The sequence below is a fragment of the Sinocyclocheilus grahami genome, unplaced genomic scaffold, assembly GCF_001515645.1.
Source record: "Sinocyclocheilus grahami isolate Dianchi unplaced genomic scaffold, SAMN03320097.WGS_v1.1 scaffold1159.1, whole genome shotgun sequence".
NCBI classification, from domain to species: domain Eukaryota; kingdom Metazoa; phylum Chordata; class Actinopteri; order Cypriniformes; family Cyprinidae; genus Sinocyclocheilus; species Sinocyclocheilus grahami.
In genome coordinates this window covers 311,351-372,609 of record NW_015506338.1, presented here as the reverse complement: position 1 = coordinate 372,609, position 61,259 = coordinate 311,351, and the positions used below count along the sequence as shown (strand labels likewise).

The 61,259-nt window shown below is 36.1% G+C and overlaps 3 protein-coding genes across 4 annotated transcripts in view; 1 reads left to right on the top strand and 2 right to left on the bottom strand.

The window, feature by feature from the left end:
- The first annotated feature begins 1,253 nt into the window (after positions 1-1,253).
- On the top strand, positions 1,254-21,221 carry LOC107567446 (signal peptide peptidase-like 3). Of its 2 annotated transcripts, XM_016253123.1 has the most exons (10): positions 1,256-1,327; positions 2,636-2,718; positions 2,862-2,981; positions 3,098-3,176; positions 5,208-5,320; positions 5,448-5,554; positions 12,986-13,328; positions 15,535-15,644; positions 18,962-19,054; positions 20,680-21,221. In XM_016253123.1, exons 2-9 carry the CDS (start codon positions 2,646-2,648, stop codon positions 19,031-19,033), a joined length of 1,017 nt encoding a protein of 338 aa, XP_016108609.1. In that variant the 5' UTR covers positions 1,256-1,327; positions 2,636-2,645; the 3' UTR covers positions 19,034-19,054; positions 20,680-21,221. The 2 variants fall into 2 exon arrangements, with proteins under 2 accessions (XP_016108610.1, XP_016108609.1); XM_016253124.1 differs by lacking the exon at positions 20,680-21,221 and having other exon boundaries at positions 1,254-1,327; positions 18,962-20,308.
- A 19,722-nt stretch (positions 21,222-40,943) lies between these two features.
- On the bottom strand, positions 40,944-52,794 carry LOC107567439 (cytosolic purine 5'-nucleotidase-like). Its single transcript, XM_016253114.1, has 16 exons — positions 52,757-52,794; positions 49,163-49,354; positions 47,361-47,452; positions 47,225-47,282; positions 46,020-46,113; positions 44,933-44,986; positions 44,692-44,775; positions 44,523-44,564; positions 44,300-44,401; positions 43,093-43,159; positions 42,824-42,994; positions 42,669-42,720; positions 42,325-42,385; positions 41,984-42,160; positions 41,756-41,842; positions 40,944-41,577 (listed from the first exon to the last, which is right to left on the bottom strand). The coding sequence occupies exons 1-16, from the start codon at positions 52,792-52,794 to the stop codon at positions 41,494-41,496; spliced, it is 1,455 nt and encodes a 484-aa protein (XP_016108600.1). The 3' UTR covers positions 40,944-41,493.
- A 1,183-nt stretch (positions 52,795-53,977) lies between these two features.
- LOC107567450 (solute carrier family 2, facilitated glucose transporter member 11-like) overlaps positions 53,978-61,259 on the bottom strand; it is an 8,589-nt gene continuing 1,307 nt past the window's right edge. The window contains exons 4-12 of the mRNA XM_016253131.1: positions 59,979-60,103; positions 59,766-59,895; positions 59,518-59,666; positions 58,397-58,587; positions 58,027-58,137; positions 57,814-57,915; positions 56,201-56,276; positions 55,976-56,103; positions 53,978-54,257 (exon numbers count right to left, since the gene is read on the bottom strand). Of these exons, the coding sequence (XP_016108617.1) occupies positions 54,039-54,257; positions 55,976-56,103; positions 56,201-56,276; positions 57,814-57,915; positions 58,027-58,137; positions 58,397-58,587; positions 59,518-59,666; positions 59,766-59,895; positions 59,979-60,103 (1,231 nt within the window). The 3' untranslated portion in view covers positions 53,978-54,038. The remainder of the gene's footprint in view (positions 54,258-55,975; positions 56,104-56,200; positions 56,277-57,813; positions 57,916-58,026; positions 58,138-58,396; positions 58,588-59,517; positions 59,667-59,765; positions 59,896-59,978; positions 60,104-61,259) is intronic.

Genomic DNA, 61,259 nt, shown 5'->3' with positions numbered 1-61,259 from the left:
TCAAAGAACAAAAGAAAATCATTCACTGATCTTGACTGAATATATTTAATAACTTTAATTGATTAATCTATATTTTATTTATGAAAAGAAAACTATGCAGTGTTTTTAAACTTTTAATTACAGTTTCTGTACCTGAAATTTTGTTCAGTTGTATTTATTTATGATATTGCTAATTGATTTGTTTGTTCCTATCTTATTACTGACTGTTTACTTGTCTTTAACACTTTAATATTTGAAATTTATATTAATCTAGTAGTTAATGCTGTGGTATTTTTTTTTAAGCATAGGCAAAATTCCTCTTGCAGTGTTCCGTAGGCTGCTGATTTTTGCTCGTGTTATTCAGCTGCAACAATGCTTTGTCAAACATTTATTCTGTCTTTTTACATCTAAATTTTGACTTAATATTTTTTTATATTGGATTTTTTATCTTATTGGAATCTAAACTAGGAATTGATAAGAATCGGAATCGATAAAATTCAAACGATACCCAACCCTAATTCCAAGAGACAAAACGTAATATTATTAATGTTAGTTTTATTATTAATAAATATTACTTTTTCAGTGTTACCAAATAAGGTACTAGAGATCTGTAGAGCTTGGCACAAGTGCCACTACTCTCAAATGTTAGTCTGGAGCCCTGTATAGGTCTGTCCTGTGTTTCAGGATCATTACGTACAGAGCCGAGGTTAGGCTTCTGTGTGACTGCTAATGAGTTTTTCTTCAAGCCATTTGTTGTCCATAGTAAAGAGTGTTGTTTGAGGATAAGGTATTCTTGCTCTCGTTTTCCTTATTCATGCATACTTAATAAATGCACACAGTCAAGTCCGCTTTTGTTCGCAGCCGCACATTATTTATTCAGCAAACAAACTGTCGCTCGCTCACTGTAATCATATTTTAAGAGTCACCTCAGCATACAGCCTGACCTCTTTCTCTAAAAGCTTATTTACAAAAGGCAAACGCAGGTCTCAAAAGACGCTCGGGGAGGGTGAGAATGCCGTAACTCAAGACGTTTCTCATACACTGCTCTGTAACAACTGGACCAGACTGAGCTTTGATTCATGTTTCCACCCGCACACTTGCATCAATAACTGACGGCTTGAGTTCACAAGGGAGTGAATAGTTTGAACCAGGAAGGGTCGTACAGGGTGACTATCTTTGTGTCTGTTGTACGACATATCTGGCCTGACACCTTTCGTTGTGCTGTTTTGTTGTGGCATACAATAATTGGAAACCTCCTTTGTCTTTTCAGGGTGTACTCCCTTGTCGACTCCAGCCAGGTGTCAACCTTCCTCATCTCCATCCTTCTCATCGTCTATGGCAGCTTCAGGTAAGCTCTCATCTCTTCCGCTGCAGACCTGGAACCAGTGTTGTGTTGTGTCAGAATCTTGTATTTGTAGATCATGTGAGTGTTTTACATGTACAAACATAATCATGTGGTATTCTGTTATTGTTCTGAGCATTGTTGAATTGAATGTCATAAAATGTATCGCTAAATATCTCAAGTTATTTAGCTGGCTGGTGTTATTAGCTTGTGTTGAAATGTTAAGAATGGCTTATAATTATAAACTAATCAGTAACGTTTAGTTTCCAAATTTATCTAGTCAAGCTACTATTACTGTCAACTGTGCATTTCTAAGAGATAAAAAAGGTAATAATATTAGTATTGCAGCCTGCACTGCAAACTGTGCTGAAGATATGCGTCATCAAAGTCAGCCAACACAAACCTGTTTCATGATTTGAAACTATATGACTCATTAGAACATGATACAAACTAGGAAGTTATTATTTCTGTTAAGATATTTATTTTGTTCTGGGAAAATGACTGGAAAAGTGTACAAAAAATGTGAAGTGTTTGTCATGTTCTGACCATAAAGAACAGTTTAAAACCACGATTGATGGTATGATTTCAACAGCTTTCACTTAGGAGCAAAAATCTGCCTTTAAACATTTGAAATTTATCATGATATTTATCGGTATCGACTGATATGAAAAAATATTATATTATTTTGGGCCATATCGCCCAGCCTTAATTACTTTTTTTTTTTTTTCTTCTTCTTTCATTTTTTTCTTCTGGTACGTAAAAAGAGAGATACAAATAAAAAGTGTAATATATCATTTTATGGGATGCAGCTAATGAAAATATTGTCATGATGGTAAAAAAAAAATAGGTACTGGCTTGGGTCAGCAAAAAAGCATCTTTACCCTGGGTCTTGTACAAATATCTATTGAATGAATCAGTGGGCATTGTAGTTTTTCCAGATGATATAGGCCTATATTAATTTGTTGTGACAGAAAATTAATCTTTGAGGTGCAGAAGTGTAATTTGCAGCGTCATACATTTTATGCATTTTGTAGTTGATTGTAGCTAATGAAACATTTGCCTTTCCAAATTTGAAGTGGACAAAATCTAATACTCATGGAGTTTGAAAGTTAGATGTGGCTAAAACAGTACAACATATTAAAAAGACTGTCCATCACAATCTTTAATTCGCTTTAAATTATATATGCTGTCTGTGACTTGTCAAAACCAATAGAATCAAGCGTAAAACTCCTCCATGCTAGTTCTGCCTGCTGTTGGTTCACTGATGGGGGAGAGAAATCGAGGTTTGTGGGTAAACTGTGTCTGTCCACACAGGTCATTAAACATGGATTGTGAGAACCAGGAGAAGGACAAGGATGGAAACCCCACCACCTTCAACAATGCCAACTCTAACAACAGTGAGTCCTCAACTAAGCGATTAAAAACAGCTAGAATCACTACGTCTTCATTAATCACACTAGAAACAGATGGTGATGTGCATTCTAGGTAGGTTAGTATGCTCTTCTGAACAGAAGCTGAATCATCTCATGCATTTGTACAGGTATTCAGACCATAGATTCCACACAGGCGCTGTTCTTGCCCATCGGAGCCTCAGTGTCTCTGCTCGTCATGTTTTTCTTCTTCGACTCTGTTCAGGTGGTGTTCACTATATGCACTGCAGGTACGTGCCGCACGCAAACACACCAGTGACCTTCCACCGCTCCTTTCTCACACACTGACCTAGTTATATGCTTGAGTAATATTTACGTAATTTGTGTTTTTGTTCTGTTTTCACAGTTCTAGCGACCATCGCGTTTGCATTTCTCCTGCTGCCGATGTGCCAGTATCTGACCAGGCCCTGCTCCCCACAGAACAAGTATGAAATGTTTACAAACTCGTCAGGGTGGTTTGCAGTTGCAGTTAACTGCAGTTACCTCAGTTCATATGTCAACAAACAGTGTCTTGCATGAGTTCTTACATTACGTTCACTTAGGAAATGTTAATTGTGTCCCTCAGTGTATATGAAGTCTAATGATGAACAGCTGATGCCAACATTTTATTATTAAATTGAATAAAAAAAGTTCATTAAAATTTTTGAATTACATTAAAAATAATAAATCATTTAAAAATAAAAAATAATAATAATGTTTTAAAAATGAACTAATAAATAATAAAATGTGAATATAAATATAAAATATTATTATTATTATATTTGTCATATATATATATATATATATGTATATATATATATGGATATGAATATAAAGCATTTAATGATGATAAATTCTTATTTTATGTTTTTCTTTTTGAAAAAATATTCAGTAACTATTTTCTTTTTCTTTTTTCTTTTTATCATTATATGGATACATTTCCCATTCCCAACTTATGACGGTGTACTTTTTTTATTTTGTTAAAATAATAATAAAATTAATTGCTTAAAATAATATAATACTGCATAATTACAAAAATCAATATTGTGATCCTGTTCCAGTAACAAATGTCAAAGTATGGACTATTATGGACAAATAAAGGCTCCTCTTTTGACCACTATTTTAATTTGTTAGGTTGGTCAGAAGCGGACACAGTAGGGCTGTAAAAAAAAATCGAATTTCGAATATTTGTCAAATTTAAAATAAAAATCCACATTCGAATGCAAAAACGTTGCAGTCTAATTGTAGGTGTGCGTCAGGCAGCCTTATCAGTGGCGCACGAAATGCGACGACGATGTAAGTGTTATTGCATTTTAGTGCTTTTGTTAGCCTGTCCAGTTGAACCCACTAGATGAGGCGGTGCTACGTTGTTCATTCAAAATATTGCAGAAAAAGAGAACAATCAATGCGGGGAAGATGTTGTTTACGTCAAAACCGAAACCAAGTCGTTCACACAGAATGCATATTTATCGCATTTTCTAGAGGGACATCTATCATCTTTGCACTTGTGTCTCGCAGAAGATGTTTAGAAAGCTATGTAAAATTAATAAGTTCAAATTTTAAAAAGCATGTCTTAAGACTTTATGGCGGTTTTCCCCATCCCACTGCATCTCAAGTTTTTAAATGAAGAAAGTACTCTTTGTGATTGGTTTTCGGTCCTTTGTATTAAACTATACATATAATTGTTTAAGCAACTTTATTAATTATAAATGATTTATATGCATTATTTTAAACATTATGCAAAGATAGTCGTGTTATTTTATTATGCTTTGAAGAAACGTGCATAATATTTTGCTGGATGCGCCCTCTTGTGGCCTCAGGAGAGAAGCCAACAGCTTTTTTCCCCCAAACTGAAATTGACTTTTAAATTAAAATATAATTCGAATATTGATAATATTTAAGTAAAAAATTCGAATTTAGTTTTTAAGCCATTTTGACAGCCCTAGGACACAGTCAATGTCACACATTTTTGTTTGAATAGTGACCTAGAAATAGCAAAAATCTGAAATATTTGAATCATAAATTTACATCCAAATTTTAGATCCTAAACTTTTTATTTCCAGATGGTGTAAATGGGGGGGGAAAAATCGTTATGTGGTTTCAGACATATGGACCCCAGTGTATATAAAAATCTTTTTACATAGCTTTTTGGCTCAACCCAAGTTATTAACACTTAAAAGATATTCATTGGCTGATAGAATGCTCAGAATCTTCTAAAATTGGCTTTTAAAATAACCTTTTTGACACAGACAATGAACCTGTTTGTTGGCAGGGATTTGCCTTGCGGATTCACTCAATCTCACAATGTAATCTAGAATCAGTTCAGTTTGCTTTGGAACAATCCTCTTGTGTATTAATGGACAACAGTGTTAGGGATCAGATGCTGGGGTGTGAAAAAGAGAGCCTGATGTCTCAGCCGAGTGACGTGTGTTTGCTAGTGTATTCAGCATGTGAGCCAGCGTGTCTCTTGTCTCCAGGATCTCGTTCGGCTGCTGTGGCCGCTTCACGTTGGCGGAGCTGCTGTCGTTTTCCCTCTCTGTCATGCTGGTTCTCATCTGGGTGATGACGGGCCACTGGCTGCTCATGGACGGTGCGTCAGCATGCTGTTACTCGGTGTTTGTGTGTAGGAAGAGAATGTAAACACATCCTCTGCTTTACCTCATACCTTATGTTGTGGTGGTGTTTTTCTCTGAATCGTGTGTTTTTATCTCCTGCAGCTCTTGCCATGGGTCTCTGTGTGGCCATGATCGCATTTGTGCGACTGCCTAGTCTCAAGGTGTCGTGCCTGCTGCTGTCCGGCCTCCTCATCTATGATGTGTTCTGGGTAAGCAATTAATGCAGCAAGTCATACTGCTTCCTAGGGATGGGAGTCAAGTCTTCATATCATGCCATGTGTGATTTAATGGCACAGTAACCGTTTATACACTACCAGTACTAAGGTTTAGACATGTTTGTATGCCCTAAAAACCCGTTGATCTAAAGGCCTTTGCTTAAAGTTGGCACGACAGATCTATCTACATTCTAAATGCATGTTATTGATCTTACTGTGAGCAATTCACCTGTGCATTTGTTTGTTTTTTGTGTGTGTTTATTATACGTTTTGAGCTCGTAATTTCTATTTAAAATGTCATAACTCAATCTAGCTGTAAAATGCCAGGCTTCTTTCTAGTGATGTATATAATTTAGTTTGCTTTTTTATGTATTTCTTATAATCAAATGCAAGCTTTTTTTTCAGTTAACTTTTTTACTCTTGATGTATGTCAAAAGTGTTAATTTCGTTAACGAAAACTATGACGAAAAATGCTCGTTGACTAGCTTTTTTTCCCATGACTAAAATGAGATGACAATAAGATCTGCAATATCATTGACAATAAAAGACAACACTAAAATGTATTTTTTTTTAAACTATACCAAAATTGTTTGTTTTCGACGAAATCGACAAAATATTCAGACTGCTGTACACGTCTCTACTACACAAGCTTTCGTGTTTGCGGTTGCCAGATAACAGCTTCTCTGTTAAAAGGATACATTTTTTGGTGGTTGCTGATTAAATGCACTTACTCAACCGCTGTTGTTTTAATAGAGAAACATTATTTCATTTTGGAATTATTGGAATTACTATTAGGATCACTTTTATGGTTTTTGGTTGTTTTCATAATGTAGACAGTGAGAGTGCATGAATAAGTCTTTGATGTTAATTTATTATAGTAAATAGCCTATAAAAAATCAGAACAGATGAGGTCAAATAAACATCTGTATGAATTCACATTCTATTGATTTGTGCTAATCGGTGAATGTGCAATACCTGAAATGTGCGATTACAATTCATTGCGATTATAATTGAGCAAAAGTAATTTATCAGTTTAACCATAAAACTAGACTAAAATGCTCAGACATTTAGTCGACTAAAACTTGACCAAACAGGACAAGGTTGACTAAATATGATCACTAAAAAGTACATTTGACACGGGACTAAAACTAAATTAAAAATGGCTGACAAAATTAATACTGTCATAATACAGAAGATCACCACTTCACTACTACCGTCACTACTTTAGCTTCATGGCAACTTTGTGCTTGAAATTTGTTTTGTAAACATATCATTTGGGCTTTTTTTTTTTCTTTTCTTTTTTTTATTCGGTGGAAAAAAATATATTGGTAATGGCTGATTTTTAGATAAAATTATTATAGCTATTATTATTTTAATTAAAATATTTTTAGTGTATTTCTGTGTAATCCAGTAAATATCTCAAGTTACAAATATTTATTTAGTTATTTAATTCCCTATTTTTTATTTGGAACTAATTCTATTCAACCCAAACAATATAATTATTCATAAACAAACCTGGCATAGGTAAGTTTAATAAAATAAAAAAGAGACCCAAAATGCTAAAACTAATATTATGAATTGGATAGTCCTGACACTAAATTTGTTGTGATATATACACACCTTCATAGGGCTACACGGTTTTGGGGGGGAAATATGAATATGAATTTAAATTATTTTATTTTTTCTCTCTGATACAAATCTTTAAAACACTTTAGAATTTTGTGATTATATATCAAGATTGCTATAAATCAAGGGTTCTCAGGTCTGGCCCCGAGGTCCACTTTCCTGCAGAGTTTAGCTCTAAGCCTAATCAAACACACCTGAACAAGCTCATCAAGGCCTTCAGGATCACGAGAAAGTTACCGGTTTTGATCAGGGTTGGAGCTAAACTTTGCAAGAATGTGGACCTCGAGAGCCAGAGTTGAGAACCGCTGCTATAAAATAATATAATAATAAGAAATTATTAATGTCTTAAATTCTTCAAGCCATATTGCGATTTATTTTAGTTTGATTTCAATTAATCATGCAGCCCTACATCATCATAGTCTTTATTGCTTTCAGAGTGGTACTTTATAGGAATTCAAATCTTTGCTTGGTAAAAAGTTCTTCCTCGTCTCGACTTGTTCAGAAAACATTCTGCATTTTATTTTCACATTCTTACATGTTTTTTGTCACTCTCACGTGCGAATAATTAAAGCAGTCATGCCCATTTAAGATTAACGCAATTTAACGTTGTCATCATATACTGCCATGGCACTCCCCTCAGCTGGTGCCATAAAACATGTAATTGCAGCTCATTAAATTGTAAAGAACCACAGTGAGAGCCATTATTCACAAATGGCAAAAACATGGAACCAAGGAGAACCTTCCCAGGAGTGGCCGGCCGACCAAAATTACCCCAAGAGCACAGCGACGACTGGGCAAAAATGGTCTGCATGGCAGAGTTCCAAGACGAAAACCACTGCTGAGCAAAAAGAACATAAAGGCTCGTCTCAGTTTTGCCAGAAAACATCTTGATGATCCCCAAGACTTTTGGGAAAATACTCTGTGGACTGACGAGACAAAAGTTGAACTTTTTGGAAGGTGTGTGTCCCATTACGTCTGGCGTAAAAGTAACACTGCATTTCAGAAAAAGAACATCATACCAACAGTAAAATATGGTGGTGGTAGTGTGATGGTCTGGGGCTGTTTTGCTGCTTCAGGACCTGGAAGACTTGCTGTGATAAATGGAACCATGAATTCTGCTGTTTACCAAAAAATCCTGAAGGAGAATGTCCGGCCATCTGTTCGTGACCTCAAGCTGAAACGAACTTGGGTTCTGCAGCAGGACAATGATCCAAAACACACCAGCAAGTCCACCTCTGAATGGCTGAAGAAAAACAAAATGAAGACTTGGGAGTGGCCTAGTCAAAGTCCTATTGAATCCTATTGAGATGCTGTGGCATGACCTTAAAAAGGAATTCATGCTCGAAAACCCTCCAATGTGGCTGAATTACAACAATTCTGCATACATGAGTGGACTAAAATTCCTCCACAGCGCTGTAACAGACTCATTGCAAGTTATCGCAAACGCTTGATTGCAGTTGTTGCTGCTAAGGGTGGCCCAACCAGTTATTAGGTTTAGGGGGAAAACACTTTTTCACACAGGGCCATGCAGTTTTGGATTTTGTTTTCCCTTAATAATAAAAACCTTCATTTAAAAACTGCATGTTGTGTTCACTTGTGTTATCTTTTACTAATATTTAAATTTGTTTGATGATCTGAAACATTAAAGTGTGACAAACATGCAAAAAAATTAGAAATCAGGAAGGGGGCTGTGGGAAACTTTTTCCTTGTTGAAGCAGAAACCAGGAGACTCTTGGGTATCTTCAGCAGAGTTCTTTATTGCTGCGTGGCGCTGCAGTCATCAAAAGTCTGACTAAGGCAGTAATACATTGTAGTTTATATACATTTTAAGGGGGCGGGATACATTCAGTAGAGGTGGAGACAATCTAACCCATAGTATGTATATATATATATAGCAGTGTTTCCCCTGCCATTATTTTAGGGGGGCGGCCCGCACCCCCCGCCCTCCTTGAAGGTCAAGTTAATTTTATTTAATTATATTTTCTCTATAGTGCCAGATCACAACAGAAGTCATTTAAAGTTACCTTTCTTATAGAACATGTCTATACCTTGTTCTTTCATTAAGCAAACTAAATAGCCTTATGTTATTTATCTTATTTACACGACGGCATGTCATTTCAGTCTCTACTTATGGTCGCGCTCTCTGCATCATGCACAGCGGAGTTCTGCCCGATGCGCGCGCTCACACACAAGCCCACTCACATTCATATTTAAATATGAATTCTGCGTGTCTCTGTGGTAATGAATGGCGCAGACGTGCAGTGTTGTGTAGTACTCGTACTGAAACTCTCGTGACGCTTCCGGTGGTATTAACCTCTGCCATCTCACTAATGAGGACATAAATACATGAACAACATCTCCAGAACTGCTCTGAGAGTCACTTCATCAGCATTTGACCGTTTCATTTCAGTAAAACTATCCTCATATCATATACACACAGAAATGTAATGGTATTCACGGCAACCCGTCAAAATAAAAGTTCGGTTTAACTTGAGGGCATTGGCTGTTACTCACATATTACCACTGTTGAGTAGAATGTATGTAACAGACTGCTACTACTACTACTAAAATTATTAAAACCTTATTTTTAAGGAATAAGCATTCAATATTTCTTCAATGTTTTAATTGTAATATTAAATTACCTTTATTTTCCAAAAAATTTAATTTGTTTAATTTTCATTACTTAAAAGATAGATTAAATGAATGTTTTATGCCTTAAAACAAAATGTAAATACACAACACAGAATTTCTGAGCAAAAAAATCATAAGGCTATTGTAAGAATAAATGAAACTTGTTTTATGCTTTCAAATTAGACATGCTAAAACAGAATTTGGTTACAATAAAACATAAGGTTGGACAAATAAAACATTTCATAGGGCCCTAAACGTAATTTGTTAAACTTTTAATAAATTGATGTTAAATTGTTCACGTTTTATGATTTTAATTAATTAGACATGCTTTTTGATTAATAAAATGTAATTTAACCATTAAAAAGGAGAATGCCTGGGCCGATTTTTTTTGTCCCAGCCCTGCACCTGGAGCAGTCTGGGGTTGAATTTGAATGCAAACCTGTGACTAGGGATGTAACAATTCACTCAACTCACGATTCGATTAGATTCACGATTTTTATTTCACGATTCGATTCACGATTTTATTTTATTTAACAAAATGAGATTTAAGACAAATTATAAATTAAATGTGTCCATTTATTATTGCTTGGACAAAATGCTGCACATTTCTTAGTGAAATTGAAATATAACACTATAATAATATACTAATATAGCACTTGCATATTACTGCTCTTTTGTTGGTTTTGATTGCTTCTATTGTACTCATTTGTAAGTCACTTAAATATAATGTAAATGTAAATAACAAAACTAAATTGAAATTTTAAAACGAGCCCCAAATCAAATAAGTAACACAAATAAAAGAAATCTCTTCATATAAACAAACTAAGGCTTTGTCTGTGCTCTTTCCAGAGGCAACCACAGCATTTTAATCATGATCCAAGCAGAGATGCTGCATACATGCAACATGAGCAGTTTTTAATCTAAATTAAATTGTATAATTTCGAAATTTGAAGCAAAAACAGAATGGTTTGACTTCAGTTTTGTGAAACTATACATAATATCTGCATGAAACAGCAGACGAGCTGAATGAGAAGCAGATGCACTCTCTACCAGCAGGTGGCGCTTAAAGCATTTCCTTGGTTTCCGCTGTAAACAAAGCAGCGCTGCACTTAAGAACTTTAATATGCATTATACAGAGGCAAGATGAATAGAAAAAATACCATCTAAACTTTTCTAAAGACAGTAAGTTCCCCTCAAACATGCATTCATATAAACTCCTACACCTAAATGAATCACGATTTGTTTAGCATCTCAACCGATTTGAATCGTCACATATTTGAATCGATTTTCAACCGGTTTGCGGTTAATCGTTACATCCCTACCTGTGACATAGGGATTGAATGATTACCAGTTTCATGATAAATCACGATAAAATGCCCTGACGATTCGTATTATTGTTTAAAATGTAATTGTCATCAAAACCATCTTTGATTATCGCGATTTAAAAAATTTGTGGTAAATCCTGTCCAGCCGGCATCAGTCTGACGCAGAAGCAGCATGCAATGTTGTTTTCTTCTTTTTTTTTTGCACGAGAGGAAATGGCAGAAGGCAGTGACAGCGCTCGGGAGATTTTTCATCCATTTAAGAGAACCAAGTCGGTGGTCTGGTCATATTTTGGCTTTTACAAGAGTCCTGAAGGCAATTTAATCGAGGACGGTCACCCTGTCTGCCGATCTTGCAAGAAGAAAGTCGCTGCAAAAGGGGGAAACGCATCAAATTTGCTCAGTCATCTTCGTGACCACCACCCACTGTTATATAGCGAATGCAAGGTAACTTTTACCTCAATACCAAAACTAACTGGGCAAATAATTGGACAAAAAATATTGATTAGAGATTAAATATTTAGTTATCTCACTTGTTTAACGCAAAGCTTTCGCGAAGAAAAGTTTGCAGCACGTGGCTTTGAGCCAAGACGAACGAACGTTCAAACTAAAAGGTTGACATTTAAGGGATAATGTATTGTATATTCATAGTTAACTTATTACACCGATTTTTTTTTTGTTTACCTAAAATAATATATAAATACGGGGATATGAAATATTGAATTGAGATTAATGTTTTGAAATCTTATAAATCCATTATGAACAGTGTACAAAACAATCGTCAGGACAATATGATCACTACAGCAAAATTATATTAGTATTAATAATATATTCCTCAGATTTCATTTTCAATACAATCAAAAACTGAGGCGCAAGACGGCAAGCTGCATTTGAATGAAACGAGAGATCGCGTCCGCGCCTCTGCAGTGATACAAGAGACATGCGGCGAATTCCAAACAGAAGTGAGCATCCCTATGACCTACTCCCTTCGAAGGGCAGAGCCCTTGAAGTGTGTTCTTTAAAGGGTGCAGGGCATTACGGTCTCGTATAAGCATTTGAAACTCCCTTGGCGAAGGGAATGACTGATCAAATGTTATCTTTACAATGCTGCGCGTCCGTGCAGCATTCAGTTGTTGCAAATAAATATTTATTATTATTATTATTTTATTCAAATATTGTCTAATTGTCTTATTTACTTTTAAACGTTTTCAAACTAAACTTGCTTACACTACCGTCTTAAAATCTTATTTCTATCACTGACGAAAAATGTTGTCTTACATTAAAATGGACTAATTTAATTAGCCTAATCTATTTATGTTTGTATGTGAACTCGAAATCAACCCCAACTTTGCTTTTAAAAGCATCACAAGGTCTCCTAACCGAAGATCACATGATCACAAACGGAAATCACATTGTGTGTATATAAGTGCATATAGCTGCTAATTGTATTTGTTATTTGTTGATTTGCAAATATAAAACTTATTGAAATGTTTTCAGTGTGTGTATCAGTTCTTTTTGAACGTTTTCATCTCATTTTAACAAAACCGTGATAATATTGATAATCGTGATAACTTAGGTCACCATAATCGTGATATGAAATTTTCATACCGTTACATCCCTACTGTGACACTTTGGTTGCCAGTCCACTAGATCACATCAAATAATTTTAATTGCAACTCAGAAACGTGTTCCCCATCCCACCCCCATGCTGACTGTCGAGACATTTTCGTCAGTGTCTCAAATCACTCCAAACACGCTTACACAAGCCTGACATCGCTCTCTCTGTGTCTTAAAACAGCAGGGCAAGCTGGTCTGTCCTCTGACTCATCTCCCTCATCTCCTGCAGGTCTTCTTCTCCGCCTACATCTTCAACAGCAACGTGATGGTGAAGGTGGCCACGCAGCCTGCCGACAACCCCCTCGACGTGCTCTCACGCAAGCTGCATCTGGGCCGGGATGGCCCCCGCCTCTCCCTGCCCGGAAAGCTGGTGTTCCCCAGCTCCACCGGCAGCCACTTCTCCATGCTGGGCATCGGTGATATCGTCATGCCGGGCCTGTTGCTGTGCTTCGTGCTCCGATACGACAACTATAAGAAACAGGCCAATGGAGAAGTGCCCGGTGCTGTCAACATGTCCGGCCGCATGCAGCGGGTTTCCTACTTCCACTGCACCCTTATTGGTTACTTTGTTGGTGCGTATCGCAACAGTATCATCCAAATAAACTCTGCAATTTAAGACGGTGGTTTGTGGTTAAGATTTACGGCAGTATTCAATTTTCTGTCGATCAGTTGGTCTGTCTTTGTTGTTCCATCTATACATCTATCTGTCGTTCTTTCGATCTGTCTGTCGTTCGATCTATCCGTCTATCTATCATTCTTTCGATCTGTCTGTTATTTCATCTATCCGTCTGTTATTCTTTCAATCTGTCTGTCGTTCCATCCATCCATCTATCTATCGTTCTTTCGATCTGTCTGTTGTTCCATTTATCTGCCTGTCTATTGTTTTTTTATCTGTCGTTCCGTCTATCCATCTATCTATCAAGGCTTGAAATTGCGACCATTTTGGTTGCATATGCTCCCGAAATTTAATCTGTGCGACCTCAAAATATGTTTGGGAGCATTTGTGCGAGTGCATATAATTGTTGTCGTGCGACCTGTTTTCGTTTCTTTAAAAACGTTCAGAGTATGTGCCTTCTGAGTGTTGATACGATGACCTGTCTGCTGTTCTATGAAACGTTAGGCTACATAACCAATTAAACTTCATCTTTACGTTCTTAACATTAATGCAGATTTTAGATTGGTTAATATTAGCTGTCAATCACCCAGTCACTTCTGCTGTCAGGTGACAGGGAGCTAACTACCGTGGGGAATGTAAGGGGCTGAAGAAGAGAGAAAATAAAAAAAGAAACACTGACAGATTTCTTTTGTGAACCACCTAAAGTTACAAATAATGGTGATAGCGATCATGTAGTGAATGTTGATCCACCAGCCGAATAGAAGGCGTACAGTTTTCGGAGAGAGTGGTTGAAAGACTTCGAGTGGCTCCGCTATGAAAATGGTTCTATGCACTGCATTCACTGTAAAGCCTGTGGGACAGAGTTTGCAGGTAACAGCGTTCGCCACCGAATCTACACATTTCGTAATTGTTGTTTTACGATGTGCGGTTTGACATTAACGAGTATATTGCAAAATCCAAACAAAACACACCTACAGAGAGTGCACGCATACATGACGTGAAGTCTATGAGGTTAGATTAGTGCGCGCGCATTTAGAGTGCGTTCTTTCACTGCATGATTCAGTCTATTAAAATGCATCACAAAATTCAAGATATGCATGGGGCCTTTATATAATTTCATATAGTTAATCAATATCACAAGAAGAGTGCTGTTTTTCCTCCAAAAATCAGCATGATTACAAATGTGATATTGATTCTATACAACTGTTCAATAAAAAAAGAAGTTAATATTAAGAGACTTGAGTTTTAGACACTATGTTGCCTGTTTTTGCTCTATTTCACCAACAAAAATAATTCCAAACACCGCCACAGCGCTGTTTTGCGTCTCTGAGCAACATGACAGTGTTTTGTTCCTGAATGAATCAACCATTTAAATGATTCGGTTCAATCGCAATGACTCGCTTATTAGCAGTGACTTGCTGCCACCTACTGGCGGTTTTAATTTCACATTTAAAGTATCTTTTATTATTTAAATAATTTCAAATATCAGTATTCAATGTTTTGTTTAATATCAAAACATAATTTATGCATTTGTAATTGCAGGTTAAATGCATTCATGTCTTGCATTAAACAGTGTGTAAATACATCTAAATGCCACTTCAGATGCAGCTTCTGTGTTTTCTCTGCATTGCAAAGATTAATTTTGTTGATACTGATTTCATTTGCTTGGTAACAGCCCAAATGTCTTATTCTAATTCACTGATTAAATGTAAGAGTTTGACTTAAAACATAATGGACACTTTTAGAAAAAGGTAATATAGGTTTTATAAAGGTAAAAAGGCCCATAAAATATAAAAAGCAGTTTAAACTTACTGGAAAATATTCATTTCTATCAGTGTGAACTGACCACCACACAGAATATGAAGAATATCAAAAACTTCAGGAGTCAGCTGTCCACGGTAGTCCTTAAGATACCAGCACAATAACACACTCGTTATCGATAACAACCCAGAAAATATTGAGATATTATTTTTTGTCAGTATCGCACACAAGTAACTACATTTACTTAAGAACAATATACAGTAAATCGTAAACCGATTGTTTTTGATTCACTGAAAAGACTCCCAAGAGACATTCATTCTGTAATCTGACTACACTTGCACTGTATGTAATATTATTGACTGTGGCGCTGTTTGATGACTCTCTCTCTTTTTCCGTCTCAGGTCTGTTGACCGCAACCGTGGCCTCTCGTATTCACCGTGCGGCCCAGCCTGCCCTCCTGTACCTGGTGCCCTTCACCCTGCTGCCTCTGCTCACCATGGCCTACCTGAAGGTGCGTCTGTTTGCACCAACACCAGAATCCACAGGGAGGCTAGGGCCTCATTTCTAGGAATGTCAAAACAGTGTCAACGCCTCCGGTTTCCTCATTGATCAGAATGCAGAAGTCGACAGAGTCATTGTCAGGTTATTTGAGCAGGGTGTGTGCTGGATGCGTAACGCTGCGCTACATTATTTATGTGCTAGCGCACACACACCTGTGTACGTCTCTTTGGGTACTTCGCATTCCTTTTATGGAAGCATTAATTGTACGCCGGTTTCTTTTCACTGTGGCAGATGTTTTGTTCTGCATGTGTTGTAACATAATCTCATCAGTTCGGAGTAGTGCCGTCGCTATAGCAACAGCCTCTCTTTTCCATAGAAACGATCAATTGTGGAACGATTGTGGAAACGTTCGTGCCAAGTCAAATATATAGGATGTTATTTTAATCGTTTTGGGCATGCATTGTCTCGAAACACTTTTTTTTTGTGTGTGTCAAGGTATGCTGTAGTACTTGTTGGACGTGATAACCATCAACAAGGTGTGTTTTAAAATCTGTTAAAGCACATTGTTTGTGCCTAAAAATAAAACGGGGAAAAGCAAATTAGGATTAGCAAATGAAATTCCAAACCCATATTTTGAAACATGAAGCTCCCACAATGTGTGTTTTTCCATGTAGCTGTGTGGTTTAAATTGTGTTGACCTGTATTCTGGTTGGTGTAGTTGTAATATGAAAGTATAAATAAGGTCTTTTGTTGTTGGTTGAATGGTTTGCTCGTGAGGCTTGTGTGTGGATGGTTGGGACCTTCATGGATTGAACAGACGTAATCATAGATGATGTAAACACAGCCACACGTTTTGCTGTTTTCGTCAGCACTTCTGCACAATTTAACGTTACATTGAACCATTTATGACTGTTAATAACAATCTCAATGGTTGTGCCAACCCAGTAAAGAAGGTGAGGCAAAATAAAGATTTGTGCTTGTTGGCAAATTAAAAGTGTGAATAGGTGTTAACAAGATGAGGACGTAATTCTATCTGCACAGATCTACACAGGTTTGCACTGTTTTGTAGAAGAACAGTATTGATGCATAAATACTTGTTTGCACAAGCCTCTTGTAACTAGTGGTTAAACGGATCGTAGTTGATCCGTGTTCCGTACAGACCAAGCCCAAAAATTTAACCATAATAGAGTATAAGTTTATAATTTGTTCGTATTTACACAAGCAAGCACATTTTAAATGATTCCAGAGAGAAAAGGCGAAAGGGAACTCGATTCGTTACTCGCGCGCTGTTCTCTACGCGTACAGCCGCACACACGCGTTTCAGACGGTGTGCAAACACTGAACCGAATCCTCTGAACGGTCACATACACACAAAATTATGACAAAATACCCATCTCGACAATCATTCAGGTAAACAGTCAGTTATGATAAAAATCTATATTTAATTTATACAGTGAACACTATGCAGTGTTATGTTCCCTAATTATTACATTTCTGTATTTGAATACTAACAACCTTATTTTATTTGTAACATATTCTGTTGTATTTATCTATGCTTGTAATTTGTGTATTTGTTCTTATTTTTACTGGCTGTTCTCTTGTCTCTTTAATCATGTTTAAACTTTCTTAGTTAATCTAGTAGTATTTGCTGTGGTATCAAAGAAATACTTCGCTTTAAGTAATAAATGGAAATCAAGTTAAATTGAAATATTTCTTTTCTTGCTGATCCGAAAAAAGATCCGATCCGTGGGCCAAAACCCGTAATGTGATCCGAACCGTGAGATTTGTGATCCGTTGAACCACTACTTGTAACTATATTATAAGACTAGCTGTTAAACCTCTGTGACACATGAAAGTGTGCAGAGTGAAATGTCACAGTTCTCTGTAACTTCCTGTAATGCTGCTGCAGACCCGCTGACATTTACTGTAATAATCCCTAACTGTATCTCATATTTGTGAGCTCTGATATTGTGTAGTTTAATGCTTTGCTAATAGATCAAATGAATGCGCAGGAAAGATGGATGCTGGGACATTGTGTTTTTATCACATGCATCAGTCTGTTCACATAGACAGAATAATTAAACAATGCACTTTATTCATCTTATCAAACACATTTCAGACCAGGTATAGTAGATGGGAAATTATTTTTTTATTCACTTATTTATAATATATTATTAATTGGAATGTATTATCTACTGTATATTTCTAAGGAAGATAAAATAAAAAAGTAACAACTTTTATTAGATTTTTATTCTATTTGTACTTGAACAATATTATTCTTTCTTATACATTTTCATTTCATAAATCTATTTAGTTGTATTCAAATAATTTGTGAGTGTGTGCATTAAAACTAATTACTGACCTACTCTATTCTTTTTTTTTTTTTTCAAATATTATTTTTACTTTAATTAAAAAATGAATTGCAGTAGCCTGTATTAAGTTTGTTTTATTTAAATTTTTTGTGAATAAAAAATGGACCCATTTAAACAACAAATGTTTATTTATATATACTCATGGAGACACAGACTCATGGGGACTCGTGTCACTGTGGGGACTTAAATTGAGGTCCCTATGGGGAAACAAGCTTGTAAATCATACAGAATGAAGTTTTTTGAAATCTAAAAATGCACAACGTTTCCTGTAAGGGGTAGGTTTAGGTCAATAGAAAATACAGTTTGTACAGTATAAATGCCATTACGCCTGTGGAGAGTCCCCACAAGGATAGCGTGTGTGTTGACCCATTTCATTTTTGAATGGGTCCATATTTTATTTTCATGCACAAAACATATAAATAACAATGTAGATTATGCAAAAGAAATGAAATGCAATGAAAAAAGTATAAGAAAAAAATTGAAAAGTAAAAATAGGATAAAATATTTAATAATAGTATCAAAAATAAGTTTTTGTTGTTGTTGTTATTACTCATTTTTGAGGGTTCCATGGTACCAGCATTACTACTACTACTACTACTATTATTATTATTACTCTCATTTGCGAGTTTCATCTTGCCAACATTAAATTAAATATTAAAATGTTGTCTACTACTACTATTATTATTATTATTATTATTATTACTACTGCTATTACTACTTGCAGGTTCCATGTTAACAACAATTTAATTTAATGTTGTAAACTACTATAATTATTATTTTTAGTCATTTATAGGCATTTTTATTACTGCGGTTTATTATCATTACTACAATATTTTTTTATTTAATAAAAGACTCATTGGCCATGAAGAGAGAAGCTTATAAATATGTGAATGTGTATTAATCACTTGACTCGCTCTTGGTGTGAACCGGTGGTAATTCTGTCTGTGTCTTTTAGGGGGACCTGCGGCGCATGTGGTCCGAGCCCTTCCACACCAAGTCCAGCAGCTCCCGCTTCCTGGAGGTATGATGCTGCTGCGACCAGCACAAGTTCCCACCATCCCTCCGTTCCCACCCACCGGAGAGAGAGAGAGAGGTCGGAAGAGAGGAACTGCACTCGTCTTCTCATCATCCCTCATTCCCGTTGTCATCCTCCAGCCAGTGGATGAGCAGCTGCATCAGACTTCACTGCCAGATGGATTCATGCGCTCCTCTCGTCTCCATTCATACTCTATTGGTCTTTTGTTTTTCCTCTACCTCTTTTCTTTCTCAGCTCCATTCCACCTTTATAACACCACCTTTCTCTCTCTTGCTTCTATCCCATCATCCCATTCTTTTCTGTTCCACTGGACTCATTTTCCCGGATCGCTCGACATCTGGACGCGAACCGGAGCCCCTTTGAGCTCCAAGTGTGTTTCCATTTGTACCGTCTGGCACCATTGTGGATTTACAGACATCTCTTTATTATTTCCTGCTCTAAACGAACTGTGGACGAGGAACGTAGATTCTGCCACAGCTTGGGATGACGATGACCCTATAAGGGACCAGCACACAGTAGAGGACAGCGTCGTTTTCCCCCTTCCTTCCTTCCTTCCTTCCCTCCTTCTCTCTTCCTCTTTCCCTTTCTGATAAAACCCAGCCCGCATCCATCTCTCCCTCCCTCCCGCCACATTCCCTCTAACAGCCCATCCTTTGCAGAAACATGTATTTTATTTAGAAAGATTTTATTCTTGGCATATACAGAAATGATGCATTATAAATTGTGGGGGCGCACAGCTCTATGTATATATGTGTACACATGTATTAGGGGTTATCATGTCGAGGTGCAAGTGTGCGAACGAAAATGCATTTAAACAGGAACCGGTTTTCATTTCGTTACTTTTAGATCTCAAAATGTGCATTTTTCCCTCATAAATTGCTCTAGGTCCCTTTTTTTTGCCTCTTACGTAAAAATTAATCGCAGTGCGCCGTTCAGTTTGGCTATTGAAGACAAGAGTGTGATTCACGTTTGTGTTTATGTATGAATGTATGCTGTTGCCTCCACGGGCTCTGGATGGACCACTGAAGGCGAGCTCTATCTTGCTAATGGAGGGAAATGTTTAAGGATTGTACTAAGGTCAGTTATTTAAACAGGCCGAATTTTTTCCACTAGTATTTCAAGCATTAATTTTTTGGTTTGTAGTCATTCCTATAGCCCAATTGGCTCTGTAATGATGAAACTGGAATTGAGGTGCAAGATTGAGAGAGAGAGAGAGAGCGAGAGCGAGAGAGTGAGTGAGTGAGTGCGTGTGTGTGTGTGTGTGTAATGTAGAAAATAATGCATTTTGCTGGCTCAGTCTGTTGAGGTTTATTTTTTCTTTGTTTTTTTTCTTCTTTTTTTTTAACCTGTTGTTACCTGTTTTTTAATCTGTTAGTCGTCTGGCCTTGCATGTCAATTGTACAGCGTGTCGTTCTTCAAAGCTGCGTTTTCCAGGGCAAGCGCGCTAGTGCGACACTCTGAAACACTGAGACTCAGACACGGGGTCGACGACGAAGAGTCGCACAAGAGAATTAATGAACCGGAGAGGGGCAACGAGACCGGACCGCTCTGACCCCCACGGTCGGTCTGGACCTCGCGCAAACATTGGCACTGCGTTGCCTAAATATTCAGTATGATGCTGCTGCGACCAGCACAAGTTCCCACCATCCCTCCGTTCCCACCCACCGGGGAGAGAGAGAGAGAGGTCGGAAGAGAGGAACTGCACTCGTCTTCTCATCATCCCTCATTCCCGTTGTCATCCTCCAGCCAGTGGATGAGCAGCTGCATCAGACTTCACTGCCAGATGGATTCATGCGCTCCTCTCGTCTCCATTCATACTCTATTGGTCTTTTGTTTTTCCTCTACCTCTTTTCTTTCTCAGCTCCATTCCACCTTTATAACACCACCTTTCTCTCTCTTGCTTCTATCCCATCATCCCATTCTTTTCTGTTCCACTGGACTCATTTTCCCGGATCGCTCGACATCTGGACGCGAACCGGAGCCCCTTTGAGCTCCAAGTGTGTTTCCATTTGTACCGTCTGGCACCATTGTGGATTTACAGACATCTCTTTATTATTTCCTGCTCTAAACGAACTGTGGACGAGGAACGTAGATTCTGCCACAGCTTGGGATGACGATGACCCTATAAGGGACCAGCACACAATAGAGGCCAGCGTCGCCGTTTCCCCCCTTCCTTCCCTCCTTCCATGTCAATTGTACAGCGTGTCGTTCTTCAAAGCTGCGTTTTCCAGGGCAAGCGCGCTAGTGCGACACTCTGAAACACTGAGACTCAGACACGGGGTCGACGACGAAGAGTCGCACAAGAGAATTAATGAACCGGAGAGGGGCAACGAGACCGGACCGCTCTGACCCCCACGGTCGGTCTGGACCTCGCGCAAACATTGGCACTGCGTTGCCTAAATATTCAGTATGAACGTTTGCCTGGCAGTGGGACACTGTTAACCTGAGCATCACGGACATCATTTTACCCACAAACCACTCATAAATTGCTCTAGGTCCCTTTTTTTTGCCTCTTACGTAAAAATTAATCGCAGTGCGCCGTTCAGTTTGGCTATTGAAGACAAGAGTGTGATTCACGTTTGTGTTTATGTATGAATGTATGCTGTTGCCTCCACGGGCTCTGGATGGACCACTGAAGGCGAGCTCTATCTTGCTAATGGAGGGAAATGTTTAAGGATTGTACTAAGGTCAGTTATTTAAACAGGCCGAATTTTTTCCACTAGTATTTCAAGCATTCATTTTTTGGTTTGTAGTCATTCCTATAGCCCAATTGGCTCTGTAATGATGAAACTGGAATTGAGGTGCAAGATTGAGAGAGAGAGAGAGAGCGAGAGCGAGTGAGTGAGTGAGTGAGTGAGTGCGTGTGTGTGTGTGTGTGTGTGTAATGTAGAAAATAATGCATTTTGCTGGCTCAGTCTGTTGAGGTTTATTTTTTCTTTGTTTTTTTTCTTCTTTTTTTAACCTGTTGTTACCTGTTTTTTAATCTGTTAGTCGTCTGGCCTTGCATGTCAATTGTACAGCGTGTCGTTCTTCAAAGCTGCGTTTTCCAGGGCAAGCGCGCTAGTGCGACACTCTGAAACACTGAGACTCAGACACGGGGTCGACGACGAAGAGTCGCACAAGAGAGTTAATGAACCGGAGAGGGGCAACGAGACCGGACCGCTCTGACCCCCACGGTCGGTCTGGACCTCACGCAAACATTGGCACTGCGTTGCCTAAATATTCAGTATGAACGTTTGCCTGGCAGTGGGACACTGTTAACCTGAGCATCACGGACATCATTTTACCCACAAACCACCTCCTCACTGTCCCTCTGCCACCCTTACAGACATTACGAGAAGAAGAAAAAAAGAACAATTTAAATGACGATCATGACAATTGCATTGAAAGTAAACTCAAACGTTCATTTTTTTTTTTATCTTTTGTCAAATTCTAAAAAAAATTATATTTTATAAGCTTTTTAAAAATTGTAATTAAAACGACAGAATAAGAAATATAAGTTACCAATCAAATGAAATCAGTATTAACTCAATTAATTAGTAGAGGTGGCACAGAAGAACACAGAAGTGGCCTGGTGTACTTTCAGACATTTAATGAGGCTCAGAAGTGGAATGAGTGCAATTAAATCCATGATGATATTAATGTTTTAAATATACAATTTTAAATATAGAAATATTAAATGATTTAAATAACTGAAAAGATACTTTTAAAATGAAACAACCCGCCAGCAGGTGGCGGCAAGTTACTGATTATATCACTGAATCATTCACTCAATTGATTCATTCGAACAGCTGAATCATTCAGGAATGAATCAAGTGACTGTCTTTATGAATGGGTAATCATGAATCACTGACTCACTAGATTCGTTTAAAAACCAGTTCATTCATAAACGAGTCACCACTGTGTTTGAATGGAGATGCGCTGTGTCTTTGTTTCAAACTATTTTCGACGACGAACTAGAGCAAAATCAGACAACAGTGTTATAGTCAGACAATGTAAGTCACTTAATATTAACTTCTTGTCTATTTTACTGTTGTATTAAATCAGTATCACATTTACAAACTCCCTTAAAAATCACCAACAAAAGCCTGAAATCTGAGGCAAATCTTTTTTTTTTTGAGGCATTGTTGAGTTAGAATAGAAAAGGGTCCTGTTCAGTCTATTGGTATAAAATTAGAAGCACACAATTCCCTAGAATATCATTGTATGCTTAAACATTAAGATTTGTACTCATGGAAATTACTAAAGTAGTCAAACCTGTTCATTAGAAGGCTGTGTCCCAATACTTTGGGCAATATAGTCGGTAGTTGGTGCGTTAGGGGGCCCAACCTCATATTCTTTCATGGGGCCCAAAATTGCTAGCGGCGCCCCTGCAAATACTCATAAAATAAAACAAGCAGTGCGTTATTTTTCAGGAATTTAGCAGTAGTAGTCAAGAAATTGAATGAACAAATATAAAAGTTAAACACTATATACACTTCACTGTATAAAGCAACCATATTAAAAGTTCTTCAGTCAAGAGCATCTTCAAAACGGTATGATGCTGATCGGGTCAGGCGCACTGGTGCTCCTAAAACATGTTTATAGTCGCACTGTAGAGCCCTGGTGGCATTTTTAAGGTAAAGGTACGGGTTTGTCCGCTAAAACCCCTCGTTGTCGCAAATCTGTTGAGTTGAACTGTTTGGAGAATGATTATTGTACTTACTTGTAGGGAGGGATGCACGATATATCGGCCACCATATCGGTATCGGCCGATAAATGCTATTTTTTTCTGTTATCGGTATCGGCCTGATAAGAAAATTTGGCCGATATCTTAAAGCCGATAAATAATGCATTATTTCCTTCAGAGACACTTCAGATGCGCGCTGTTTGATTGCAGCCTTTTGTGCAATTGTACGTTGTAACTTTGCCTGTGGAGATCGTTTCTTCTTCTTCATGTTACTCTTGTACATCAAGACACTTACTGTTTGAATGTTTGCGGTTCAATGCTGTTGGGAGAGAGGTTATTTCTAGTTGAATACAAGCTGGTGTGTTTGGTACAGTGTGCCCTTCCAGCTAATTACTTCAGTGTTTTAAAGGGCTGGTCTACTGAGTTCATTATTCCGGTTATTGTGTAAGGCACAGTGGAAAGACTCCAGTAATGTCTTTAATGGCGTTCTCTTTGCGACCACACGGGGGCGCTGTAGCCTCACCGCAGCTCAGGACTCTATGGACATTCGTTTGTTTAGCATTTCTATGATTAGAATAAGTATACTAATATAATATTGTGACACTAAAAGCAAACGTAAATATGGGAAATGTAACCAATACGTTTGTGTTAAGATTAAAAGCTGTATAAATCGTAAATAAGGATCAAATCTTGTAGAATATCCTCCTGAATCAAACACCTACCTGGCCTTAGTAATTCTCCAAAATTAACCCTTCAGTTTACTGTCGCGTGACCGCAGGGTGGTGACGTCACTTCCGGCAGTCACGTGCTGCTGAGTCAGCCACTGCTCTCTCACTGGTGCTGCTCTCAAAGATGATGGGTTGGCAAAACAAATATAGCTTCTTCTTCTTTTTTGAGTGAGGTGTTAATATGATTGACATTTTGAGAAGAATTATATATTTATATATAATATAATATTATATATAAATATATATAATATATATATATATATAGTTATAATATATATATATAAATACACACACACACACACATATATATATATTAGTGCTGTCAACCGATTAATCACATTCAAAATAAAAGTTTTTGTTTACATAATATGTGTGTGTACTGTGTATATTTATTATGTATATATAAATACACACACATGCATGTATATATTTAAGAAAAATGTTACGTTTATAAAATATATTTATATGAATATAAATATATACATGTAAATATTTTCAAAATATATGTTGTATGTGTGTGTATTTATATGTACATAATAAATATACACAGTGCACACACATATTATGTAAACAAAAACTTTTATTTTGAATGCGATTAATCGTTTGACAGCACTAATATATATGTAAGATAGATAGATAGATAGATAGATAGATGCAATTTAGTGCATTTTCGTTATTTATATTGGAAAAAAGTACAGTCAAGTTCTATTATGTTGCGATTGTTTCATATAACAGTATAGAATGCATGTTAATATCAGTTGTCGTTCTATACCCCCCTAATAATATGTCTTAGATTATTAAAATGCTTTTTTTTTTTTATTAAAGCTCTGTAGTTTTTATTGTGGGGGCAAAACATAATACGGTACGTTCCTCAAAAGCCTGATGTATCATATCTGATAATATCAAGTAAACCTAAGTTGCTTCAGTCCCTTAAGTGTTCATCCTGAAATATTAGAAACTATATAAAAGTTATTCTCACGTTTACTTTCACAGATTTCACAGCAAGACGACACGTGTAGCACAATCCAAGGTGGATGTTTTTACAGTTATACTAAAAGACCTTTTCATTTGCTGAAATGTAGGCATGTAGTAGATTGTGTACGGTCTCCTCATTCAGAGTCCTTAGACGCTCCTGGCATTGTAGGGTTAATCTGCTGGCCTTTGAATCTTCCGTCAGGGCTGTGGCTCATTGGGGGTCGTTAAGGGCAAGCAAGTGTTAGAGAGACGCTGCAGCTGTGGAATTTCTAGGGTCCACCCCTGTTCACGTATTGGCCAGAGCACCCAAAGGCTCTGCAGCCGGGATGGCCGTGCTGGATTCCACTGGGACGGTGTGGATTGTCTCATGTTATCTGTGTGAAAAATGGCTGAGCCACAGTGCAAAGTTAACTGGATGGGGAGTGTGTTGAATGGAAAGAACAGATGTCATTCACTTACATAAACAGGCAAGTGTTACATTAAAGGAAAGGACAGTCAATTGTTCTGTAATAAAGCACTGGAGCTTTTTTTTTTTAGCAATGCTACTTTGTTTGCTTCTAATGCTACAGAAGCAACTGGTGTAAGTGGCGCACTTCATAAAGCGGGTGTAGCGTTACTGATGAAGGGCGGCTGTAGGTGGATGCTTTGATTAGAGGTTATCTTTAAAGTAACGTCCAGCGCTCCTCCCCCCGACCCTCAGGGCTTGTTTGAATAAGACCTGCGTGCCCCTGTGTGGGGTGGGCTCCTCCAGCCCGGTGCCCTTTGACCCCTGTGTACATTCCGCATGTATTCAGTGAAATGAAGTGAGGAATTCTTCTAAAGTTTAGTTCATGGATTGGAGGAGCTACTGAGGAACACATGGGTTGGAAAGTATACTTTGGACCTCTGGCTCTCACAGAGCACGCCGGCAGTGTTGAAAATGATAGGAGAAGCCCAATACATGTAGACATGGACTCATAGGATATGTATTTTAGGTGCTGTGTATGATCATTTCAAAAGTTGGCGTAACATTTGAATAGGCTACTAAAAAGACAAAATCACAAGTAGGCTGTGAACTTTCTTGGGTGGTTGTAATAAATGATGGAATTAAAAAAAACAACAACAAAAAACAATACATCACTTTTGACATTTTGAACTTTATAAGAGTTCTTTCTTTTTTCTTTTTTGGCATTTTTTGTTTCGTGAAGAAACTGTAACATCCATGGAATATTTCCAATCCACAAAAGGTTCTTTATAATTGAAAACATTTCTTCAGATTATTACAAATATTCTTTACAATAAGAAACAAATGGTTCTTTTAAGAACTGTTCACATAAATGTTCTTTATTGGTTATACTGTTTTTTATAAATATTTTATATTAAATACAAATAGGCAATTCCAGGCATATAATATAATATAATGTATTTATTACATTTATAGAAGTAATTTACACTGCAGTTAAAATGAACAAAGCTTAAAGTGTGATTAAAAATCAAGACAAAAATTAAAGAAATGTTCTAATTTAATCTGGTAGTTAAAAATCATTTTTTAATAATTCAAATCATTTTTAAACACCAAGAACTAAACCCTAAAAACCACAACTGCATTCTCCAGTTAATTATCTTTATATTTTTAGTGTATTTATTAAAATCATTTAAGTAATTTACACTGCACTTCAAATGAACTAAGGTTAAAGAGTGATTAAAAATCATGACAAAAAGAAAGGAATCTTTATTATTTAAGATTCGTTAACTTAATCATTGTTATTTACCATACCAATCAAAACTTTAGGGTCAGTAAGCTTTAAAAAAAAAAGTACCACTTATTACTAATTACTTATTAATACTAATTCAGCAAGGCTGAATTAAATTGATCAAAAGTGACAGTAAAGACATAATGTTACACAATATTTCTATCTTTATTTCAAATAATTGATTTCTTTTCAGCTTTCTAGTCATCAAAAGAATCCCGGAAAAAAGAACAACATTTCCACAAAAACTATTAATAATAAATATTTAAACAGACGCAAATCAGCATATCAGAGTGATTCCTGAAGGAACACAAATTCAGCTTTGCCATCAACGGAATAAACTACATTTTAAATCATAACACAAAAGAGTTCTTTTAAACTGTAATAACACCTGACAGTATTTCTATTTGAACTTAATTTCTGATGCAGCTTTGGTGGGCATAAGAAACTTCTTTTAAAAAAAGACTAAACAAATGTTTTAAATGGAGTATGGCATGTGACACGTCAGGACATGTCAACTTCCTAAAAGACAATATACATTTAGATTACTAAAGACCAGTTGATTGTTCTTCAAATAATAAATAAATGTTGTTCTTTTATGCTTTTTTAATTCCATCTAATTCCACAACCATCAGTTATTCGGTTTATAATTGCATTGGGTTTTTCCCCTCTCACAAATACTGAAATGTTATGCCAACCAAATGGCTTTAGGACCGAAGGATGGGTGGTGAAGGTGTTGTACGAAGGCAAAATGAACAGAAAGGTTCTTGGCGTGAATGTTGACACCCCGCTCAGAAACACATGTGCTCCACACACCCGCTTTGGGCTGGAAAGGGTAGACAGCACTTCTTAAGGCAAAACAAGGGGGGAGAAGAGTGCTGGTAAACTGGAGGTCTACAAGGTCTCCACTCCAAAAAGAGCGGTGAATCTCAAAGGGACTCGCATCCCGTCCGTGTCAGCACCCGCTGTGACCCCGATAGAAGAGCCTCTTCCATTAACCTTCTGCTCGGATCGGGGAAATGATCAATGACTGTCTATCAGCGCTGCTTTTCCCTGTTGGGTGATCCATGAGGGAGAGAGGCATGGGATGGAGAAGAAGAGGGTAGGCAGGGAAAGGTGAAAGGGCAGAGGAAGAGGGGAGGAACATTTTTGGAGGAAGGGAATTGGGGGAAAGAAAGAACAATAACAAAACTCTAGCTCCCATGTTTGAAAGGTTTCCTGTCCTCGCCGCTCAGGTATGACTGCTGGAGATCAAACAGGAAGCATTTCAAATGAATTCAAAGGTGAAAATGAAATAAATGTGTTCGAAAAGTCCAAATATTTGATTTAATGATTTAAAAAGTAACCGTTTTGGGTAACATCATTTATTCTTTTTAAAAACAAGAATTACTGGATCTGATGTGAATGATCTAAACTAAACTCACTGAGCATAACATTTTACAAAACCAATTTAAATACTGTGATGTAAAAAAAAACACCTAAAGTAACTGGTAACATTTAAATTAATAAACGTTGTTGAATCAGACTAAATTGATTAACTTATAACAGCAAAACTAGTTTTATGGTTAAATCAGGTAGTTAAAAAAAATAAAATTTTACCTAATTTAAATACTGAAAAAAATAGTGTGATGTAAAAAAAAAACACCTAAAGTAACTGGTAACATTTAAATGAACGTGCTTTAAGTCAAAAATATTACTTGACGTTGTTTAATCAGACTAAATTGATTAACTCGTAACAGCAAAACTAGTTTTATGGTTAAATCAGGTAGTTAAAAATAATTGAAAATCATTTTTTAATCGTTTAAATCATTTTTAAACAGCAAGAATTAAACCCTAAAAAAATATATTTTAAATGCTGAAACCCCAACTGCGTTCTCCAGTTAATTATCTTTATGTTTTTAGCGTATTTATTAAATCAAAACCCTGAAGAGAGGCATGTGATGACACCATCTTAAATGGAAAATTACAGTTTGACTCCATAGAAATGAAAAATCATTTCTACCAAAGGAAATCTTTTTTAAAAAGTTATTTCATTAAAATGTCTTTATTTGTCATTTTTATTTGAAGCAGTGTAGTCAATTACATGTGTTTTATTTGATGTAAATATGATTCCATCCTTTCTGTGTAAATCTGTTTTTCTGTTACTAATTTATCTTGATCATTTTCCTAGTTTCACAAATAATTATTACTACAATTATTATAAAATGTATACTCCGAAACGTTGAAAAGCCTGTCTTTTGTACTGTGAAATCCATAAAGTACAATTAGATCTGTTTTTCTGAATAATTACGTCAGCTGTAATTCTGTTGATAACTCTCAGAATATTTAACACAGAAAACAGTAAATAACAGGCTTGTTTATTAAAGTGTTTTAGAAATACCTCAACTTTATTTCCTCCACAAAATTTGTTTTCCTAGTCTTGGTGTTTTATTGCTTTCATTTGATCATGTTTTAAAACATGTTGTTATTCAATACAAATATAAGAAAAAGAAAAATACAAATGTTTTGCTCAAAACATGATTCTTGAATTAGAATAACGATTTCTTTCAACAAAATAATTAAATACAAAATACATTTCGCTCACCTTCTTACTAACATCAAAACAAATGGGTTTACAAATAGCTACTTTTAATCAGCACTTTTATAGTTACGTAACAAAAATGTTTCGATTAATGTAGAGTGCTAAAATGTTACACTTTCTCTGTGAATATATACTACTATTAAAAATGAAGCAACAAGCCTTTCTGCGCATGTTTGTGAGTTGCACATCAACCCTTGAACAGCGTGAAATGATAACCTGATAACCTTTAATAAAGAGAAGAACATACCAGGGTGTATATGAATTCAAATGATCTATAGAATGCAACATGATATGACAGCAGAAATGAGTTATTAATGGTTCAAAAAACATTTATAAATGTATACATTTGGATTAAAAAACATAATTGAAAAGCCGCTGATATTTTTTGAACTTTTACTGTTTGATAAAACAAAGAAGCAAGGTGTATCTCTGGAGTCAGTTATGATTTTAAATGACCAACAGAAAGACAGAGGCAGAACATCCCTTTAGTTTTCCTCGCAGCCTGTTGAATGCATTGCCCACATCAAACACTTTTAACAGAGTAACCGCACAATCAGATCCCTTCAGATTGGGGGACAGAGAGAGGGAAAGGGGGGGGGGGAAACGGGCCCTTTCTCACTAAACAATACCATTATTTCAGCTCCCTTGGCCAAGAATGCCACATTTCACAGCCCACTACCCTCCTCCAGATGTCAATCAAAGCTGACTGGCGACTCAAGCGCCACCCAGAACCAGCCCTGGCCCGACCCACAAAATCCCCCATAATCTGTGTAAAGTCTTATGAGAGAAAGGTGCATATTTATATTTATGTCGTCTGAAGTATTACAAAATAGTGTTTTTAGTTCAAATGTACTTTTTAGAGATCAGTGCATTTTCATTTTGTAAAGCTCTAAATAAAATGTAAAAAAAAAAATGTATTTAACACCTTGCTTCTTTGTGAAAAAATGATACTCATTTTTTTTAATTCTTTTTAAGATGATACTCATTTTTTTGAATTCTTTTTAAGATGATACTCATTTTTTTTAAGGTGAGTGGTTGCAAACTATTTATTTTAGCTACATTTAAAAAATAAAAACGTGTTGAAAGTTAGTCAACAAAATGTGTTTATTTCAATGTAGCTAAAATAAATTGATTGCAACCACTCACCTTAAAAAGAATTCAGTGTATGAATAAATAAAAAACAGCCCTGTAGCAATGTAAGTTAAAGAAATAATAAATGTAACATGTGCAGTTGAATTAGATGTTCCTCATACCTTTTCTAAACAAATCTTGATTTGATTTCTGATCACAGTTATAGCTGATATGAAATACATGAGCCAATGCATAAATGCATTTTTCTTTTTATTTCTGTTTCATTTACTGCAAAAATGTGTGATCATGATGTAGCCTACTACACACTCACAAATCAATAAACAGGCTTAATTATTAAATATTATGCACCTCGTATCTGTATGAGATGTTTCATTGTGCTTTGACACAGACATCATTTTTCGAAATGGTGAAATGAATTTAAACATTTCTGTTCATGTGACTATTTACATCAATCACGTAAAAATATTCTTATAAAACCAAGAACCTGAACTTTCGTTTAGTTCACATCTCTGTGTAAAATCCTACACCATTTCAGACCCTTCTAAAGTACCGAGTTTTGCATTAAAACGGCTAATAATCAAGAACTACTATAACAATGAAATGAGATTGTCATCAGGGATTGTTCTAGCAGATGTGTTTGAGCAGTAGTAGCGGACGGCGGTGTTTTTGTGAATGAGACACACAGTGCGTCGCGTATTTGTTGTTCAATTAAAGTATGCAGCGGCGGTATCAGTTTAGCATCCAATCACAGCACGAGTCACAGCGCCGAGGAGCTGAGGATTCAACCAATGGCCGGTCGCACGGCAGAGACTAGCGCAGCAGCGGACCAATCAGCGCCGCGCATGCAAATGAGGCATTTGCTCCGGCTGGATCTGAATGTCAACTAGTCAAAGATGGAGTCTGCCGCTGGAAGGCCGAGAGGCCGCGCGGCTCGACGCTGGCGCGGTTGTTTCGCAGAGCCGCGCGGTAACATTTCAGCTACGCGCTCTCGCAAACGGAGAGTCGTGATGCATTTACCGTTTCAAAAGAAGGACCGAAGACGAAGGCGTTCAGGTTTTGCACCTTTTCCTCAACTTTTCCTCTTCTCTCACTCTCCGGTTTTTTTTTTCCTCTGACGGAGTGTCCCTCCCTTGGTTCCCTGCCATTCATGAATTTGGGGTTCACTGTGTGCTCTTCATGCTTTTGGGATGATTGGGCGGAAATGGCGGGAGCTGTAGGGCGTAAAGGAGAGTTTGGATGGAGGTGCACCTTTAACTCAACTTTGCCTCTTCTCGCTCCCTCTGCATTTGTTTTCTCTGGCGGAGTGTCCCTCCCTTGGTTCGCTGCCATTCATGAATTTGGGGTTCACTGTGTGCTCTTCATGCTTTTGGGATGATTGAGTGGAAATGGCGGGAGCTGTAGGGCGTAAAGGAGAGTTTGGATGGAGGGGACCAATGCGCTCGCCTCATTTTCATGCGCATCAGGACCGTGCGCCGTCAAGCCCCGGGTACGAGATCTCTTCTGTAGTCTGCAGCGATTATGTGCGCAATGTTTGCTGTCTGAGGAATCAGAGAAGGCGAGACGAAATGCCACACGCGCTGATAGTGTGCCCACGTCCGATTTACGTTTTTAAACGGTGTGATTTTGAGGTAAACGCAGCACCGTTATTAACCGTACATGCGTTTGTCTGCCGGACTCTAGCTGGGCTCGTGATGCTTTACATTTAATCCGAATCCAAACAAACACGCGAAAGTGGCGAGTGCGTTTAATTCGACTTAATTCCATTATTAACTCTATCAGAATGCATCTAATGCGATTGTAAATTGTTGGAGAATTAATTAGGGTTAGACAGTGATTCGTAAAGTTTGTTATGATTATCAACAAGTTTTTGAAAATGCTAATGCAAATTAAGCAACCTGTTTAAGCCTTTTCTTACTTGTATAGCTCTCACCGCTGTTAATCAACGTGTTTAAATGTGTTTTTGATTTTTATAAAAACGGTTTCTAAAGTCGCATAATTTCCTAAACCTCACAGGGTTCCCAGTGTCCTGGAAATCTAAATATTAGGGAATTTCAAGTGATTTCCAGGCCTGGAAAAGTGCTGGAAATTTCTGTGCTCTGTAGAGTAAATTTTAATTATGCTCAGTTGTAAAAAGCTATTTCAAGTCAAATAAATACGTGTGGTGTTTGTATTTTTTTATTGATCATATTTTAGTCTTTATAAAACGCTGGAAAAGTCATGGACAAATCATGAAAAATGTGGGCACCCTGAATTAAAATTGTCATTGGTGTTTTGCACATATAAACAAAGCAAAACAACTGCCTCCCTCGGTTTCTGTTTTCTTTTTGTAAAATGTGTTTCGATTTGACTTAATCTTGCATAACTATCAAGGTCTCTTTAAAAAAACGAAACAAAAAAAGGTTGTGTTAGGAATACTGTGATTCTCTGTCAGAAGTCCTGACATATTCCCAACTCACTCCTGGAGAAAGTTAAGTTAAATCAGAGAGACATCCATTTAAAAAGTTAGCTTTTTATTAATTGCACTATTAAAACAAAAACAAATAAATTTCAAGCTCTAAAAATTGTTTTCATTGCATAAAGCAGAGCCCCACAGAGACAAACCATAAAGGTTGTGCTTATTTTTGTAAGATGTGGTTTTAATTTTTATTTTGCTTCTTTTAAAATTTGTTTAGTGGATGTTGCCAACATTTAGTCATAGTTTCTAGATTAATTACTTGGTTGCCAGTAATATGTAATTCATATTTAATGAGTTGTCAGCTGCTCTTTCCTTTGATTTTCCAACCAAATGTGCATGAACTGTATAAAATCAAATATACATAAATCTAAATGCAATGCAACTGGTCAAACGTAATGAGGGGAAGGATTGTATGGTGATATTGACCATGTTTTGTCCATTGCCCTTTTTCTGTTGTACTACTGGCCAATCAGAAGAGCAGTGCAATATTAAAAGGGCATTGGCTGATAGAACAGAGCCCTCCACCTCCCTCTATTGCCTTCACCTCTCACCCCTCTCCGACTCTGACATTATTGAACATGTGGAGACCTGGAAAACCATGAAAGCTGACACGCTGTACACATTTACTGCAAACTGTAAATGTTTGACAAACTTGCTTCAAATCAGTTTCAAGAAAGTATTATTTTTGCATTTATTATTATTGGCTCATAACTTATTGTAAAAAGGCCATATATTTAATTGTAAATAATAATTGTCAATAATATGTAATCATTTTATTACTATATTAATAATACTATATTATATGAATACAGTAATAATAGTGCTGTGGCTGCATTTTATTGTTTTATGTATGTGCCATTTAACATTTTAAATTGTTATTTTTTTAATAGGAAATCATTTGAAGAAAAAATGGTATAACTTTATTTTTCAATGTCCTTATTGCACCTTACTTATGTACTATATAATAATAATAATAATAACAGTAAATTATAATTACATGCAGTAACCCTAAACTAAATCTTAATCCTAACCCTATAGTAAGTGCATGTTGTTAATTAATATTACTCGGTAACTAAATGTATATTACACTTTAAAAAAGACACCTGAAAATAGTGTAAACAATACTATTAATATTGTTGTGGTCCTTTTAATATTGTTATTAATATTCAATATTAATATTGTATTATATTGTTTTTATTTGTTCTGCTTGCATTTTGATTTAACTGTAACTGCTGATTTATATATAAAATTAACAGTGTATATACTTTTTAAATAGTTTATTTGGGGGGGAAATTATTAGTAGTATTGTTGTATTAATAATGTTGTTATATTGTTTTAAGTTGTGGCTGCATTTTATTGTATGTATGTATGTATGTATACACACACTCACATATATATATATATTCTTGCTGATAAGGTGGAAGGTGACAGTAGAAGTTAAAATGAGGAGTTTAGGGCAAGCAGTCATTGGTCAGAGAAGATGGCTGTCCCTCTGTCCACAAGCTGATGTGCTGAGGTCAGCTGCTCTGACGATGTTGCACTACTGTACCATCCATTCTAGCAGTGCAATAGTATTGTCATAGCATTTAGCCTCTGATATGCTCAACGCTCACGGGGACCATGGGAAACAAGTGCCAGATCGCTCCGGTCATCCCCTTACGTAGATAAACCTCCAGCTGTAACCGGTATAATGCATGTGTTTGAGAAATAAAACCACTTCTTTTTGGACTTCGAGCTGAGTTCAGGCCTCATTTGTTTCGGCGGCCTTGCCATTTCCCTCAGTTGTCGCACTATCACGCGCTAGGCTGCGTTTGGAGCTAAAGGACCGAATAAAGGTGCATGGGTCGGACCCTCCCTTGTCGCAGGTTAGCAGGGGGAAGGGAATGTTTTCAGTGGAATGCAGGGAGGCAAGTCCAGGGGTGGGGGATGGTCAGGAGAGGGGCCCAGGACTGCTAAACATGTCTCTCAGCATGACTGAGACGGTCCTTAACATAACTGCGTGAATCAACCCTATAGGCTCTGAATCATGCATACCGGGCCTATATGAGCGAGGCGAGTCGCTACACAAGGTGTCTGTACTTGCCCCGTAACTATACGCATATGCTGTTGTTGACTTTGTGAAGAAGCATAGGTTACTCTATTATCATAACTTCACAAGAAACACTATGTGAAGGCTGTAAACGTGTCGCTATCAGCTCTTAAGTGATAAAAAGTATCTCTACGATGAAATTTGTTCATTTCAGTCGGTTTTTACACCGAGGCAGTAGCGCAATTTTAGGAATACGCCTGGGGTTAAATCTTAATCGTATTTATCCATTGAGGTGGGAAACTCTCAGCAAACGGAGCACCTCAACCACTCTAGTAATGACTGCGACTTGTCGAGGCACGCTTGCAAAGCTTGCTGGGAAATAGTGGAATGGGAGATGATATGTGTCTGCGGCGCTATCATATGGGACACATCACACTCTTCAAAATAAAATTTCCTAAAGGGGGTTTTCAGATGCTTGAAGAACCATTTTTTTGGTTCCATGAACCTTTCAATGATTGGTTTTTAAAAGAACCATTTTTAACTCGATGTGAATTTTTTTCCTCTATCACTTTTCAAAAAGGGGGTTTGGCAACAATGCCATATAGAAGAACCATTTTTGATTCCCTAAAGAACCTTTCAGTGAACAGTTCCTACAAGAACCATTTTTTCTTAGTGTGAAGAACATTTTAATAATCTAAAGAACATTTGTCCAATAGAAAGGTTACATAGATGTTAAAGGTTCTTCATGGAACGGTCTATGCCATTAAAGAAACTTTATTTAAAAAAATAAATGAATAAAGATTTGTATGTGGAATAGAAAGATTCCATGGATTTGGAAAGTTCCTCATGGAACCATAAATTCTTATAAACACGCTTAAAAATAAAGGTTTCATTTGCATCTGGTTTCATGAAGAGCCTTCAACATCCATGGAATAAAATGTTTTTATAGTGGAAAAAGTTTCCTTTTTTAGATTATTAAAATGTTCTACACGCTATGAACCAAAACTGGTTCTTCTATGGAATCACTGCAAAAAATCCCTTTCTTATATTTAAGAGTGAAAAACAGGATGCTTTAACTTGCTCAATAATCTGCCAGTCTGTATACTTTAATCTGGTGTCACAACTGCTTTTTGGTTATGGAGAAAAAACAAAACAAATTTGTGGGCGTGTGTTTGGTTTTAATAAGTTACACCTTGTTTCGGCTTGATTGTTGAACTGTGTTAGACATGATGCAACAAGTTAATTAGCACTGAATTGCACTGTATAGTGTGCGAGTTTCATTGAATCGAGTTTCATTTGAAGGTCACTAAAAAGGGTCAAAGACCACTTGAGTTAGACAGTTAAAAGTGTTATTAAAGCTTTAATTGACTCAAATCATCTTATTTTGATTTTGACAATCAAACTCAGGATTGTCAAGCTGCCAGAATGCGGATGTGAAACTGTCCATAGGAGGTCTGGTGTCTTAAAACCACTTCGTTATTCGTGATGTAGTAACTTAATTTTAAAGCAAACTCCAATGTGGTTAGCTGGATCTGTTTGAAACTGAGTCTGTGTGACACTTAGACCCAGTTAAAGTCAAAGGGCAATTAGTCCATACTAAGGGTTTAGCACAGGAATAGCAAGTGCACACAAGACTTCACCTTCAGCACAATGGGATTGATTTAGAGAAAACCGGTTTCATTTGTCATTGTTACTGATCAAAGTCTTCAGTGTTAGGGATGGGCGGATCGATCCTTAAGTATCGATAATTTCGATACTGATATTGTATCGAAAGGATCGATCCTCACATAAAAATATAGATTCTAAAGTGCATTTTTTTACTTTCGGCTTGATTGTTGAACTGTGTTAGACATGATGCAACAAGTTAATTAGCACTGAATTGCACTGTATAGTGTGCGAGTTTCATTGAATCGAGTTTCATTTGAAGGTCACTAAAAAGGGTCAAAGACCACTTGAGTTAGACAGTTAAAAGTGTTATTAAAGCTTTAATTGACTCAAATCATCTTATTTTGATTTTGACAATCAAACTCAGGATTGTCAAGCTGCCAGAATGCGGATGTGAAACTGTCCATAGGAGGTCTGGTGTCTTAAAACCACTTCGTTATTCGTGATGTAGTAACTTAATTTTAAAGCAAACTCCAATGTGGTTAGCTGGATCTGTTTGAAACTGAGTCTGTGTGACACTTAGACCCAGTTAAAGTCAAAGGGCAATTAGTCCATACTAAGGGTTTAGCACAGGAATAGCAAGTGCACACAAGACTTCACCTTCAGCACAATGGGATTGATTTAGAGAAAACCGGTTTCATTTGTCATTGTTACTGATCAAAGTCTTCAGTGTTAGGGATGGGCGGATCGATCCTTAAGTATCGATAATTTCGATACTGATATTGTATCGAAAGGATCGATCCTCACATAAAAATATAGATTCTAAAGTGCATTTTTTTAACCATTAACTGTATTTATCAAGAAATTCGGTGCATAAAATAAGCTTCTAAGTGGAAAAATGGACCATATTAGCGAATAATTGTGTTGGATAGAACCATTTCTCCTGCTCATCGGAACACACGCAAATGCTGAAAGACAGAACCAATCAATCACAGACAGCGTTTGCTGCTGACGCATGGCTCACAGTGCTTATTCAAATAGAGCTGCATTTCCCAAAAGCATCAGAAGCTTAAGTAGATCTATAGAAACCATTGCCACATTATTACATTACATAACATTGTTACTATATATAAAATTAATTCTGAAAAATGCATCACAATTTCCACACAAATATGAAGCAGCAGTAATAATAAATGTTTCTTGAGCAGCAAATATTATAATGATTTCTGAATGATCATGTGACACTGAAGACTGGAGTAATGATGCTGAAAATTCAGCTTTGATCACAGATGCATTTTAAATTACATTTTAATATTGCTGCTTTTACTGTTTTTTTGTTTGTTTTTGTTTTTCAAATAAGTGCAGCCTTCGTGAGCATGAGACTTAAAAAAAAATTACAAAATCTTACTGAACCCAAACTTTTGTGTACATGTAATATTTATTATAAATTGGCTAGTTTGTGCAAGTAAATTTATTTAAACTGGTTGTTAAAAGTTCAAATGGATTGTGTTATGTTCTGTAATTGCTGTTAATAAATCTGTCAGAAAAAAATATGATCAAGTTTCATCTTTAGGGGTACAAAAGCCTGGCAGCCTTTTACAAAAATTAACCATGGTTTTATTACAGTAACCACAGTTTACCACAGTTTTTATTTGTAGTAAAACTGCAGTAAACACAAATTTACCATGGTAATAATAATAATAATAATACATTTTAGTGCTTATGTAACGCCATGTTTATTTTACATGAGTTACCCTCAAAGGTGCACCTTTGTAACGTATCTACCCTTAAAGCATGCATACTTGTATGGTACTAATATGCTCCCTTTTAGGGGTATAGTTGCACCTTTGCTGCTCCAGTAAAGGGCTAAATACAATTATAGTATATTTTATTTCTGACAGTGTAAACAAAAAAGGCATATGAAATGTTAAAAAACACGGATTTAAAGTCTAATATTAAGTGAGTATAATTACTGTTTATATTCTTTTAATAGTTTAAAAGATCAGTTTAGTTTAGAAGTATTGGTATCTGTATCGATATCAACGATACTGGGCTTGAAAATATCGGTATCGGATCGAAAAAAAAAAAAAAAAGAGGTATCACCCATCCCTACTCGGTGTCAAATCTTCTGTTGGAGAACATCAGACACTTTCCAAGAATATGATAAAAAAGAGGGCCAGAAATTCTTTAAAGGGGTCATATGATGTTGCTAAAAAGAACATTATTTAGTGTAATGAAATGTTTATGCGGTTTAAGGTTCAAAAAACATATTATTTTCCACATACTGTACATTATTATTTCTTCTCTATGCCTCGCCTTTCTGAAATGCGTTGATTTTTACAAAGCTCATCGGTCTGAAAGCGAGGTGTGCTCTGATTGGCCAGCTATCCAGTGCGTTGTGATTGGCCGAATACCTCAAGCGTGTGACGGAAATGTTACGTCCCTTACCATATTGTGAGCAACAATACTACAGAGAGAATAAAAGTTACACCTTCTTTCTTTGCGTGAACATTTGGGTGGCGTTATGCAAATCTTCCCACATAGTGAAGTAGACATGTGGGGGCGTGCTAGAACGAGCCGTTTTAGGTAGGTGTGGTTGACTCTTAACTTTTATAAAGAATATCTCTTTGGATTTGAGACTTTAGTCTTTGCAACTTTACAGATCTTCTTTATGCACGAACAGCTTGTAACACTCCAAAGAGAAAGAAAAAATTGAAATCACATCATATGACCCCTTTAAAAAGCAAGTGTAAATATTGATTATTAGCCTCATGTCAAGTTAAATTGAAAGTTTTCTTGAAATAGTCTCCTACCAAATGTTGCTTTGTAGGTAATGACCGACTTGTGTAAAAAGAAAAATATTAGTTTTTGTAATTTTCCTTGCAATAATAAGGCTGAATGGTTGAGCTTGACAAATGCAGTCCACACTGCAGTTTGAGCAAATCCAGATATTTACTTCGTGCTATATAATGTTACTTCATTAAGAAGCATTATTTTTCATATTTAAGTAAAATCATCCATTAACGGTGTGCTAAATTTCTTTTCTAGTAGGCCTAAACAAAAGATTGTACTGTAATGAATTTATTGTCTAAATGATGTTTGTTTTATGTTAGTGTTCAATCCAGTCATGAAGGTCAAGACAGGCCAAAATCACCATTGTTTTAATGGACAGCTTTGCCTGTAAGGTTAAAGTTAAGCAATAACAGTTTAACAAACATATCTAATAGCCCAGTTCTCAACAAAATCACATATTTTCTCCTCTAATGCCTCACGTGCTGTGTTCGTGGAAAGTGCCATAGGCTTGTTTTCCTGGCCATTACAAACTACAGTGGGATTTACACACAGGCCTCTATGTAAATGTTAGAAATTCGTTTCGAGTTTAAATAACACGCTGTTCCTTGAGTTGTAACGCTTGGTTTACACAGTAGGAGCAACATACCTGTACATGGGCTGCCTTTTATGATAATCATTTATAATATTGTTTTATGGTCCTTGAAAAAAAGATACTTTTAGGCAGGGTGTCGTTCCTCTCAGGTTAAAGTCGGTTGATGCAACGGAAATAAAGACAAATTAGCTTGCTGTACGAACACAGTAGCGGTATACTTAAAGAGCTGTTTACCTTTTTATACAAAGTCAAGATAAACGGTCTAATTTTCCAATTATGCTCTAACAGAAGCTGATTATCATAAAAGGATAGGTCTCCGTTCAAGTCGAGTCTTTGCCGCCATCTTACGGATTTTCCTGAAGATGTCCGTTTGTTGATTAATTTACGCGTTATAGATTAAAAGTGTTTTTCCTTGCCATTTTAGTCACCTGTTGTTACTGCTTTTTGATATAAATTTGCCGTTTTAATACAGTTCCTTATACTCTATGGTCTATTTGTGAAATCAAACGGCTTTGATAACCTTTTAAAAGGCTCCCATGCAGTAACCAACTACTATAGTTCAACTAAATACAACTGAAAATTAACCTTAAGTTAATTTAGCCTAAGTTACAAATAAATAACAACAGAAGAAGACCAAAATAAAGCACTTTATTTCATTTCAATATGCTTATGAAAAATAGTAAATACATAAATAGCAGAACATAGAAACAGTTTTAAAGTTACTAATTTAAGTTATTATATGCACATCCCTGCATTATTGTATAGGAATCAGTCACGTGTGAGGAGATATGATAAACAAATGCAAAAAAAAAAAAAACATTTGACCACCGAGAGCTCAAAATCCTGCAAACCAGTTTAATGCATTGACTGACATGCAAAAGACTAAATACTTCTATCAAAGGTCTTAATTAAATACACAGAATATAAAAGTTTTATAAAAATGGTTAAATAAAGATTTTACTCTTGCTTTACAAATACCAACACAAACGCTTTTAACTTCACATGACCTCACAAAAAAACTTGGCAAATTCCGTTTAATCACAATTATCTGCCAGAAGTGGAATATTACTCGAGCTAATACTGCAAATCAGCCACACAAGCGCTGTGTATCATTGTAGGGCAGGAATGGAAACTGTAAAAGTGAAACATACACCCTAAATAAAAAGTGAATATTTACAGCAGTTAAGAAAAAAAATCAGTCCTCATGTCTCTGTAGATGTAGCCGGGTTATTTCGGGCACAGTTATCATCTCGTCCACAGTCACTGCTGTCGCACTCACATTGCCGCTGTGTGGGAAAGATGCAATGATAATGTAAATCGCTTTAATATTTAGAAAGGGGGGGGAAAAACATCAATTTAAAACAAAACTTGGTAAAATAATAATTGATGCTTAGGTGTAATACATTAAGAATACATAAAAATATATAACGGAATGAGAAATGAAAGTGAATGTGCCATTCAAACCTTGATGTTGGTGGTTTTGAGCATGTGCTCCGACAGCTCTGCGATCTGATCTTTAGCCTGGGACTCCACAGCAGCCTCATGTGGCAGCTGCAAATAAAAGCAAAAGACATTCATAAAACACCAGCACCTGTTCATATTTACAGATTTGAAATATATATGTTAAATATGAATATTTATAATTAATACAAAACAATTATATTCCAGTCTAGTTAGCCAGGACAAGCTTACCAGGACAAGAGGGGCTCTGAAGAGGTAGCTGAAGGGGTAGTTTAGGAGGTTGAGGCAGGTGGTAGAGTATATATCTGCATAGCGCAGTAACTGACTGGCAAAGAGGGTTTTTGTGGAACCACAGCGTAAAAGACTGCCCATTTTCCCATAGCACAGATCCATGCCGTACGTCACCATCTGAAACCCAAATGAACAACCTTACAATAACAGTTCTAGCACTTTAAGAGATGACTATAGAGTTTCTCTGGTATAAACACAAAAGTCAGCATATTTTGCATGAAGACGAACAAATCCGATGTGAAAGCATCACAGCAAAGTATGAGATGATCCCCAGAGCTCACCTTTATCCTGTTCTGAATCGCACTAATATCTGGGCACTCTTGACTTCCACTGTCTAAATGCCTGATGGGATAGAATGAGAGGTCAGCTGAGACGTTCATTTGATGTTGATGTTTGTTTGTGTGCGTTTCGGGGTTTTTCTGTCCATAAATACCCAGGAAAAAAAGTTTGTAAAGAGACAAAATACGTGAAAAATCTGGAAATGTTATAAAATGAAAGCCTATATAATCTATAATAAAAATACAAATCGAATTAATATAAACTAAGAACAGTGCTCTAGCGCCATCTATCGATCATGTCCAGTATTGCACTTGGTGACTGCAGTGTGAGATGAAGTCATACTCACTGATATAATTCTGCAAGGAAGATGTCAAGATGTTTTAACTCCTCAAACATACCTTTAAAAAGACAGAAGACAGTATTTTTATCCATCCTTTACCAAATATTGTTGTATTATTTCTTGTAAAGAAATATTGTTTTATTAGATGAGCACACACTCACTGGCTTTTTCGGCCCACACGTGCAGCTCCTTCACAAGCTCAGGAACCACCAGGAAAGTCTTCCAGCCTTGACGTTTCTTTGACTTGAGGATATCGCCAAAGATGTGATCCCCCACATAGAGGATGTCTTTCCCCCTAACATCCAGCAAATCACAGACAATATCAGAAGATCCTAAGAAAGGGGTTGAACAAGGATAACTGACATAAGCCAAAGGAGTGCCTTCATGCAAGCCGAGTGAACAGATCATGATGAGGAGAACATGGGAGTACCTCCTGAATACACTGTCCCATGCTGAAGCTCTCCGGTGTATGTGCCGATACGCAGCTTCCCCGTGTCCTACAACAGGAGGAGAGATCTGAGTGCAGTCCAAACTTAAACTAGACGTTTGCTGATATTTCACTAAACTCAATGTGACTCAGTGTTTATGAAATAATACAGTGTACAATGTTACTTGTGTACTACTGTTCAGCTTTTGGGGTTGTTTTTTTAACTAAGGCTGCGTTTAGTTGATACTGTAATATTGTTAAATATTATTTTAATTGAAAATAACAGCTTTTTATGTGAATATATTTTAACATGTAATTTATTCCCGTGATGGAAAAGCTGAATTTTCAGCATCATTACATCAGTCTTCAGTCTCACATGATCCTTCAGAAATCATTCTAATATGCTGATTTGATGTTGAAGAGTCACTTTTTATTATCATTATTAATTTTATAAATAATTGCACTGCTTCATATTTTTGTGGAAACTGTGCTACACTTTTTTGATAAATAGAAAGTAAAAAATAAATAACAGCATTTATTTGAAATAGAAAGCTTTTGTAACATGCTAAATGCATTTACTGTCACTTTAGAACAATTTAATGCCTCCTTGTTAAATTGTTTTTTTTGTTTTTGTTTTTTTCAAAAATTTTACTTACCTTAAACTTTTGAATGGTAATGTCACAAAAATAATAAGCTGCAAAAAGTGTTAAATGTCTAGGTTTTGTCACCCCACAAAGGTTTTTATTATTTTATGATAGAATAACATTTTATAATATAAGAATTGATCATATTTAGACCATTATTATGACATATATCAACTATATCATCTTTTCTTGATGAACACAATTTAATTATAATCAGCCTATTTAAAAATATATATATTTAATAATATTAAGTAATAATATTTTAACACAATGGTAGGATTTATGTTATTGAGAACAAAACACTTCAATTCACTGCAAAGAGAAATGGGGGGAAATGGACTTTATCGAAAATGTAATGTTTGTAAATGTTTTCATTTTTCTGGTTTTGGGGTCTAGATATGTTCTTAGGCTTCAGATTCATATTCTCTCTGCTATTAAATAATCATGTATAATAGCTTTTTTTTTTACATAAAATATGATCAAAAACCTGAATAAATGCTTTATTTAAAAGCGAGTGAAGCTTTTTCTGTGTATATAGGTAGCAGTCCACAACATTAATAACTCACCGTGTCTACTTGTCGTAACACTGTCCCCCCTGCGAAGAACATGGGCTTCCTCGTGTCCACCACCACCAGATCAAAGTACGAGCGCCACGGTTTCTTGGGGTTCTAGACAACACGAGTCATTTCAGAGTCTGAATATCTTTATGTGTGTGATCAAGAAGAGTCATAAGTAGTCAACACTAAACACTGTTTTTTGTGTCAGTTATAGAGTGATCATGCTGCTCACCTTAGAGCCAGTCGGAAAATCCAGTAAGTATTTCATAATAGCCTAATTTGAGAAAAATATAATACAGTGTCATTAAAATGCAATTCTGAATATTAATGATGGCGTGCAATGATATGCAGCCTGTCAGTGGCAGTTTAAATTATTTCTAGGGGTCTGGCACTCTGCTTACTTCGGTGTAATTGAAGTCGCTGTTGGTGGCCAGAAACACTTTGGCGACCTCTTTGATGCGGATCAGTAACACAGGAAGACGTGGCTAGATCAAATTATACGTATATGAATGAGTCTTTTGCCACATACAAATACCTATAATCACATAGCTATAATAATGATTAACATACAGGATTTTCTCTCAGGCGATTTGAGAAAAGAGAAAAAAATATATAAACAGTATCTATATAATTACCACTTACATCTTTGATCACATACTTGTCCAGGTTCTTCAGTGTTCTTTCCTTCAGAGTGCCCTATAGGACAAAAACATCAATGACTGGTTAAAAACACTGTAGTGTGAAACACTCACATTGTATGGAATGATTATATTTTGCTCTTAAAGGCAGGGTAGGTGATTTTTTTTTTGTAATGCTGGTTGTCTTCACATCCCGATAACAATCAATATGTTAAGTGGTCTAAATGTATTTATATGTATTTATATCATTTATATCATCTGTGGAGGACATAGGACCATAAAATGTTCATCCAATCAAATCCCTCAGTCCAAAGGCTACAATAGGCTGTCCTACCTGCCTGTCAGCGTATGTATTTGCATACCTCTGTGAACACTGTTCGCCCATAAATACGTCATCAGCGTGTTCCGTTATGCTATTGCAGACCGAGCGAGAATGGAAGTCGTTAATATGTGACCCTGGACCACAAAACCAGTCATAAAGGTCAAGTTTTTGAAACAGATCATCTGAATAAATAAGCTTTCCGCTGATGTATAGTTTGTTAGGATAGGACAATATTTGGCCGACTATTTAAAAATCTGAGGGTGCAAAAAAATCAAAATATTGAGAAAATCGCCTTTAAAGTTGTCCAAATGAAGTTCTTAGCAATGCATATTACTAATCAAAAATTAAGTTTTGATATATTTACGGTAGGAGATTTACAAAATATCTTCATGAAACAGATTTTTGGCATCAAAGAAATATCAATAATTTTGACCCATACAATGGTTGGTTGTTGCTACAAATATACCCGTGTTACTTAAGACTGGTTTTGTGGTCCAGGGTCACATATTATGTCCTTTGTACTGTGATGTTCTGGTTAGCCTCTGCTCTGCTTGTGCGCGGTCATGTGTTTTGGAGGCGTGGCTTTGGAGAGTGATTTGCAGGGAGGGTGGGATCTTATGCTTTCAAAGCTAGCTTGCCATTGCTAGCCTCTACAAAATCACCTACCCTACCTTTAAAGTCATATTTTAATTGGAACTAACTTTGTAAGTAAATTCTTTCACAAGAGGGTAAGTAAAATCGTAAATGTAGTCAATATAAAAATGGTTACCGTGTCGTGAAGGTGATCCATGGCATCCCTCACGTCCTGGAACATGCTTCTGTGTGACATGAACAAGTCACCGTGTTTGAACCCTTTCTGGCAACTAAATGGGAGAGAAAGATTGTAGACACTTATTGGGCATATTTTAAGTTTCCAAATAAACCCATCAGGGATAGCAGTTTTTTGCTAGGACTCAGCATGCTCAAAATATGGCTGGAAAAAAAACTGTTGTTCATAATCTATTATGACCTCCTGTCATCTGATTGATAAGTTATACTTTTTTATAGGGTGACCATACGTGCCATTTTTACGGGACACGTTCTGGCCAGGATTTGCCTAAAATATCCAGGTTTTGCCATTGTTTTCCTGTTTTCATACTTGCTGAAGGTAATGATCTAAAAGTAGTTTGACCAATAACATGCAGGACTTGTACACAATTGACCAATCGTGGCACACGAGAAGGTGGGATCTACAGAGAACGGTCATATATCAGGCTTTTGAGGAATGTTTATTTGTTCATCTCCCAATCCTCATTGTATTGCACTGCACTACATTTAGCAATAAAACCTACAGAGCTTTTATCTTAAAGCTAAGCAATTAAATGTCATCTTACTAATGCATATTATTGGGATAAACGGAGTGAGAACTGATATTTAGAAGCATTTTATGTAAGCAGTCTGCTATACTGCTATAAAGATATGATTTACTTTACAAGCTAGAATTTCATCATACCTTTTGCGCATATAAATAACAACATCTGCACCAAATTGCATATTTTTGCTCAGTTTGTGCCTCTAAATAACATTTAAATGTTTTTCCTCATTATGAGCTCCATATTCTCTTATATCACATTATATGAGCCATAAAAGCCTGATGTATCAAATATGATACTCAACAAAAACACACAAAACTTTTTTAGAACATTAAATTAAGTTGTCTGAAGGTTTAAAAAACTATATATATATATATATATATAAAATAACTTATGCTTTGTTTTCTGGTTGCTAATGTGTTCTGGGTTTTAATGTGTGCCGTGTGAACCTTCTGAAATTATAAAGGTTTATTGATATCCCTAGCTGTAAGCATAAGCAAGATTGATAGTGATGCTTGCTTTAGCAAACATTGCTAATTATGAATATCATTCACATGACTGAGAAACAGTGAAGCTGTAAAAGAGCCATAAATCTTGCAATTATAAAGAATAATTGACTCACTTTTTATATCTGGTGCTTTTGGTGAAGAAGTCAACCAGGCACGCATAAAGATACGTCTCTGAGAAAAGGAGAGGGACAAATCTTGTTAACAAAATCAATTATCCTTTCACACGTCCATGTAAATGTGCCACTGTACCTGATAGGTTGAAGAGCGTGTTGAGGATGTAAAAGCGGTCAGTGTCGTCTCTCTGGATGAACTTGTTTGGATAATACTCATCGACCTGTCCGCTGTAAACAGATACATGTTAATGAGAATAACAGCAGGCAAATAAGCTTCCTGACACACCATATATATATATACAGTGGGTACGGAAAGTATTCAGACCCCCTTAAATTTTTCACTCTTTGTTATATTGCAGCCATTTGCTAAAATCATTTAAGTTCATTTTTTTTCCTCATTAATGTACACACAGCACCCCATATTTGAAACATGTCGGAAAGCTTGTGACAGAACAATAACAGTTTGTCACTGAGCTGTCCAGCTAATATGGCACAGCAGCTAGTGTTGAGAGAGCGCTAACAACTACTGTTCTCAAACAACTGATCCCTTGCTAAATAAAACCATGCCCACAATACCCCATGTCGGGTGGCGTCTAATGAAACACCCTTTATTATGCTGTCTTATACATGAGGACACTCAAAGTGCTGATCCATGCTCTGTTTGTCATCAAGTGTGAGAATAATAATAAAAACAAGAATGATTTTTTTTTTTGTCCTGATGCCGCTACTGTTCTTAATTCTGTGGGAATATAAACGTGTAAATATGGTTGTGTATTTTAAAGGTGCTGTATGTAAGTTTTTGACTAAAGAATAAAAATACCATAATATGTTTGCAGATATTTAAGAAACATGCTAAGTTAACATACTTGTTTATCGGAAAACAATGCTACAGTCAGTTATTCTCCTTTGAAAATGTGCGTTCCGGGCCGGTATGTCAGTCTCTGTTTTGGTTTGTAAAACGCGCCCACTTCCAGTTTACCCAATTGTATTTCGGCACATAAGTTGGTGGAACTACTTTCTATTCATACAAGAATCTAGGGGGGAAAAATGTATCATGGTTTTCAGAAAAATATGAAGCAACGGAACTGTTTTCAACATTGCTAATAATAAGAAATGTTTCTTGAGCATCAAATCAGCATATTATAATGATTTCTGAAGGATTATGTGATACAATTTTGAACCAAATATCATCATGTTTTTATTATATGTATAATTAAATTTTATTTTTTTAAATTGATTTTATTTTTTCTTACAGCAACTTAGGTAACAGGGTTAAATGTTGCAGCTTGATGAATTTGTGTAAAAACGGAGAGCATTAACTTCAGTTTAATTTCCAGCTCTTCTCAACTTCTGAACATTTAATTGTTGCCAAAATGGTGTCAAACCAGCTTTTCACAAAACAGGTTTCGTTTTCTCATGAAAACCACATCCTAATTGAACACACAAATGTGTCTAGGTGTTTCCCTCTTTGTTTGCAAATGAGTCAACACATCCAAAAAAAACTTGTTTCCAATTATGGCTTTGTAAGCACATCTGTAAGCTTGTATTGTTATGATTTTAAAAAATCACTGGTTCATTTTTATCTGGTTCACAAAACTGGTCTGAATGATTTGTTCATGAATCAGAGTGATTAAGATGTTAAGTTTAGGCTAACTATTGCTATAATAATTGCAATAATAAGACCTTGAGTGCATTAACTTGCGATATTAAAGACTAAATGCCTCGCTCTGCTGTGCTAGTCTCTCTTGATCTGTTTGTAACAGCTCTTGACCCTGCTGCTGCTTCTTCACACTGGGTTTATTGCCTTTCAACCTGGCTCTCTTTAATGTTTTGTCCCACACAGCACTCTACTTTGGTGAAATCTTCTGTTGTCAGAGAAAGATTGAGGGGGCATTTGAGAGCAAACTCTCACTCAATACACCGCTGACCCTCACTCACCCTCTCAGGTACACGAAGCCGTGCATGCACACCAGGATGTTTCCATTGGAGTCTATTTTCAACACGTTCCCATACGTGGTATCGTACACCAGACCTCTGGAGAGAAGAGGAGAAAGAGAGAACGTTTGAAAGAACCAACATCTGGGAGCATTCAGAGCATTCAGTGAATAATTTATAGCAAAATATGGCCCTCTAAGGAGTTAAAACAAGAGTTCATTCATATTTATATTTTCCCCCAGCAGTATCATTGAGCAGATAGTCTGTGTTTGGTATTCAGCCCGTTTTTAATGATGACCTCAAGCGACCTTCTGCTTCATGAGACCCTTGAGACTGGTGTAACGCAGGACGTTTCTATTTGTATGGTTGCCCACAAAGTCTCTCATGAATGGTTTATAATAGACTCAACAGCAACTACAAGCTGGCTGATTTCCAAATGAAAATTAAGTGGACTTAAGGACTACTGTCTTATACTAAAGAAATCAGTTCATATTGGAATTATGTGATGATGTGTACTACCGTTCAAAAGTTTGGGATCAGAATGGTCTTTTTTTAATTTATACTTTTATTCAGCAAGGATGCTATAATTGATCAAACATAACAGTAATCATAACAGTACCATTTCAATTAAATGTTGTTCTTTTAACCTTTCTATTCATCAAAGTATCCTGAAAAATATTTAGCAGCACAACTGTTTTCAACATTGATAATAATAATAAATGTTTCTTGAGCAGCAAACCAGCATATTAGAATGATTTCTGAAGGATCATGTGACACTGAAGACTGGAGTAATGATGCTGAAAATTCAGCTTTGCATCACAGAAATAAATTTGATTTTAAAATATATTAAAATAGTTCACTGTTATTTTAAATTGTGATACTTCACAATATTTTTTCATAATTCATGATTTCATTTTCATTTACTGTATTTTTTATTAATGCTGCTTTAGTGAGCATAACAGACTTCTTTTAAATACATTTAAACTTTTGAACTAGTGTATCATGAAAAATGTGTTAATGTATCTTTTAAAGGACCAGACAAAAGAAATAAACTTCTGTCCAAATAATAGTCAACATAAATCAAAACGAATCCTTTAACTTCTTAACACACATTTCTAGTTCATAATTGCACATTATTCCATATTAAAAATCCTCGAGTTCATAGTTTTATCAACATTTTAAAAACTTTTTCCATTTCGAATACAACTTTATTTCACAAATCCCTCCCTTCTGTGTACCTCCCAACACATGCTTATTTTCCAAAAATCCAATCAATTCCTGATAGAAGTGATTGGATTTTAAGATATAATAGTTCACATTGACTTAAAAGCAACTGAACATAAATCAATACATTCCTGTTACTGTAGCATTACCGTAAGGTACAAAAGCCAAAAGATACATCTACATGTACCATATTTATCCCTAAGCAGTACATATTAGTACCTTAAAGGTACATATACATACTTTAAAAGTACATATTAGTACCTAAAGTATACTTATTAGTACCTTTCGAAAGTGTTGTACCTTTTTTTCCGAAGGACTAAAAGATTCCCATGACCTACATTTTGGAAATCATTGCATTATTCAATTATTATTATTTTTTTACCGTTGATTATATATAAATTTTTGCCTCTTGTGACGACCATTGTCGTTGAATTCAATAAAATCACAGTGTTTTGTGATGCAACATACCTCTAGTGGCCAAAATTAAAACTGTCATGATTTACTCACCCTCCACTTGTTTCAAACCTGTACGAGTTTCTTTATTCTGTCGAACACAAAATAATGAATTTTGAAGAATGTCAGTGACCAAACATTTGACGGTAACCCATGACTTGCATCGTTTTTTTTACATTCTATGAAACTCAATGGCTACCATCAACAGTATGATTACCCACATTCTTCAAGATGTCTTCTTTTATGCTCAACAGAATAGGGGTGAAGGAACAGCCAACTGGCACTCTCTCTTCTTGGCAGTTTCGCCAGTCACGTTTTTATATTTACGGTGGAAAGTACTGACTAAGAAATCGAAAAATAGTAAGACAATGCAATTTGATTGAATCCAAAGATATTTAAAATGTACCTCAACAATTTATACTGAATATGAGAAAGAATTAAGCTTGAAATATTTTACACGAGAACTGTATAAAAAATAAAAAAAAATCAGCTATATGTTTGTCAGTTTACGAGACCTTTCGAGTCTCAAACACTAAGAAATGTGCATTTCTTGAAAGTTTGTGTTAGACTAATAGAATTCCTCCAAATGTTGTCCCAACTGGTTAAACAGTTGTCTGAACAAATTTGTTGTCTTGTGATATTAAGACACTTTTGGTAAGACACATTTTACATTTATTGATTGTCACCATTACGGTTTGTGTGTCAAGTATTGGGGTATATATAAAATCCTCAAGGATAATAATTCATTTGACATAAGTGTCCACACACACACACACACACACACACACACATACATATACAGTGGGTACGGAAAGTATTCAGACCCCCTTAAATTTTTCACTCTTTGTTATATTGCAGCCATTTGCTAAAATCATTTAAGTTAATTTTTTTTCCTCATTAATGTACACACAGCACCCCATATTGACAGAAAAACACAGAATTGTTGACATTTTTGCAGATTTATTAAAGTTGAATATTTGAAATTTGTTGAAAAAGAAATATAGTTGACTTATGAATATTGTTTTTGAAGTCTTAACATCTCTCAACAATTACTTTGTTGTGGTGACTCATAGGGTTAAATTAGTAAATTATAGAGTAAATTATACGTAATTACAATCAACCAACCCTAAACCGAACCCTAACCCTATAGTAAGTATACATGCTGGGTAACACTTTAGTATAGGGACCAATTCTCACTATATTAACTAGTTGCTTATTAGCATACCTATTAATAACATATTGGCTGTTTATTAGCACTTATTAATCACATGACCATGACCATATTCTACATCCCCTTACAAACTAATAATAAGCAGCAGATTAGTAGTTTACTGAGGCAAAGTCGTAGTTAATGGTTTGTTAAATAGCGAGAATTGGACTTTAAAATAAAGTGTGACCACATGCTGTTGATTAATATTGATCAGTAGCCTTACTCCTGTACTTACCCTGTAACGACTTAAAATAAATAAATTCCTTTCAAATTAAGCAGTTATTGTTTTATGAATGATTCATGGTCTTGTCATTGTTTGAAAAAAGTTACATTTTGTTTAGCTATTAATATCTGGGACATTGGTCCAAGTGAATGTGAAAGCGTGTGATGCTTGAAGCCATTCTGAGGCAAGAAACCTAAAGTATGTCAGTGGAGCTATTATCATCTAATTGTGTTATCAATCGATATGAAATGCCATTGTGATAAACAGAGGCTTAATTCCCCCCAAAAACATCCCATGACTGAGCCTGATATGATAAAGAATACTGAATGAAGACACTTCATAGCTACACAGATGACAGAAAACGGCTACTTGAGTAGTCTAACCATTGTTTTTAATAAAAACTAACTACATATATGAAGAGATACCTGCATACTAAGAGCTGTGTTCCTGTAGCCCGTCACCTGTGAGGGTAAACACCCGGTCTTACCTCTGATGCACTTCTTTTTTGGCGGCGCGCGGCTCCATCGCGAGCGCACTCCCAGTATCACTCTATTATAATCAGCAGTGTGAAGCTGTCACCAAACTCCTACAACAGTTCAGAGGCAGGTTCACCCCAAAATGAAACTTTTAGCAGTGATATTTTCGAATTATATATTATTTTATTATTAATTTTATTATTTTTAATTGGCTTTCTTTTTATATATATATATATATATAAAATCAGCTTTTTCATGCGTTAATACTGAATGTTTAACATTATATTCATTGCATACACATACTTCGTAGACATCATTAATCTCTAATAACTCCATTCTGCTGTCTGTTGTCGGTGTTTCTTTGTCTGAATATGGCACTTATCACATGCTGTGTGGTATCGGCGTTTGGTATCAGGGCATTTTAACGAGTACGAGTACAGGAGATCAGTATCGGGCCCGATACCAGTATCAGTATCGGTGCATCCCTAAACAAAACCAATTTAAATTGTGCTTTTTTATGTGTGTGTGTGTGTGTGTGTGTGTGCGTGCGTGTGTCTCTTTGGCCAATGCAATGGCAGTCAATGGTAAACACAACTGGTTGATCATAAAACATTTTTTAAATATATTTTTTTGTATTCATCAGAAGAAAGTTGTCTTCCATTTTTAATGGGTGTTAGTTTTTGAGTGAATAATGTGATATGTATTTTGAGAATAGACAATCTAAACAAACAACATTTTTAAAACATCTTTAAAATATTTACTGTATTTGAATAAAAGAATAAAACAGCCACTTGGTAACATTAAGCCAATTTTCTGAGCAATTTTGGTAAGCCTCATAAATATGATTTACGAGAGATGCCACATTACATAGTCATTTGGTGGAGTCCAATAATTAATTTGATAACATTATGGTGTGGTAAGAAGTCAACACACCTCTGAGGATTCAATAGATACTCAAGCCTTACTAATCACTCTACAGAGCCATCCTAGAAACAGTGTCAATAAAGTCATTGCACCACAGCCGCTGTATCAGGCCAAACCTGAATCAGTGTCCCTTGGAGTGACAAAGTACAAATATATTGATTCAACATTCAGTTCACCTCTAATTGAAATTGGATTTTGAGTTTACAAATGGGATGTGGCTTACAGTTTAACACACTTGATGTCACCAACAGAATAGCCAGACAGAGCACACAGTCAGCAGCCATCAAAACAGAGAACGAATATTGGGTGTAAAATGACTTTTTATTGGTCAGCTTCTGATTTGACTACATGACTGTTTCTGAACCGGTGCTAAAGCTTGGTAGATATGGTGCTCTGGGTGTTGTTTGTGTGTATTGAGCTCAGTTTGGACTGTAGTGAGTGTCTGCTTTTCTGGTGCATTCTCTTAAAGTCCTCTGTGATCTCCAGAACCGTTTTATTCTTTGTCTCAGGCACGTGGAACCACACGAAAACACCAGAGAAGAAGCAGAACACAAAAAATATGAGGAAGCAGAAATAATCCAAATGTTCCTGCAATGGAAAAATACATTAGAAAGGACTAACTAACTGTGAGTAAGGCATGTTTCAATGGTGCATTCTGTAAACATCTTAGACTTATACTGCCCCCTAGTGGTGTGGATGTATGCAAAAGCACAAGTTTTCAGATTCCAACGTAGAAATGCACTATTTACATAAGACATCACATAAGTGTTGCATAAGAGGAGTAACCAAATAAAATGAGTATGTGACGAGAGGGGCGGGGCCGAGAGCCGTGGGAACGGAGCGAGGCCGGTGGAGGAAATGCTAATGCACGACACCTGTGCCACTCACCAGTCTCGAGTCCCATGGAGGAGCTCCGGAAGGATAAAAGGAGGAGTGACGACAGTGTTGGAAGAGAGAGGACCAGGCCTGGATTTTATTTTGTGTTTTGTGTGCGGCAGTTGTCCGCGAGGGGCTGCCGCTTTACTTTCATTTTGTGTTTGTTTATTTGATTAAAGTTTTGTTTAAATGTTCGCCGGTTCCCGCCTCCTTCTTCCCGACCTACGAACGTTGTAACAGAGTAGTATTCATTTGATCATGTAATCTCAAAATGGCAGCCTTCATAAAGAGACCTGCTCCATGTAAGGGTGTGCGATATTTATCGTCAATGATAAAATCGTAAAATCGTAAAACAATATGCGAGCTTACATTATCAAGTATGCCATTGGAGAAAAAAAACGAGAAAAAAAACGTTGAGAGTTAAAAAGCATTCACTACATGAGGCCTATTAGAATTAATTTAAAATGACCCTATATTTCAAGTTATAAAAGCAAAAAAAATCCCTGTATTAGTTTTTTATATTTATAAGATATGAAATAGTTCAGTAAAATCACTTGTGTTAACAATATGCGAGCTTACATTATCAAGTATGCCATTGGAGAAAAAAAACGAGAAAAAAAACGTTGAGAGTTAAAAAGAATTCACTACATGAGGCCTATTAGAATTAATTTAAAATGACCCTATATTTCAAGTTATAAAAGCAAAAAAAATCCCTGTATTAGTTTTTTATATTTATAAGATATGAAATAGTTCAGTAAAATCACTCAAGCAAGAATGCCGTTTTCCTGAATATTAGCATGCGAATGTGATGAAAATGATATGCAACAGTTCAAAAAACAAGTTAATACTGAGTGAGTTACAGTTTAGACAAAATATTGTTTTGCCAAAAAAAAGCTGGAGCAGAAAATTATCAGAGCAACACACAGCAGTGTTTCGTTCCTGAATGAGTGTTTTTAAATGAATCATCTGAGTCAGTGATTCACTGATCCATTCAGAAATACAGCCATTTGCTTCACTTCTAAATGAATCGATGTGTCAAATGAATTATTTGAATTAATCATTCAATGAATAACTCATTAAGGGATTATCGCAGAATATATGGCAGTTTTAGTGTCCTAGTTATTTATCCAGCAAAAGGTCCAAGCATAAAAACACACTAAGCAAAATATTGTTCAATTACTGTTATCAAAAAATCCCCCCCCCCCAAATAAAATCAAGATATAATGTTTTTTGTCAATATCACACACCCCTAGCTCCATGTAAAATAACACAGTTTTATTAGGCTACTCATATGAACTAAAACGGCATCTCGTGTGTATCTTTTTCAAATAGTTTTCAAACATACTATTTCTCTGTGTGTAAATGTTTCTGCACCTTTCATTTTTCAGCAAAAAAACAGGGCATGAAGGCATAAAATGATAAAAGCTCACCACTATGAGAGGAAACAACATGCCCACCAGGAAGAGTCCCGTCCAGTTAAGGATGCAGGCTACCATGAACGCCGGAGGTTTATAGGACTGTGTGAAAATCTCACCAGGAAGTGGTGCTGTCACCCCGGCTGTGGAAGAGAGAATTCACAAGAGTATTGTTAAGACAATAAGGCTACAAATAAGCGTCTGAACATCTCACTGCAGGAGAAAAATGTGTGGATGTACCTGGCCCGCTAGAGAAGAAGAAGATGTAGGTGAAAATAAGGACCATGCTGCAGTATGGCATCCAGGATACAAAGTCCTATAACAGCCAGACAAATCCAGTCTCAGGAATAGTTTCATATAGTATGAACAGTGGCTTGTTAGTCACAAAAAAGATCAGTTTATATGATGCTTACTTGCTTGTATTTAAGAAAAAATTTACTTAAAGTTGTTTAATTTCTTACCATGTTGTCTTGCCATGCTCTTACACCGTGTCACGCGATGCCGCAACATGCGATAAAAGGTATCTTTTCCGTGTTAATCAGAGTTTTGTCCTAACTATGGCGACATGCAAAGTTTTTATTTTAGAACGGTTTCTATTTCTGCGACGTCGACAACAGCATACAAACTATGACAATGATAATTTGAGGTACTGATTATGTGCTTTATTCAATGTTAAAAGTGTCTAATGTCAGTTTGAATATTATTTTGCGTGACATTTATAGCCATACTGAAAGCAACAATAGATGGTTTATAATAAAAAAAAAAAGTATAGTGTTACAACATTCTTTGTGGAAACAAAATATGTGGAATATACGGAAGTGTGAATGAGATTTGAGAGCTGTGGCAAAGGTTTTCTGTAAATAATGTATTAAATTTCCTTCCGTTTCTCACACAAAACTATATTTAGGACACTTTTTTGTGTTTTTAAAGCTGGATAGCTCCAGTCGCCATTCACTTTCATTATATAAAATAAATAACCAACTTGAGATTTGAGAGCTGCTGTGAACATCCTGTGAATAATGACTTAGTTTTGTGTGAGAAACAAGACTATCATATGCAGAGGACGTGGAATAAAGCACATGATTCACAGAAACTAGTTTTACTCTACTTTTATGATGCATTTTTGAAGCTCGACATCTCCAGCCTCCATTCTCATTCATTACTGTATATAATAAGCGCATAAGATTTGAAAGCTGTGGCAAGGATTTTCTGTGAATGAATTAAATTTCAGTCAGTTCTTCACACAGAACTATCATATGACAGCAGAAGATGAGAAATAAAGCACATGATTAATATAAACTACGTTTATGATGCTTTTTTGTTATCTGTGAAGCATGAAAGCAACAGTTCCATTCACTTTCATTATATAATAAGTAATAATTTACTGAAGATTTTCAGTAAATAACTCAGATTTTAGTCTGTTCCTTACACAAAACTATAGTATGATTTCAAAAGACATGGAATATAGTGCGAGAGTACTACTTTTATTAAACATTCATGATGCTTTTTGTCTTTTTTGAAGCTGTAGTCTCTGTAATGATAGGAAAACAGCAGCTTGATATTCTGCAAAACATCTTGTGTGTGTGTGTTGATAGATAATCATATGGGTTTAGAATGAGATTAGGTAAATGCTGACTAAATGTAAATTTTTTAATGAACTATCCCTTTAAATGGAACAGCAATTTAAATCAAGTCACAATCGGCACTCTTCTTGTTAATAACTGAATTATTAGCAGTGCACACAAACTATAACTTGCCTTCTCACTCAATATTTAACCACAAAGCCTTTATACGGTAGTTTGAAAAATTATGATGCAATTAAACAATGAAACTTGAATAAAAAATAAGCAGACCTGAAGGTAAAGTGTAAGTGTGAGCAGGGCCAGTGAGGCGGCCATGCACAGGTAACCCCTAAAGAGAAGCAATCTCTTCCCTGTGCTCTCGATGATCAGCACCTGGATAAAAATAAGACAGGAAACAACCACACAAACAGAAGATTCCTTTAAACCAGGTCACATCATGTTTTGAGCTCAGATGAAATATTTGGGTGGTAAAGAGCGGCTCACACAGGCAATAGAGGTGGAGACTTCACACAGGCCCGTCCCGAGGGCGGCATAGCGCAGGTTCTCCTTGGCAATACCGGCAGCTTGAAACACATCAAACGAATAGAGATAGACCTGCAAAGACATGATTCACAGGCCATGTGAACAACAATATCTTTAAGTCTATTCATCTTTGAAACTGAATGATGAAAAACAATGGCGGTGGCTTTCATCAAAAAGACTAATTGAGCGAGAAGTAAATTATCTTGCAATGTGAAGCCATCAAGCCCATTTCCTGAACAGACTGTGGCATATGGTTGTGTGTTTTGAAAAAATAAGCATTCTCGGTTCAGTCGTTTAGGTGCGCGTGGCACTGCGACTTTTTGTGACTCACAGCATTGATGCCGCAGAGCTGCAGTGTGACGAACGTGACGATGACGGTGATGAGCTGCCAGCGGACGTTGTGGTCGACGAAGAGGTCCATGAGCCTGTGGATCTTCACGCCCTTTAGGGAGGCGTATTCAGCCAACATCTCCTCCATCTCTGGTCCAGGGTCCTTTCTAGCTCCCCACAACCTGCGCAAAGCTGAGACATATTGAACATCATCAAATAACTTGCCAGCATACATATTTAATTTTTTTTGATATTATTGTAACTTTAACTCTATGTAGCTAGAAGTGTTTGCATTCATGTACACTACAGTTCAAAACTCTGTTGTTAAGAATTTTTTTGAAAAAAGTCTCTTATGCTCACAAAGGATTATTGTTTTTGATCAAAACTATAGTAAAAACAGCAAAACGGCGAAATATTATTACAATTTAAAAGAATTGTTTTCTTTCAATATATTTTTTTATTTCATTGTAATTTTAAATGTAAAGCTGAATTTTCAGCATCATTATTCCAGCCTTCAGTGTCACATGATCCTTTAGAAATCATTCTAATATGCTGACTTGCTGTTCAAGAAACATTTATTATCATCATGTTGAAAACAGATGCGCTGCTTCATATTTTTGTGGAAACCGTGATACATTTCATTTCATGTCATAATTCTTTGATGAATAGAAAGTTGAAAAGAACAGCATTTATTATTTAACAACAGCATTTTTTTTTACTTTACTGTAACATTTGAACAATAAACATTAAATTCTAAAAAAAAAAAAAAAAGGAATTATATATATATATATGGCTGTCAAATCGAGTAATCATGATTTATCATAACCATGATAAATGGTTTGTTTATGAGTGTACTGTATTTTTTTTATATGTATATATTAGTACACACACAAAAAGTTCAAACGTATAAAAACAATGCAATTTCACACAATTTTCAATTTAAAAAAAAATCTTTAACAGTAATGTACTTAAATTTTTTTTCAGCATTATATTTCAAAAGAGCACTGAAAACCCTGTTTTCCCATGATGTGGCCCCACATTTTGAACAAATGTTTTCAGATGAATTTAGCAAGAAATATCAATGTATGTGTAAATGTCAAAGGAGTTGTCTGTGGTTCTGACCCATCTCACAGCCATGTTTGTCTGCCTTCTCCAGCAGGAGGTACCGCGGGGACTCAGGGAGAAAGGGCAGAGTTACTAGCTGCAGGAGACCAGCCACCCCGCTGAAGGCCAGCAGCCAGATCCAGCGCTCTTCAGTGCCTAACACCTCACTGACACACACACACTCTCAAAACCCAAGCTTTAAAGTTTAAATCTTTCGGTTAACACATGAATGTTACAGGAAGATAAACCTGCTGTTAATGACGCACCTGATCCCGAGCAGCTGGCCAAAAAACTTCCCCATTGAGACAAAAGAGGCCACCGACACACCAACCATCCCACGCAGCCTCCTGGGGGCGCACTCTAATATATACATGGTGTGGACAGTCAAACTCACACCTGCAGACAGCACTCGAGCAGTTAACATAGAAAAATAGCACAGAATAAAAAAAGACCATGCATTTACAGATTTACCAACACACCAGCGTTGATGCCGTATAGCACACGTGCCACCATGATCATCTCAAACGAGAGGGCGGTTTTACTAAACAACATCAGGACAGCTCCACAGATTGCCACCACATTGTTCAAAAGCAGAGTTGTCTTCCTATCGAGAGTTAAAAACACATACTGTACAAACACACTGCACTTCAATGCTGCTCCTTAAATACCACAAATTTAAAGTTTACCAAAAAAAGAAAATGTACTTTTTTGGGCTTCAAAATCTCAGCAGCCATTCATTGCCATTGGAAGAGCTAGGACATTTTTAAATATAACTCTGATTGTATTCGTCTGAAAGAAGAAAGTCATATACACCTAGAATGGATTAAGGGTGAGTAATACATGTGGCAATTTTCATTTTTGGTGAACTATCCCTTTAAGAAATATTGCACTCAGCCTGAACTTCAAAATTTTTCATTTTTTCTTGTGCCAGTTACAGGAACAGAACAGAACATAACATAACCTGGAGAGAATTAATGTAGGTTAGACTGGTTAGAAGAAATATCAGCAGCTGTTTGTTGCCCTTAGCATAATTTCAGGTCAATTCTGGAATTAAAAGGCCATGTTGCTTATTATTGATTCACACTCTAAGAATGCTCAATACCACAGATGCTTCTGAAAACGCAGAAATATGGAAGCATCCATGTTATCACCTGAAAATAAACCTAGTTACACTACCATTCAAAAGTTTAGGGTCAATACGTTTTTTGTAGTTGTTGTTGTTGTTAAAGAAATTAATACTTTATAAGAATGCATTAATTTTATCAAACATAATAGTAAAGACAATTATAATGTTACAAAAAATCTATTTCAAATAACATTTTTCAGAAATAACAAATGTTTTCAACACTAATTATAAGAAATGTTTCTTGAGCAGCAATCAGCATATTAGACTCATTTGTGAAGGTTCATGCGACACTGATGACTGCTTTGCATCACAGATATAGTCATAATATATTAAAATATATTCAAGAAAACAATTGTAATAATATTTCAGAAGATTGTTTTTACTGTATAAAATATATGCAGCCTTGGTGAGATTAAGTGACTTCTCTGAAAGGTATTTAAAAATTTGTACTGACCCCAAAACTTTGAATGGTGCTGTATATCCAATAGCATTAAAGGGACAGTTCACCCAAAAATGAATTTTCTCATCATTATGTAATTTCAAACATGTATGACTCTCTTTCTTCTATATTTCATTTGTTTTTAACTATATCACCTCAAGTCAATGGAATTCAAAACAGCATGGATAATATAAA

Coding starts and splice junctions, on each gene's coding strand:
- LOC107567439 (XM_016253114.1), bottom strand. CDS start 52,794: ATGGAGCCGCGCGCCGCCAAAAAAGAAGTGCATCAGAG. Junction 44,776..44,932: donor ACAAGTATGTGATCAAAGAT/GTAAGTGGTAAT, acceptor AATTTGATCTAG/CCACGTCTTCCTGTGTTACT. Junction 42,161..42,324: donor CGATTCAGAACAGGATAAAG/GTGAGCTCTGGG, acceptor TTTGGGTTTCAG/ATGGTGACGTACGGCATGGA.
- LOC107567446 (XM_016253123.1), top strand. CDS start 2,646: ATGGATTGTGAGAACCAGGAGAAGGACAAGGATGGAAACCCCACCACC. Junction 2,719..2,861: donor CAATGCCAACTCTAACAACA/GTGAGTCCTCAA, acceptor GCATTTGTACAG/GTATTCAGACCATAGATTCC. Junction 5,321..5,447: donor CCACTGGCTGCTCATGGACG/GTGCGTCAGCAT, acceptor TATCTCCTGCAG/CTCTTGCCATGGGTCTCTGT.